Source organism: Protopterus annectens, chromosome 1.part1, assembly GCF_019279795.1.
Source record: "Protopterus annectens isolate FY-2018-M chromosome 1.part1, PAN1.0, whole genome shotgun sequence".
Taxonomy (NCBI): domain Eukaryota; kingdom Metazoa; phylum Chordata; order Ceratodontiformes; family Protopteridae; genus Protopterus; species Protopterus annectens.
The window spans coordinates 556,149,463-556,221,551 of NC_056726.1; the positions used below are offsets into that span (position 1 = coordinate 556,149,463).

Consider the following 72,089-nt stretch of genomic DNA (forward strand, 5'->3'; position numbering starts at 1 on the left):
CTGCATACATGTCCCCATTTGAAGTACTGTGTGTGATTTAGTCTATACTTTATATTCTGGGTATTATGTATATGAGTCAGGGTATAATGTATTAGTGGTCATATGCAAGTTTGTGTATTGTTTAGAGTGTTGGGATTCAGTATATGTGACTTGACAGAAATGGATCAGAGTAAGTACAGTTATGGAATGTTGTATTTTGTTAAGGACCAGCTGAAAACATTCATATTGTGATTCAAGCTTTGATCCAAGCTCTGAGATGAAGATCTGGATACTTTGGAAATACTCATCTGGAAGCAGGATATAGTGTTGATCCATAAAGATTTAAAGAGTTTGTTAGAGGAGACTGAGCTAAAAAGGATTAGGAATCGAAGACCACGGCAACTTGTTGGGAAGAACAAGTGTAAAAAGCTCTGTTTTTCTGAAAGAGTGGAATAGCCTTATAATTAGCATATTCTACAGTAAGTTTCGAGTGGGTCTAGGATAAATCGAGGGGAGCAGCAGCTCATTGTTGCCGCGGATGTGTAGCTATATGTTATATTTTTTTTTGCTGAACATGGTATGCTTCTGCATCAGCATAATTTACAGGGAAATGAGCTAGACAACTTGAGAAATACCTTAAAACTATCAAATACACTTTGATGGATTAAACAAATTCTTTTTCCAAGAATTTCATGGTGAAACCAAATTGTGCAACTTCTTTAGCAAACAGCAAGCATCATGGGATCAGTTACAGTAGTTATACAGTTTAATGATCAAAATAAGTAAGGGAAAAAAAAACTGCATCCTTTCTGTGACACAGATGATCTTGTTTTGCTTTAATCGCAGTATGTCAATATGCTGTTCAAAGATTCTACTAGAAGCATTTTTTGCTAGGAGATTTTGAATTTTTCATCCATGCTAAATTTTACTTTGATTCTGATCATCTTTAAGAATTAGAAAACATTTTTGTTGACTCTAAATGTAAGAAATTGTATTATCATACGGGTTCATAGACAGAACTAGTTCCAGCTAGCAGTCAAGAAAAAAAAATAGCAAAAAAACAAAAAGATACATGCTAGCCTGCTGTTTCTGAAATAAGTGTGTCATACTTTAATATGTTTAAACCAAGTCTAGGTAAGTGCACTGAGCTCTTTGCATTGGAAACAAGCCAGATTATAACAGCTGATCTCTGCAAGTATGTGAATGCCAGCAGATCTAGGAGTAGAAACCAGTGCCACAGTGACCCCTAGAGCAGGCCGATAGTACCTGCTATGGCTTTAGACTACAGTAAGGTGCAACAGTGTTGCAGAGAAATTCAGATAAAATGAAGAGACAGAAAGGAAAAACAAACCAAATGAGCTCTATTATGTGCATCTCTTTCTACAAAAAGAACTGTAGATAGAATGACTTGTGGATGAAATAAATTTTAAGTCTGGGGAACATCTGCTTACATTTAGACAAAACTGCTAAAAAAAAAAAGAATATTTGTCAAGTATAGACAGACACACGCACGTACACACACACATGCATGTGTGTATTTTTACATTAATTTTAATATATATATTCATTCTTTTTTCTTTTTTTCTGGAAATTCTGTGATAGGAGTGTCTTGGAAACCTTTGTTCTGTTGTGTATACTGTGTTTCAAATTGCTGAACCCAGAAACCTGTGATGTTTGCTGCCCATTAAATGATCTGTGACATGAACATCAGAAAACTTTAGCATTTAGCTACACCACTTTCTAGCTTTCTTTATTCATTGCAACTGGCAGTGTATAAATATGCATTCTTTATGATATGTGGCATGTGTCAAGCTTAGATAAATGGTATTTTTTGTGACTGAAACATCAGTATGCACACAGGGAAACAAGTACAAATAAATTGTACAGCTCAGTTTATTTAGTTTATTATGTCAGCGTATTAGTGCTGTTTCTTTATTCAGTAAATTACTATACAAGTGTAATTAGAGTAAATGAACAACTTTGCAAGTTTTGAAGCTTGAACCAAAACTTTTCAACATATGTACAGAGAAATATGCATTTTATACATTATCCTTTGAAAACTTAATCCAGTTTAAAGGGTTTGTAGCAAATGTTGTCCTTTGTGAGTCATGCCAACAAAGAAGGTTAAAATGCAAGGATGGCTGAAGTGCCAAGACCATAAGATCTTTGTTTTTATTCAGTTGTTGTCAGAAGAAGGGCTTGGATCGACCTGCGGTCATTATCTTTACTACCCTCTTCCTACATAAAAGGAGAAAAGAAAGCTCTGATGCCTCTTCAAATGACATTGAAGTTTACACAGGATAAAGAAGAGCTAACATTCCTATCGGTGAGTTTAAAATCCTTAGTGAAGACACTCCAATTACTACATGGCGGTCATTATTTGAGTGCCAAAGTAATACGTTACTGCACTATTAGAATAATATTATTATTTTTATAGTTGTAATGAATGTAAATTTCTGAAAGCATGAACACATAAATATTCTTATTTAGTTTCATTATAATATCAAGGTAATATTTTTAGGCCATAATAAAATATGAAAACCAAACTCATTGACATCACTTACTGATAAACAAAAGGTACATACTTATAGATGCATCAGACAATCAGTATTTTTTTTCTGAGCAAGCATCATCTGTACTAATGGAAACATGCCAACGAGGCATATTCATTTTATACTTTTTTTTCCTTTTGGTGTTGAGGGTGATATGTAACAATACCTCAGCTCTTGAAATCAAACATTTAATGCTATCATTTGTTTATCACACACTTCCTTTGCTGGGAACCAGTCCCACAACAAAGTGTGCAAATATAGTTTATGACCATCCCAGTGTTATTGCCTTGACTGTGGCAATTTAACAGCATGGTGACCTTGAAGTTACCTAGCTACACCTGAACCATGTTATAAACTCAGAGGACTAATTGGTCTCTCTTGCTAGTTATGGATACTAAAAAGTTATACAGCCTGCTTTCCAAGTGAGTTCAGCGACAGAAGCCACATGTAAAAAGCTGCTGATGAAAAAGGCATTTGTTTTACTCGTATATATAGCCCTATTACAAAAGTAAGATCCTTGGGAGAAATGTTAAGTGGAGGCTGGAACCTTAAACGGTCAGCACATTTAAGAAATTGCATATACAAAAGTGTAGAATAATGTAGAAAAATATAGAATTCTAAAATTACTAAACTATCTGGTATGCCGAATTTACTTTTTTATTGTATTTTATTTTATTTAACTAGTATGTCAGAATGGCTGAGGCTCTGAAAAAATGTAGATTATCAAAATCAGAAGCTATGGTGTACATCCACACATAACTGTGAACTAGCACTGCCCTCCATGATTGCATTCATTTGTAATTATTAAACTCTTAAAACTTATAACTGGAGCCATATTGCCCTGTGAAAAGTCACATGACCTACTATGTATTATAGCATCGCCCTTACAGTGAACCTGTTTACATAATGACATTTAACATCTGCCAGTATTTTTCTGAGAAATGTGACATTCTTTAAAAGTCAAACTGATCCTAAAACAGGCATCAAATGTCTCCATTCATTTTACACTTTGAGGAACATTCTTGAAAACTGGCTACTATCATGTTAAGTGATGTATATATGTCTATAGACAATACATATACATACATATTGGCGTAATACTTATAAATGTTAAAATCTGCATTTTTAACTGGCTGCTTCCACTTATCAGCGTTATTATATCCTTTGGCTTTTTTAAATAATGTCTTAAAACTGTTTGACTTTGAGTTGTTGACATGGGGACAGAATAATCACAGTGATATTATGACAGTTTTATATTGGATGGTTAATGAATGCCAAAAACGGTACATTATATTGTAGTCTTCCAAGGACTAATTTAGTTACAATATTTATTCTTCCAAGTTGAATATGAAGTAAAAGCTGATGCCAGATGGTCTGATTCCAAGCCATTAAAAAGTAACACACAATCATGTTGACATGGGTGGCAGTCTGAATCATTACATCTTTCAGCAGAGGTCAGTGCTGTATGTCAAACATTTTAGCAGTATCAATTCATATTTATCAAACTTTTGAACCAGCTACTGCTTTTAATGACAAAAAATGAAGCTGAACGTATTAAATCTACAGTGATCCAAAGGGCATAAGTGTATTTAGTGGAACACAGTACACAAAAACACAAAATAAATAGCACGTAGACAAGTAAGAGACATACTTTAATACAATTAAGTAAACGAGGCATGCAACATTTTTAAATCTATTCACAAGAGTAACACAAAACAGTAGATAAGCATGAATATTCTAGCAAATACATTAAAGATACACGTACACACATGCATACGTATATATGCACATGCATACATATATTTATTTTTGACCATGTAATCCCACTTTTAAATAATGCCTCTTTTTAGGAGCAATCTTATAGATCTGACTGGTTAAGTTATTTGCTAGGGTACCTCCACAACACGTAAATGAAAGTTGAAGATACCAGATCCAAAGAACTGATGGAACCGCAATGCATGATTTTTCAGTGATGGTTTGAACCAGTTACAACAATGGCTCATTCTACTCATATTTCTTCAGTGCAGTTCCTATGGCAGTATGTGTCTTATAACCAAATAACTCTCAGTAGAATATATGAACAAGTTCTATAAGGCACGTACGTCAGCTGCTTTATGGTACAATAATGCAGATGCATACCTCTCAACTGTACAGATTTTCACAGAATGTCCAGATTTTTGCCTTATATTTTTAGTCTGTTTTTCATAAAACTGTGACTTTCTGGCAAATTAGTGGCAAATCATTAAAGAGTGAAGTTAGAAAATAATGACAGACATTTGAGTTTTAGACTTCATACCCTTCAGAAAATTCATGCTAATGCAAAACCTGTTATTCTATCAACTTTCTACGTTTGTAAGAGCAATATTTTAAAAAATTGTCTCTATTTGTACCACTTTTTTCATAGCTTTGTCCAGATTTCTTATTCTAAGAGGTTGAGAGGTATGTGCAGATGATCTATGATTCACAACCAAGTACAAAACCAAATGAAGGCAAATATACATTTACACTTTACCTTAGTGAAGCCAAGAAGAATGCAACTGAAAGAGATACTATATGGAAAACTACCATTTCATAATGACATGCATATTAAGAGATGGTATAAAAATAGAGCAAACAGAGAATGAAAGTAATGTATATAACAAAGATTTAAAGTTTAGGGACTTGAAATGATGATGAGAAGAGTAACACTGAATTTTATACTGCAGGACTGGTAGTGTTTGCCAGGAAAATGAAATCAGTGACAGTGCCTTCTGTTCAGTTGGGACAAGGCATAGACAGAAATTCTGTGCAAAACAGTGCTTTGTGGGACAAACCAGTCAGAAGCTTCACAGTCATTACAGGCTAGACAGAAGCACCCTGTAGCACACCAGAGATGTGTTATACAGTTCTGACTCCAGCAAGACAACATGCATGTCTCATTTTCTTATAGCAATAACCCACGCCTGGGTGTGGGTAATGCTGGATTTACCCACGGTTGGCGTGGTTTGGTCCCGAGGGTGAAGCCCGAGGGACCAAACAAAGACAACCATGGGTAAATCCAGCATTACCCACACCCAGAAGTGGGTTATTGCTATTATACAATGACATTATTTAAAAAAAGAAATAATTACTTTTCTTAAATAATGGCATTGTATAATGCCTCTTTGCTGCCCTTCCGCAGCTGTCTGGTGTTCCGCGGCAGTTCTGATGTACTGCACATGCCTACGCAGTACATCAGAGCTGTGGGCAAAAGCAACGGAGAACGCAAGATCTCTGTTGCTTTTTACTGTCTCGCTATGTTAAATGTGTTTAACATAGTGAGACAGCTTTAAAATAAGCAACGGAGATCTCCGTTGCTTATTTTAAAGCTGTCTCGCTATGTTAAACTCATTTAACATAGCGAGACAGGTTTAAAGCAACGGAGATCGCAAGATCTCCGTTGCTTTTTACACACTGTGTCGCTATGTTAAAGGAGTTTAACATAGCGAGACAGCTTTAAAAAAAGCAACAGAGATCTGCGTTGCTTTTTTTAAACCTGTGTCGCTATGTTAAACTCTTTTAACATAGCGAGACAGTGTTTTATACTAACAGAAAAAGTCCGGGCGACCGGACCTTTTTCCGTTAGTATATTGAGGGATTTACAACGGGCACGCTAGTTGGGCTGGCCAATCAGCGTGCACGTTTTAGAGGAGGCATTGTATAATACAAAACAAACTCCTTAGCTCTGGCATTTACATAGAGTCAGTATGACAGAGATATCATCTTAACTGTCATGAGTATCTCTACAGCTGACATGGTGATATAAGTAAATTGAACTGGTAAGGCAGAGAAGACTAATGTACAGTAAATAGGAGATGCAAGGGGAGTACATACAAGTATTGGACAGGAGAACTCAGTGTACAGCAGGTGATGCGCAGGTGAGGTATGCAGCATGGTTTAATATCAAAATAAAGAAACACACCTTATCGGATGTCAGAAAGTCAAAGGTAATGGTGCAAAAAGGCAAAACTGCGAATGCAAATCCTGTAGACTCTGAAACGTTCGACACGTAACTTGTGTTCTCAGTTTTGAGTGGCTGTGTTTGAGATGGATTGCACTACCATGTGGATCGAGAAAATGACCCTTTTCCTCACTGTAGTGCGATCTTGGAGTTAGAATATATAATTAGCAGGGAGGGTGTAGGGGGGCTAGCCCCCTGCAAAACAGTAGATATGTGTGTGTTTTTTCCCAGTGTTTTTTCTAGATGGTGAGTGGTCCATTATTGGTTGAACGTTGATTTTTTTTTCCATCTGAAAAAATCAACGTTGTGAACAGTCAGCTTGACGGTATTTGTGGTTCCATTTTGGAGACGTGAATATTTGTTTTGACTGATTTCTTTATTTTGATAGTAAACCATGTGGCATGTGTGACTGTGTTCTGGGGTTGATGCTGCATGCTTTTTTAGTTGTGGTGGCTACTGTAATCCTCCTTCCCCTGTGGTTATGGGCAGGTACAATCAAGCACATACTATACCATTGGCAAGAAAGGTGAGAGTGTCTGACATCCTGAAGGAGCAATCCAGCAAAACCAGCACAATGTGCCTTCATGCTGCAGAGCAAAATAATACACTGATTATTGGTAGTAGGGTACTCCATGTATCCAGCAACAAGGAATACTGAAGATGTTGCTGCTGAAGAGATCACCCTTGCCTCATGTCACCCATTAGACATAGATGCCTTGTAGGTGAAAGATCATGAAGAAGTACATGTATATAATATGGGGAAGGGCAGCAGCAGATAAAATCTATGTACATGTGTGACATGCATAATCTGATGTGGACCACATACCATACAGTGCCACACATGCCACCTAATGTCTCTTACTAAAGCCAAGGAGCAGAGTCCATATTGTACAGCTGGAAATGTGTATACGTATAGTATTCATCACATGCAGATGATACAAGCACAGAGACGAAAACATGCAAGAGGAAAATGGCTGTCCGAAAGGTGTTGTTAAAGTACATTGCTACACTTTCCATAGCAAATGTAATTATTAAACTCTTAGATATTGTTGTAGCTGCCTTACCATATGTGACATCCCCATGCTGGGTCAGTAATCAAGGAGCCTGAATCCTCACCACTGACACTAAAGAGGGGCATTCACTTGGAATACAAATGGATACACTCAGTATTTCCAGATGCAGACCTCTCTGCATCAAGCATAATTTCCCTTAAGAGTACACAGGGACCATACAAAGCTTGGGGTCTAGATTTTTCTTTATCTGTCTCCCTCCAGGTCCCCAATAAGATTCACCACTGGCTCAGCATAGGGTTAGGTCCTCAGCTGACTGTCCAAACCACGTCCTCCAGCACCCTCTCTGAGACCAGTACTTCATGTCCCTGCACCAAGTAGCTGAGACGCAAACTCTTTGAGATTTGATTTCACACACACACACACACACACACACACACACACACACACACACACACACACACACACACACACACACACACACCTGGGAAAGGCTGGCACAGATTTACCTGCTGTGTCCCCTTCTGACCAGGGTATAAGGTAGTTATCACTGCTACCAGACACTCCACAATCAGCTACTCTAAGGCCCTTAACAAAGAGTGTCCAATTATACTGTGTAATATTAATACTAATACAAATGGTAGTAGTTGACCAAGACAGTTAGGCCTTCTGGAGAGGTCCACACAGTGTCATCAAATAAATATAAGCATTCACCAAGGTTAAGTACTTTCTAAAAGGACCATTCACCATACATTTTTTAAATATATTTAAAAATAAATAATAAAAGAGCATGAAAATACTGAATATATATTTATAGTAAACTACAGAGTTCAAATGATATGAAATATTGAAAATAACATTGATGGACAGACTCATACAAATAAGGAAAAACAATCTCTAAACTAAGCTCTTCTATATTCCATACTGAATGTAAGAAAATTACTGTTCCTCAATAACTTATTTGATAGAGCAAGGCACAATGAAATTTTTAAGTCATCTTTCTAGTCAGGTTCCCCAAAACAGAATACTCAATACTCAGAGATTACTCTCTGCAAAATATAATATCCAAGATGGCATGCAGAATGACCTCATCCAGTCACCTGACTCTAGGTTCTCACAGTATCCCCTTTGAAGTTGAGATAGGAATTTAGCATAGATGGCTACAATGTACATTTAAATGTTTATGGCATTACCTGAGGCTTCTCATCTTTTTTTTTACTGAGGTAACCGGTGGTGCAGTGGTAGCATTGTTGCCTCACAGCAAGAGGTTCTCCCATTCGATTCTCGGCTGGAGTGCCTTCTGTGTGGAGTCTGCATGTCCTTCCTGTGGTCGAGTGGCCTCCGAAAGACATGCGTTAATGGGCATGCCTCCGCTGATGGGCGTTGGACTGGCAACTTGGCACCATAAAAATCTACTGCCAATCATTAGTGAACCAGATTTTTGCTGTGGCGACCCCTAACTGGGAAAAGCCGAAAAGACAAACAACAAAGGCTTCTTCCAAACCTATCATCTCCAGTCCTATTTAGCACTGTAGGGTGCTATTTTAATGGTTTAACAGCAGAATTATATTTCTCTTATTTTTCCTAAAAGAATCCTCTATTAAGACATATACATTTAATTCAGTTACAATAATAAATGTACATTTCTTTTAATTCCTGCAGGGTGCGCTGTTGATACATTTTGACACACGCAAACTTCACAAATACATTTTCAGCACAAGCATCTGTACACATCAGTTTGATATACAAATGACATATAATTATTTACAAAATTCAAGCTAGCTGTGCTGCCACAAGTCATGCATCCACTGCCCTACTTCTCCTGGCATGGATGGCAGTACCTCCAATCATCACACCATATATAATAACAAATATGTTTTTGACATAAATTGTTTGCTACACTTGTATATAATTTTGCCAAATAAGCAGAACCTCTTGAAAATATTCTTGCAGCTGAAACCTTCTTCAGTGACATCATGAAACACTGAACCTGCAATTGCTCAGTAACTAAATTAGTGCATAAATAACTATATTTCCATACTAGCATTTGTTTCTTCTATCTTCTCCCTTTCTTCTCCCTCTCACTATCTCCAGTTTAATTTGCTGCAGGAATTAGTATTGCTCTTGTTGTAAGGATATATGTTTTTTCTATGTTCATTTTAATTTCTTCCTGTCTCCCTTTCATAGATTGTACTGAGCTACACTGTTTTCCAGCCCTGAAAGATCTAACCATGAAGCACAACTATTTTAAGCTCCACTTTCAAAAGTGTATGATGTGCAGAGCTACCAGTCCCAGGTACTTAAGTTATGTATGTGCTGTTTTTTGGTAATAAACTTAAGCTGTAACTTTTATAGGCCCTGGGCTCTGTTACACACTGCCAGGCTGCATTCAAACTCAGGGTCCCTACTTGTGGTAATATATCTCCAGCCCAGCCCTGACCCCTTATATTTCTAAACTTGCTACACTGATAAGCACCTATATTACCTTTAGTTTTTTGCCTCTTGATCACCACTCCCCATATCTAGTTTTACCAATTCTTGTCTTTCTTTTCTTTCATCCTGTAACTGCAAGCCTTGTATGTTTACCTCTCCTTTCTCCTATTCCCTAATAGTTCTATTCCTTTCCCCTGCCCACTGAAGTTACACTCAGGTTTTACTTACTTTCCCGGCTACTATTCACACTATATAGCTTACAATTTTCAAGACTTACTGATTGTTTCTGGCGTGTCCTTCTCCTAGGAGTTGGTTCAGCCCACTCCATTTGACCTTGCTCCGCTTGGGATCACTCCACTCTCCTCCCTTCTCCCATTCCCACCCACCACCACTTTTCTCAGATGTATATTGTCACTAAATTTGCATAGCCACACCCACTACCCAATTACACATTTTTCCACACAATCTAAATTCCCTCCCTCCCTCCCTACCACCCCGCTCCATCCCACAATCACCTACCCACCTATTAATCTTCAGCAGCTCACATCTGATTTTCAACTCTCCTTCATATTATTTTTCATCTCTTTACCTTCCTTTTTCTCCTCACAAGCTAAAACCTAACCAACACAACCACCCTCTATCTCTCTTTCACACTTACAACCTCTTCTCCTCATAACTCTCATCCCAATCATGTTTCAACTCTACCTCATAAGCCCTCCACTGTTCTGTTTCTAATTCCTAACTTCCAACATGTAGAATTGAATTATTTACAACCATTTCCTAAACACACATATCCCAAAACTAATAGAGACATTCTCCTACCCTTCTTAATCTCTCCTCTGCTTAATATCATCAGTATGCAACTCCTTAAACCCAAAATATTTACATTGACTCCTAACTCACCTGAACTAAAATACAAATCCCTCACCTACTACAACTATGCTATTCCTCATTGGCACAAGTCATACCTAACTGTCAGGGGCAGTAGAACAATCAAGAAGATGCTTTCCTCAGGCTCTTTCATTGCATGCCTCAGTTGGGTTGACACCTGTGATTTCCCCAAATGTGGAAAACTCAACATCATATTTCCTCCTCCTCCTGTTTTTCTTTCTCTCCCTCCAGCGCTGGTTCTCCATAACCAAAGTCATACAACAATGTTGCTTCCCAAGACTGAGGTTCTGCTTCTTTTCCCTGAAAATTTTTGGTAGTGCGGAGTTCTGGTTCCATGCCTTCTTCCTTCCTTACTTCCTTCTCTTTTCTTCATTCCATACTTCCTTCCATTCACCTGCTTTCTCAGTTGCACGTGGCATCAACAGTCCTTCTTTCTTTCTTTTTTCTTTCATTCCCTCCTTCCTTCATCCCTCCCATGCATTTATTAAGATTCTGTGTGAAAGACATTTGCTTATTAAATTTTTCTTGACTGCAGCCGTACCTTGCCTATGCAAAATGTTCTATCCCTGTCTTCGCAAGGTGCAAAGTGACTGTATCATACATCTGCGGCACAACTTCCTCCTTAGAATAGGGCAGCCAGGCCACCTCTGACCCATAAGAAGAAACAGCTATTGCAAGCCTCAGATAGTACCTCGGCCTCCCAAGATCTGCAAGCTCAGCTCTGTTAGTCACGTATTTCATTTGGAGCATCAGAATGTCATTACAGCAAACAGGGATGCACTTTTAAACACTTTGAGGGTCTCTTTTGTTTTCAAGAGCTGTCTATATGTCTGGGAGCAGCTGCTGAGCAAACCATCCTAGCTGCTCAAGCAATCTATCAACAGGAAAGCATGTGTTTCACACATTTTTTAAAGATTGTAGCTTCTTACTAGTTTACTTAGAATTACTTCAGGTTGCTCAAAAGCACTTTGCATTTTGATAGAAGTTGTCTCACTCTCTCTCTCTTCTAAATGAAAGGAGGTGAGTCAAAACCTAGTGTAAAATGTTCACAGGCAAAGCAGGGTGGGATATTGCTTTAGATGGCAAAATTTCCTCAGATTTTTCTTGTGCTCTAGTAAAGATGCAGAGCCAATCTTTAGATTCAAACCCCATTTTATCACTAACCTCATACACAGTTGCAAAAACAACTAACCACACAGGTAATGACATTTACAACACTGGAACTGCTGGTTTTCGGTAGAAAACGTGAATAGTTGGAGGGGATGGGGATACTATGATCAGGATTGTCATTTCTCTAAGGTGAGACTTTTCTATTGCACACTTTCTATGGTTCATTCCTGTGATTTCCCCATACATGGGAAACTCAACTACATAATTTTTGATGGGGGGGGGGGGGGGACTATGATTGAGCAGTTATTTGAACTTAAGCTAAAAATCTGATCTTATTTTTTCCTCTAGCATTTTTAGCTTATAAGCCCATATTTCTAGCCAATGTTATACATACAATTCCTGAAGCTTTTAGCTCAGGAATAGTAAATTATTTCCTCTTATATATAACACTTACCTTTTTCTCCAAATGCATTTGTTTTCCATTTTATTCTCTCAAAACAGGCCTTGCATGCTCTCTTCTCATCTTCTCACCTCATGTGCTATTTCCCATAAACTAAAGTCATACTTAACTGGCAGGGGCAGTACCACAAACAAGAAAATGTTTTTCCGAGGCTCTTCCATTGCACGCTTCAGTTGGGTTGACCCCTCTGATTTCCCCAAATGTGGGAAACTCAACTGCATATTTCCTCAGGTCTCTATTAAATTATTGAATGTTTCAAAGTTCGAATGCTGACACCATATGAAAAGTTCGAAGGTGAAAGGCAATGGCTCTGTAAACACAGAATGGGAAAATTTCCCTTTTCTGCACTGAAGTGCGGTCTCGAAGTTGGTGTATTTAAGTAGGGGGGTGAAGGGGTGCAGGGGACATTTTTATTATATATTCAAAGATTCAAATTTTGCTCATATGTTGTCAAACATATGAGGTTCAAAAGTTTGAAGCTTTGAATATATAATATAGACCCTATTTCCTCATCCTCCTGTTTTTGCCTTATCACCCCCCCCCCCCCAGCACTGGTTGTCCATAACCCAAGTCATACAACAACGTTGCTTCCCAAGGCTGAGGTTCTGCTTCTTTTCCTTGAAATTTTTGGTAGTGGGGAGTTGGGGTTGCGCAGTTTCCTGTACTTAAACTAACCCAGCAAATCTGTTTCTGTCATGCTACCATGCTTAGCTCACAAGCCCTTATTTCTGACATGTGTTATGCATACAGTTCTTCTGAAGCAGAAACAACAAATCATTTCTCTTATTTACAACACTTACCTTTTTCTCCAAATGCATTCATTTTCCATCTTTCTGTCTCAAAACAGGCCATGCATGCTCTCGTCTCCTCTTCCCACCTCACCTGCTATTTTCCATTAACCAAAGTCATAGTTAACTGGCAGGGGCAGTGCCACAATCAAGAAGATGGTTTCTGAAGTCTCTTCCATTACACGCTTAAGTTGGGTTGACCCCTGTGATTTACCCAAATGTGGGAAACTCAACTGCATATTTCCTCCTCTTCTTCCCCCAACACTGGTTCTCCATAACAAAAGTCATACAACAATGTTGCTACCCATGGCTGAGGTTCTGCTTATTTTCCTTGAAAATTTTTGGTGGTCAGGACTTGTGGTTGCACAGTTTCCTGAACTTAAACTAACTAGCAGATCTGTTTCATCCATGCTAGCATGCTTGGCTCACAATTCCTTATTTCTAACCAATCCAATACATACACTTCTAACTCAGAATCAACCAATCATTTACTGCTATTTACAACACTTACTTTTTTTCTCCAAATGGACTTTTTTTCTATCTTTTTGTCTCAGAACAGGCCTTGTGTGCATTTTTCCTTCCTTACTTCCTTTTTTCATCATTACATACTTCATTTCTTTCCTTTGCTTTCTCTCTTGCACGTGGCATAGACAGTCCTTCCCTTCTTTCTTTCTTTTTTCTTTCCTTCCCTCCTTCCTTCATTCCTCCAGTGATTTAAGATTTTGTGTGGAATACATTTCCTTGTATATTTTTTTTCACTGCAACCAAACCTTACCTATGTGAAATGTTGTATTCCTTTCCTAGCAAGGTACAAAATGACTATATAATGCACCTGTGTACACAACCTCCTCATTAGAATAGGGCTGGTAGACCACCTCCCCCAGTAAAAAGTAGCGGCTACTATTAGCCTCAGATATTGCTTCGGCCTACCAAGATGTGCAAGTTTGGCTCTGGTAGTCACATATTTCATTTGGGGTATCAGACTGTCATTATGGCAAACGGGTGCACTTTCAACCACTTAGAGGGTCTCCTTTGTTTTTAGGTGCTGTCTGTATGTCTCGGAGGAGCTGCTGAGTACAGCATCCTAGCTAGCACCTCAAGCAATCCTTCAACAGGAAAGTATGTTTTTTACCCATTTTTTTGAAAGACGCAGGAAAAGATTGCAGCTTCTTAATACCTTACTTAGATTTATGTTAGGTTACTCAAAAGGCCTTTGCATTTTAAAAGAGGCTGTCTCACTGTCTCTCTTGCAACAGAAAGGAGATGTGTCAAAACCTAATCTGAAATGTTCACGGACAAAGCATGATGGGATATTACTTTAGATGACATAATTTCCTCAGACTTTCTTCTGCTCCAATAAAGATGCAGAGCCATTCTTTGTATTCAAAGCCTGTTTCGTCACTAACCTGATACGCTGTTGCAAAACGAACTAATCACCCAGATAATGACATTTACAACACTGGAACTGCTAGTTCTCGGTAACCAAAGTCAATAGTTGCAGGCGATGGGGATATTATGACCAAGATTGTGGGTTCCCCAGGGTGAGACTTTTCCACTGCACACATTGATGGGTTCATTCCTGTGATTTCCCCAAATGTGGGAAACTCAGTTACCTATTTTTTTTAAAATGGCAGATTATGTTTCAGCAGTTATTGGAACTTAAGCTAAAAATCTGGTCTTTTTTTTTAATTCTAGCATTTTTTGCTGATAATCCCATATTTCTAGCAAATGTTATACATACAATTCCCAAAGTTCCTAGCTCAGAAATAGTAAATCATTTCTTCTTATTTATAACGCTTACCTTTTTCACCAAATGCATTTCTTTTCTGTCTTTCTCTCTTGAAAGAGGCCATGCATGCTCTATTCACCTGTTCTTACCTCACCTGCTATTTCCAATTAACCAAAGTCATACTTAATTGGCAGGGGGAGTACCACAGTCAAGAAGATAGTTTCCTAAGGCTCTTCCATTGCACGCTTCTGTTGAGTTGACCCCTGTGATTTCCCCAAAAGTGGGAAACTCAACTGCATATTTCCTCTTCCTCCTGCTTTCCCCCCCAGCACTGATTCTATATAACCAAAGTCATACAACAATGTTGCTTCCCAAGACTGAGGCTCTGCTTCTTTTCCCTTGAATTTTTTAGTAGTGGGGAGTTGTGGTTGCACAGTTTCATGAACGTGAACTAACCAGCAGAATATGTTTCTTTCATGCTAGCATGCTTAGTGCACAATCCCTTATTTCTAACCAGTCTTCTACATACAGTTCTTCTAAGTCAGAAACAACCAATGATTTCCTCTTATTTACAACACCTGGCATTCTATCAGTGTAGTACCTTGCAGGATGTGCAGGAGCAAAGCCTGCCCCAAACACGCCTGCAGGCTGCCAGAGGCAACAGCTGCATGAATATTCATTTGTGCACCTTAAGCAATGTTGATTTACAAACATACCAGAGCAAAATATGATGCACAAAAATATTCCAACCTGGTTAAAAACAAGGAAAATGATACTCCTTTCTAAAAATGAACTTGCTAACATTTGTATATGCTAATGAACAATAACTTCTCTTCTGACTCTATAACCTTAAATATGGGAAATCACACAGACAGAGTCTATAGCCACCAAAACAAAACTTCAATCATGGCTTTTACACATTTAAGATGCACAGTATATTGCTCTATTACATTGCATGGACTATGAAACTTTGATAAACCATATTGCAGCTAAGCCTTCACCAATGCCAAAATATAATCCCGGAAATAAAATGTTATACACATTTTGATAATGGTTCAAACTGTAAAGATCATCAGATCACTATCTGACAACATGACTGCAAATGACTAGAAGCCCCAGAATAGATGAACAGTTGACAAAAAATGAGCAAAGCTGGTGTTAATATTCTTACATTATGGTATTGCTTGTGGTGGAATTGCAAGTGATTTCAACATATTTATTGGGATGGCATCTCTAAGTCTGAGGATTTGTTTTTCAGTGACAGTTCCACAGTTGACATGTGAATCAGCATGACTGCCATTCTTCTTTGCTATCCCCGCCCATTCCGCTTGCCATTCACTGCTAGCACACCCAAACCTGCACAAAACTAAACGCGAGGTACTACACTAGTAGAATGCCCAACACTTACCTTTTTCTCCAAATGTAGTTCTTTTATAAGTTCATAGGTTCTTAGGATGATACTAGGCTACTGACCCGGAGGCCCTTATAAGCCTAGCCAAGAATTTCGCCCATGTTTCCTTAAAGTCAGCACCTGTTTCCCCCGTCCAGCAGGGACACAGGTGGGATCCCAGGGGTATATTTTCTGTTTCCCATCCAGTCGTCCAGGTTCCTCTTAAAGAGGGCTAGAGAGGTACTCTGCTTGACATGGAGAGGGAGTCTATTCCACAGACAGGGGAGTCTTTGGGACACAAATCTATCCTGGCAACAAGTTCTATTGATGTCATAAACCAGGTTAAGGCCTTGCATGTAGGTTATGTGAGTGGAGTTTGTCTTACGGATATGCAACAACTCCATCAAGGCTGGGTCTGAAATGGCCTTTTTTGCCAGACACAGGTCACCTCTGAGCAGTCTGTATGAGACTGAGTAGAGGGTCACGGCTTTAAGCCTATCTGTATTGGATAGGTGTTTGAGACCCTGGATTTCCCTGGTCAGGAACCTCTGTGCTTTCTCCAACTGCTGCTTGTGCTTGGCAAGGTACATGCCGAAGGGGGCATTGTAGTCAATGATGAGTCTGATAAGGGAGGAGTACAGGGATGTAATGACCTCCTTGTTCCTGCATGAAATACCCTTGTTTATATGGAGGGCCATGTAGAAAGCCTTCCGTACAACAGGGGCAATGTGGTGGTCAAAAGTTGGGTTGCTATCAACCTGGGTGCCCAAGTACCTCACAACTGACTGCATGCTTAGTACATTGTTATTAATGTGATAATTAGTGGGGATGACATTTTCCCCAAAGGGGATAATGATGCATTTCTTGGCATTCAGTTTGAGGCCATGCTTCTGGCACTAATCATTAGTTTGGGTAATGCCCTCTTGTAGGATGTTCACATCAGTAGGGGAATTTAAGATAGCACGCAGCTTGCAGTCATCTGCAAACTTGGTCAGCCACAGATCACTGGTTTTGGCTTGCACCTCAGAAAAGTATATCCTATACATTTAGAGGCTCCAAGATCAATCCTTGGGGTACACTGATTGTTACGGGTCTGCTACTAGAGGTGGCTTCCCCTACTTTGACTGAGTGGGTTCTATCATTGACCCAGTGAGCTACCCATCTGGTAACATATGAGTGGATGCCTAGCTGGGTGATTTTATCTATTATGCCTGAGTGGGGAATAGTTTCAAAGGCTTTGGCTAGGTCAAGGTAGGCGGTGTGCACCATCTTCCCCTCATCCATGACTTTGGTGACTGTTTCAAAGATGTAGACCAAGTTTAACAGGCATGATCTCCTTTTGAGAAAACCAAACTGTGTGGGGTCAAGTGTTTGGAGGTTTGCCAATGTCCTTGTTTATAAGGTCCATGATAATGTGTTCCATGGCCTTGCAGATCAGGCTAGTTAGGCTGATGGCCCTATAAATGCCTGGGTCTGTGGATGCTCCAACTTTGTGTAGAGGGATGACAGTGGCTGTCCCCTATTCAACTGGGATGAAGCCAGTGCTCAGGCTTTGGTTGAATAGGGTGTCTAATGGAGCTGAGAGCTTATGCCTTAGTTCATGTAGGATACAGCCAAGGATGTTATTGGGTCCCATGGAAACCTGTATTTTTTGCCTTTGAGAGGGCATTAGGGACATGCTCCCTGGTGATGAGGGGAGGGGGCAAGTGCTGGGGATGTCCTGGTTTACTGATGGGGGACAGGGGGGGGTGAAGTTTTCACTGAACCTGTCTGACAGCAGGTTGGCTATATCTATGGCATTTGTGTATGTGGTGCTATTGACCACCAGTTCAGAGAAAGTTTAGGTGTTGCCTTTGAGATTGCGGACATATGTGAAGAAGGTCTTGTGATTGTCCTTGGTGGATGTGGCCAATTTGGACTCAAAGTTAGTCTTAGAGGATTTTCTGTATTTCTCTCTCAAAAGAGGCTATGCATGATCTCCTCTCCTCTCCTCTTCTCTTATGCTATTTCAGATTAACTAATGTCAAACCTAACTGGCAGCGGCAGTACCATAATCAAGAAGATGGTTTCCCAAGGCTCTTGCATTGCATGCTTCAGTTGGATTGACCCCAGTGATTTCCCCAAATGTGGGAAACTCAACTGCATATTTCCACCTCCTCCTGCTCTGCCTATTCATCCAGTGAGTTTTATCCATAACCAAAGTCATACAACAATGTTGCTTCCCAAGGCTGAGGTTCTGCTTCTTTTCCTTGAAAATTTTTGGTAGACGGGAGTTGCAGTTTCCTGAACTTAAACTAATTAGCAGATTTGTTTCTTTCATGCCAGCATACTTAGCTCACAACCCCTTATTTCTAACCAGTTTTATACATACAGTTCTTCTAACTCAGAAACAACCAATCATTTACTGTTATTTACACTTAACGTTTTTTATCCAAATGGACATCTTTTCTATCTTTCTGTCTCATAACAGGACATGCATGCCTTTTTGCTTCCTTCCTTCTTTCTTTTTTCTTCATTCCATACTTCCTTTCTTTCACTTGCTTTCTCTCTTGCACGTCGCATCAACAGTCCTTTCCTTTTTTCTTTCTTTTTTCTTTTCTTCCCTCCTTCCTTCATCCCTCCCATGCATTTGTTAATATTTCATGGAAAAGGCATTTTCTTGCTAAATTTTTCTTGACTGGAGCCGAACCTTGCTTATGCAAAATGTTCTGTCCTTCTCCTCGCAAGGTGCAATACATCTGCATGCACAACCTCCTCTTTAGAATAGGGCTGCCAGGCCACCTCCCCCCGAGTAAGAAGCATTAGTTATTACAAGCCTCAGATATTACCTTGGCCTACCAAGATGTGCAAGCTCGGCTATGGTAGTCACATATTTTGTTTGGGGTATCAGAATGTCATTATGGAAAACAGATGTGCACTTTCAACCATTTAGAGGGTCTTCTTTGTTTTCAAGTGCTGTCTGTATGCCTGGGAGGAGCTGCTCAGCAGAGCATCCTAGCTGCTCAAGCAATCCGTCAACAGGAAAGCATGTTTTTCACTCATTTTTTTTAAAAAGACACAGGAAAAGATTGTAGCTTTTTACTGGCTTACTTAGAATTACCTCAGGTTACTCAAAAGCGTTTTGCATTTTGTCTCAGTCTCCATTGTCTAACAGAAAGGAGACAAGTTAAAACTTAGTGTAAAATGTTCATGGGCAAAGCAGTATGGAATATTACTTTAGACACCAACATTTCCTCAGATTTTTCTTGTGTTCCAATAAAGATGCAGAGACAATCTTTGGATTCAAACCCCATTTTGTCACTATCTTCATACACTGTTGCAGAAACAGCTAACCACCCAGGTAATGACATTTACAACACTGGCACTGCTGGTTCTCAGTAACCAAAGTCAATATTTGCAGGGGATACCGATCATACGACCAAGATTGCGGTTTCTCCAGGGTGAGACTCTTGCATTGCACAGTTTGATGGGTTCATTCCTGTGATTTCCCCAAATGTAGGAAACTCAGTTATCTAATTTCTGACAGTGAGGGACAATGTTTGAGCAGTTATCTGAACTTAATCTAAAAATCTGATTCTTCTGGCATTTTTAGCTTATAAGCTCATATTTCTAGCCAATGTTATACATACAATTCCCAAAGCTTCTAGCTCAGAAATAAAAAAAATAACTTCTTCCTATTTACAACACTTACCTTTTTATCCATATGCATTTCTTCTCCTTCTTTTTCTCTTGAAACAGGCCATGCATGCTCTCCTCTCCTCTTCTCACCTCACCTACTATTTCCCAAAAAAAAAAGTCATACTTGACTGGCAGGAGCAGTACCACAATCAAGAAAATGGTTTCCCGAGGCTCTTCCATTGCACACTTCAGTTGGGTTGACCCCCTGTGATTTCTCCAGATGTGGGAAACTCAACGTCATATTTCTTCCTCCTCCTCTTTTTCCTTCTCTCCCCCCAGAGCTGGTTCTCCATAACCACAGTCATACAACAGTGTTGCTTCCCAAGTCTGAGGTTCTACTTCTTTTCCTTAAATTTTTTTGGTAGTGGGGAGTTGTGTTTGCACAGTTTCCTAAACTTAGACTAACCAGCAGATCGGTTTCTTTCATGCTATCATGCTTAGCTCATAATCCCTTATTTCTAACCAATCTTATACATATATTTCTTATAACTCAGAATCAACCAATCATTTACTGCTATTTGCAACACTTACCTTTTTTTCTCCAAATGGACTTCTTTTCTATGTTTCTGTCTCATAACAGGCCTTGCATGCTTTTTTCCTTCCTTACTTCCTTCTTTTTTCTTCAGTCCATACTTCCTTTCTTTCACTTGCTTTCCATCTTGCATGTGGCATCAACATTATTTCTTTCCTTCTTTCTTTTTTGTTTCCTTCTCTCCTTCCTTCATCCCTCCCATGCATTTGTTAATATGTTGTGTGAAAGACATTTCCTTGCTAAATTTTTCTTGATTGCACATGAACCTTGCCTATGCAAAATGTTTTATCCCTTTCCTAGCAAGGTACAAAATGGCCGTGTCATACACAAGTGTGCACAACTTCCTCATTAGAATAGGATTGCCAAACCACCACCTCCCAAGTAAGAAGCATCAGCTATTACATGCCTCAGATATTACCTCAGCCTATAAAGATGTGCAAGTTCGGCTCTCTTAGTCATGTATTTTCTTTGGGGTAACCGTATTAGAATGTTATTATGGCAAAGAGGGGGTGCACTTTCAACCACTTAGAGGGTCTTCTTTGTTTTCAAATGCTGTCTGTATGTCCAGGATGAACTGCTGAGCAGAGCATCCTAGATGCTCAAGCAATCCTTCAAGAGGAAAGCATGTTTTTCACCCATTTTTTGAAAGATGCATGAAAAGGTTGTAGCTTTTTACTAGTTTACCTAGAATTATGTCAGGTTACTCAAAAGACCTTTAGATTTTGAAGTAGGTTGTCTCACTCTCTCAATCTTGTAAAAGAAAGCAGACAAGTCAAAACCTAGTGTAAAATGTTCATGGGCAAAGCATGATGGGGTATTACTTTAGATGGTGAAATTTCCTCAGATTTTTTCTTGTGCTCCGGTAAAGATGCAGACCCAGTCTGTAGATTCAAAGCCCATTTTGTCACTAACCTCATACATTGTTGCAAAAACAACTAAACACCCAGGTAATGACATTTACAACACTGAAACTGCTGGTTCTCTGTAACCAAAGTCAATAGTTGCAGGCTATGATAATATTATGACCAAGATTGTGGTTTCTGAAGGGTGAGACATTTCCATTGCACACTTTGATGGGTTAATTCCTGTGATTTCCACAAATGTGGGAAACTTAATTACCTAATTTGTTATGGTGGGGGACTATGTTTTAGCAGTTATCAGAACTTAAGTTAAAATCTGGTCTTTTTTCTTCTAGCATTTTAAGCTTATAAGGCCACATTTCTAGCCAATGTTGTAAATACAATTCCTGAAACGCCTAGCTCAGAAATAGTAAATCATTTCCTCTTATTCGCAACACTTACCATTTTCTCCAAGTGAATTTATTTTTGTCTTTTTCTCTTGAAGCAGGCCATGCATGCTCTTCTCTCCTCTTCTCACCTCACCTACTATTTTCCATTAACCAAAGTCGAACCTAACTGGCAGGGGCAGTACCACAGTCAAGAAGATGGTTTCCTGAGATGTTTCCATTGCACGTTTCATTTGGGTCGACCCCTGTGATTTCTGCAAATGTAGGAATCTCAGCTGCATAGTTCCTTCTCCTCTTACTTTTCCACCTCTTCCCCCCAGTGTTGGTTCTGCATATCCAAAGTCATACAACAACGTTGCTTCTCAAGGCTGAGGTTCTGCTTCTTTTCCTTGAAAATTTTTGGTAGTTGGGAGTTGTGGTTGCACAGTTTCCTGAGCTTAAACTGAGTAGCAGATCTGTTTTTTTCATGCTAGCATACTTAGCACAATCCCTTATTTCTAACCAGTTTTATACATAAAGATCTTCTAACTCAGAAACAACCAATCGTTTACTGCTATTTACAACACTTAACTTTTTTCTCCAAATGGACTTCTTTTCCATCTTGATGTCTCTGAACAGGCCATGTATGCCTTTTTCCTTCCTTACTTCCTTCTTTTTTCTTCATTCCATACTTCCTTTCTTTCACTTACTTTCTCTCTTGCATGTGGCATCGACAGTCCTTTCCTTCCCACCTTCCTTCATCCCTCCCAAAATATGGGAAACTCAATTATATATTTTCCCCTCCTCTTCCCTGCCCAGCTCTTTCTCCATAACCAAAGTCATACAACAAAGTTGCTTCCCAAGGCTGAGGTTCTGCTTCTTTTCCTTGTAATTTTTGGTAGTGGGGAGTTGTTGTTGCACAGTTTCCTGAATTTTAACGAGCAGATTGGTTTCTTTCATGCTATCGTGTTTTGCTCACAATCCTGTATTTGTAACCAGTCTTATAAATACAGTTCTGCTAACTCAGAAACAACTAATCATTTACTGCTATTTACAACATTTACCTTTTTTCTCCAAATTGAAAAAGGTAAATGTTGTAAATAGCACTAAATGATTAGTTGTTTCTGAGTTAGCAGAACTGTATTTATAAGACTGGTTATTGTACTGCGGTGGTGGTGCTGTGGTAGCGTTGTCGCCTCACAGTAAGACATTGCCCTGTTCGATTCTCAGCTAGAGCGTCTTCTGTGTGGAGACATGCGTGAATGGGCATACCTTCATTGAAGGTTGTGCATCAGGGCCGGCAACTTGGCACATAAAAATCTACTGCCAATCATTAGCGGACTGGAGTTCCGCTGTGGCGACCCCTAAATGGAAAAGCCGAAAGACACAACAACCTTTTTTCTCCAAATTGACTTCTTTTGTATATTTCTCTCTCAAATCAGGTTGTGCATGCCTTTTTTACCTCCTTACTTCCATCTTTTTTCTTCATTCCACACTTCCTTTCTTTCACTTGCTTTCTCTCTTGAATGTGGGATTGACAGTCATTCTTCCCTTCTTTCTTTCTTTTTTCTTTCCTTCCCTCCTTCCTTCATCCCTCCTGCGCATTCATTAAGATTGTGTTTGAAAGGTGATTTCCTTGCTAGATTTTTCTTGACTGCAGCTGAACCTTACCTATGTGAAATGTTCTATCCCTCTCCTATCAAGTTGCAAAATGATGGTATCATACATCTGCATACACAACCTCCTCCTTAGAATAGGGCTGGTGGCCACGTCACCCAAGTAAGAAGCATCAGCTATTGCAAGCCTCACATATTACCTCAGCCTACCAAGATGTGCACGCTTGGCTCTGTTAGACACGTATTTCATTTGTGGTATCAGAATATCATTATAACAAATGGGTGCACTTTGAACCACTTATAGGGTTTCCTTTGTTTTCAAGTGCTCTCTGTAGGTCTGGGAGGAGATGCTGAGCAGACCATCCTAGCTACTCAAGCAATCCATCAACAGAAAAGCATTTTTTTCAGCCATTTTTTTAAAACACACAGGAAAAAATTGTAGCTTCTTACTAGATTACTTAGAATTATGTTAGGTTACACAAAAGCCCTTTGCATTTTGAAAGAGGTTATCTCACTCTCTCTCTTCAAATAGAAAAGAGATGAGTCAAAACCTAGTGTAACATGTTGAAGGGCAGAGCATAATGGGATATTCCTTTAGATGGAGACATTTCCTGAGACTTTTCTTGTGCTCCGATAAAGATGCAGAGTCAATCTTTGGGTTCAAACCCCGTTTTTTCACTAACCTCATACACTGTTGCAAAAACAACTAATCACCCAGGTAATGACATTTACAACACTGGAACTGTTGGTTCTCAGTAACCAAAGTCAGTAATTACAGGCAATGGGGATACTACCACAATTGTGGTCTTTCCTGGGTGAGACTTTTCCATTGCACACTTTGATGGGTTTATTCCTGTGATTTCCCCAACTGTGGGAAATTCAACTACCTAATTTTTGATTGTGGGGGAGTATGTTTGAGCAGTTATCTGAACTTAAGCTAAAAATCAATCTTTTATTTCACCTACCATTTTTAGCTTATAAACCCATATTTCTTGGCAATGTTATAGATACAATTCCTGATAGTCCTAGCTCAGAAATAGTAAATCATTTCCTCTTACAACACTTTCCTTTTTCTACAAATACATTTCTTTTCTGTTTTCCGATCTCAAAACAGGCCATGCATGCCCTCCTGTCCTCTTCACACCTCACCTGATATTTCCCATAAATCAAAGTCACACTTAACTGGCAGGGGCAGTACCACAATCAAGAAGATGGTTTACCGAGGCTCTTCCATTGCATGTTTTGGTTGGGTTGAACCTTGTGATTTCCCCAAAAGTGCAAAACTCAACTACTTATGTCCACCTGCCCCCCCAGCCCCGGTTCTCCATAACCAAAGTCATATAACAATGTTGCTTCCTTACACTGCAGTCCTGCTTCTTTTCCTTGAAATTTTGGTAGTGAGGAGTTGTGGTTGCACCATTTCCTGAACTTAAACAAACCAGCAGATCTGTTTCTTTCATGTTAGCATTCTTAGCTCTCAGTCCTTTATTTTTAACTCATCTTATACATGTAGTTCTTCTAAATCAGAAACAAGAAATCATTTCCTCTTATATACAACACTTATCTTTTTCTCCAAATGCATTTGTTCTCTGTATTTCTTTCTCAAAACAGGCCATGCATGCTCTCCTCTTCTCACCTCACCTGCTATTTCCCATTACCCAAAGTTGTAAGTAACTGGCAAGGGCAATACCGCAATCAAGAAGATAGTTTCCCGATGCTCTTCCAGTGCACGGTTCAGTTGGGTTGACTGCTGTTATTTCCCCAAATGTAGGAAACTCCACTGCACATTCCTCTCCTCCTGCTCCTGTCTCTCCTCCCCAGCACTGGTTCTCCATAACCAATGTCATACAACAATGTTGCTTCCGAAGGCTGAGGTTCTGCTTCTTTTCCTTGAAAATTTTTGCTAGTGCCGACTTGTGGATGCACAGTTCCTGAACTTAAACTAACAAGCAAATCTGTTTCTTTCTTGCTAGCATGCTTAGCTCACAATCCCTTATTTATAACCAGACTTTTCTTGTGTTCCAATAAAGATGCAGAGACAATCTTTGGGTTCAAACCCCATTTTACATACAGTTCTTCTGAGTCAGAAACAACCAATCATTTACTGCTAATCACAACACTCACTTTTTTTTTCTCTAAATGGACTTCTTTCTATCTTTCTATCTCAAAAAGGGCTGTGCATGCCTTTTTCTTTCCATACTTCCTTTTTTTTCCATTCCATACTTCCTTTCTTTAACTTGCTTTTTCTCTTGCATGTGGCATTGACAGTCCTTCTTTCTTTTTTTTTTCTTTTCTTCCCTCCTTCCTTCATACCTCCCATCCATTTATTAAGATTTTGTGTGAAAGGCATTGTTTTGCTAAATTTTTCTTGACTGCAGCTGAACCTTGCCTATGCAAAATGTTTTATCCCTCTCCTAGCAAGGTGCAAAAATGACTATCATACATTTGCATGCACAACCTCCTCCTTAGAATAGGGCTAACAGGCCACCTCCACCCAGTAAGAAGCATCAGCTATTGCAAGCCTCGGATATTACATTGGCCTCCCAAGATCTGTAGCTTGCCTCTGTTAGTCACGTATTTCATTTGGGGTATCAGAATGTCATCAAACACTTTGAGGGTCTCCTTTGTTTTCAAGACCTATTTGTATATCTGGAAGGAGCTGCTGAGCAGAGCATCCTACCTGCTCTAACAATCTATCAACAGGAAGCATGTTTTCACCCATTTTTTTTTTAAATGCAGGAAAAGATTGTGGCTTTTTACTAGCTTACTTAGAATTACCTCCGGTTACTCAAAAGCCCTTTGCATTTTGAAAGAGGTTGCCTCACTCTCTCTCTTCCAACAGAAAGGAGATGAGTTAAAACCTAGTATAAAATATTCATGGGCAAAGCATGATGGGATATTACTTTAGACACCAAAATTTCCTCAGACTTTTCTTGTGCTCCAATAAAGATGCAGAGCCAATCTTTGAGCTCAAACCCCATTTTGTCACTAACCTCATACACTGTTGCAAAAACAACTAACCACCCAGGTAATGACATTTACAACACTATAATTGCTGGTTCTCTGTAACCAAAGTCAATAGTTGCAGGTGATGGGGATACTGTAGCTAAGATTGTGGTTTCTCCAGGGTGACCCTTTTCCATTGCACACGTTGATGGATTCATTTCTTTGATTTCTCCAAATGTGTGAAACTCAACTGTCTAATTTTTGATATTTGGGGCCTATGTCTGAGGAGTTGCTAAAGCTCTGATCTTTTTTTTTCTTTTAGTATTTTTAGCCAATAAGACCATATTCCTAGCCAATGTTATGCATACAATTCCAGAAGTTCCTAGCTCAGAAATAGTAAATCATTTCCTCTTATTTACAACACTTACCTTTTCCTACAAATGCATTTCTTTTCTGTCTTTCTTTCATGAAACAGGCCATGCATGCTCTCCTTTCTTCTTCTCGCATCACCTGCTATTTCACATTAACCAAAGTCATACTAAACTGGCAGAGGCAGTACCACAATCAATGGTTTCCTGAGGCTCTTCCATTGCACTGTTCAGTTGGGTTGACCCCTGTGATTTCCCCAAATGTGGAAACTCCGATGCATATTTCCTCCTCCTCCTCTCCCTCTAGTGCTGGTTTTCCATAATCCAAGCCATATAACCATGTTGCTTCCTAAGGCTGAGGTTCTACTTTTTTTTCCTTGACATTTTTGGTAGTTGGGAGTTGTGGTTGCACAATCTCTTATTTCTAACCAGTCTTATACATACAGTTCTTCCAATTCAGAAACAACCAAATAATTTCCTCTTGTTTACAACACTTACCTTTTCCTTCAAATGCATTTCTTTTCTGTCTTTCTGTCTTGAAACAGGCCATACATGCTTTCCTCTCCTCTTCTCACCTCACCTGCTATTTCCCATTAACTGAAGTCATACTTAACTGACAGGAGCAGTACCACAATCAAGAATATAGTTTCCCAGTGCTCTTGCATGCACACTTTGGTTGTGATAACCCCTGTGATTTACCCATATTTGGGGAAAATCAGCTGTATATTTCACCCTCCTTCTCCTCTCTCCCAGTGCTGCTTCTCCAGTACCAAAGTCATGCAACAATGTTGCTTCCCAAGGCTGAGGTTCTGCTCCTTTTCCTTGAAATTTTTGGTTATGGGGAGTTGTGGTTGCAGTTTTCTGAACTTAAACTAACAAGCAGATATCTTTCTTTCATGCTAGCATGCTTATCTCACAATCCCTTATTTCTAAGCAGACCCATACATACAGTTCTTCTAAATCAGAAACAACCAATCCTTTCCAGTTATTTACAAGACACCTTTTTCTCCAAATGCATTTCTTTTCTCTCTTTCTCTCTTGAACAGGCCATCAATTGTGTCCTCTCCTCTTCTCATCTCAGGTGCCATTTCCTATTAACCAGAGTCGTACTTTTCTGCCAGGGGGAGTAGTACAATCAAGAAGACAGTTTCCCAAGGCTCTTCTATTGCACACTTTGGTTGGGCTGACCCCTGTGATTTTCCCAAATGTGAGAATCTCAATTGCATGCTTCCTCCTCCCCTTCTTCTCCTCGAGTGCTGGATCTCCATTACCAAAATCATACAACAATGGAGCTTCCCAGGGCTGAGGTTCTGCTTCTTTTCTTTGAAAATTCTTAGTAGTGGGGAAACTAACTAGCATATTTGTTTCTTTCATGCTGGCATGCTTAGCTCACAATCCCTTGTTCCTAACCAATCTTATACAAACAGTTCTAACTCAGAAACAACCAATCGTTTACTGCTATTTAAAACACTTAACTTTTTTCTCTAAGTGGACTTCTTTTCTGTCTTTCTGTCTCAAAGTAGGCCATGTATGCCTTTTTCCTTCCTTACTTCCTTCTTTTTTCTTTATTCCATACTTCCTTTTTTCAATTGCTTTCTTTGTTGAACATGGCATAGACAATCCTTTCCTTCTTTCTTTCTTTTTTCTTCCTCCGACTCTCCCCAGCAATGGTTCTCCATAACCAAAATCGTACAACATTGCTTCCCAAGGCTGAGGTTTTGCTTGTTTTCCTTGAAAATTTTTGGTACTGGGGAGTTGTGTTTGCACAGTTTCCTGAACTTAAACTAAGTAGCAGATCTCTTTCCTTCATGCTAGCATACTTAGCTCACAATCCCTTATTTCTAACCAGTCTTATACATACAGTTCTTCTATCTCAGAAACAACCAATTATTTACTGCTTTTTATAATACTTGCCTTTTTTCTCCAAATGTACTCTTTTTCTATCTTTTTCTCTCAAAACAGGGCATGCATGCCTTTTTCATTTCTTATTTCCTTATTTTTTCCTTCCATAGTTACTTTCTCTCACTTGCTTTCTCTCTTGCACATGGCATCAACTGTCTTTCTTTCCTTATTTCTTTCTTTTTTCTTTCCTTCCCTCCTTCCTTCATCCATCCTGTCCATTTATTAAGATTTTGTGTGAAAGGCATTTCCTTGCTAAATTTTTATTGACTTCAGATGAACCTTGCCTATGTGAAATGTGCTATCCCTCTTCTATCACGGTGCAAAAATGACTGTATCATACATCTGTATGCACAGCCTCCTCATTAGAATAAGGCTGACAGGCCACCCCCTCCCTGTAAAAAGCATCACCTATTACAAGAGTCAGATATTTCCTCAGCCTACCAACATGTGCAAACTCGGCTCAGTTAGTCATGTATTTCATTTGGGGTACCAGAATGTCATTATGGCAAACAGAGGTGAACTTTCAACCCTTAGTAGGTCTCCTTTGTTTCCAGGTGCTGTCTGTATGTCTGGAAGGAGTTGTTGAGCAGTGCATCCTAGCTGCTCAAGCAATCCATCAACAGAAATACATGTTTTGCACCCATTTTTTTAAAGATGCAGGAAAGCATTGTAGTTTCTTACTAGTTTGCTTAGAATTATGTCAGGTTACTCAAAGGCCCTTTGCATTTTGAAAGAGGTTGTCTCTCTGTCTCTTCTAACAGAAAGGAGATGAGTCAAAATCTACTGTAAAATGTTCACTAGGAAAGTATGATGGGATATTACTTCAGATATAGAAATTTCCTCAGACTTTTCTTGTGCTCCAGTAATGATGCAGAGCCAATCCATGGGCTCAAACCCTGTTTTGTCAGTAAACTCATACACTGTTGCAAAAACAACTGACCACCCAGGTAATGACATGTACAACACTGGAACTGCTGGTTCTTGGAAACCAAAGTCAATAGTTACAGGGAATGGGGTTACTATGACCAAGATTGTGGTTTTCCATGGTGAGACTTTTCCATTGCACACTTTGATGGGTTCATTCCTGTAATTATCCCAAATGTGGGAAACTCAACTACCTAATTTTTGATAGTGGTGGACCATGTTTGAGCAGTTATCTAAACTTAAGCTAAAAATCTGAACTTTTTTTTCTTTTTGCATTTTTAGCTTATCACCTGCTGTTTCCCATTAACCAAAGTCATGCCTAGCTGGCAGGGGCAGTTCCACAATCAAGAAGATGGTTTCCTGAGGCTCTTGCATTGTGCACTTCTGTGGGGTCAACCCCTGAGATTTCCCTAAATGTGGGATACTCCACTGCATATTTCCTCCTCCTGCTCCTCTCCCCAAGTGCTGGTTCTCCTTCACCAAATCCATACAACTTTGCTTCCAATGCTTTTTTTCTTAGAAATTTTTGGTAGTGTGGAGTTGTGGTTGCACAGTTTCCTGAACTTAAACCAACCAGCAGATCAGTTTCTTTCATGTTGGCATGTTTAGCTCACGATCCCTTATTTCTAACCAGTCTTATATATAGAATTTTTCTAAATCAGAAACAACCAATCATTTCCTCTTATTTACAACACTTACCATTTTCTCCAAACACATTTATTTTCTGTGTTTCTCTTTCAAAACAGGCCTTGCATGCTCTCCTTTCCTCTTCTTACCTCACCTGCTATTTCCCTTTCACCAAAGTCGTACCTAACTGGCAGGGACAGTGCCGCAATCAATAAGATGGTTTCCAGAGGCTCTTCCATTGCATGCTTCCATTGGGCTGACTCCTGTGATTTCTCTAAATGTAGGAAACACAACTGCATATTTCCTCCTGCTCCTCTGCCTCCTCCTCTATCCCTTAGCACTGGCTCTACATCACCAATGTCAGACAACAATGTTGTTTCCCAAGGCTGAGGTTCTTCTTCTTTTCCTTGAAAATTTTTAGTAGTTGGGAGTTGTGGTTTCACAGTTTCATGAACTAAGTAGCAGATTTGTTTCTTTCATGCCAGCATGCTTAGCTCACAATCCCTTATTTCTAATCAGTCTTATACATACAGGTCTTGTAACTCAGACACAGCCAATCATTTACTGCTATTTACAACACTTACCATTTTTTCTCTGAGTGGACTTCTTTTTTATCTTTCTGTCTCAAAACAGGTCATGCATGCCTCTTTCCTTCCTTATTTCCTTCTTTTTTCTTTATTCCACACTTCCTTTTATTCAGTTGCTTTCTCTGTTGCATGTGGCATCGACAGTCATTCTTTCCTTCTTTCTTTCTTTTTTCTTTCCTTCCCTCCTTTCTTCATCCCTCTTGTGCATTTATTAAGATTTTGTGTAAAAGGCATTTCCTTCCTAAATCTTTCTTGACTGCAGCCGTACCTTGCCTTTGCAAAATGTTTTATCCCTCTCCTAGCAAAGTGCAAAATGTCTATATCATATATCTGTGTGCACAACCTCCTCATTAGAATAGGGCTTGCAGGCCACCTCACCCCAGTAAGAAGCATCTGCTATTACAAGCCTCAGATATTACCTCTGCCTACCAAGATGTGCAACCTCAGCTCTGTTATTCACGTCTATCATTTGGGGTATCAGAATGTCATTATGGCAAACAGGGAGGAACTTTGAAGTACTTAAAGGGTATGTTTTGTTTTCAAGTGCTATCTGTATGTCTAGGAAGAGCTGCTGAACAGACCATCTTAGCTGCTCAAACAATCTGTCAAAAGGAAAGCATGTTTTTCACCCATTTTTTAAAGACACAGGAAAAGATTGTAACCCCTTACTAAAATTACCTCAGGTTACTCAAAAGCCCTTTGAATTTTGAAAGAGGTTGTCTCACTCTCTCTCTCTTCCAACAGAAAGGAGATGATTCAAAACCTAGTGTAAAATGTTCATGGGTAAAGCATGATGGGATATAACTTTAGACACCGAAATTTCCTCAGACTTTTTTTGTCCTCCAATAAAGATGCAGACCCAGTCTTTTGATTCAAACCCAGTTTTGTCACTAACCTTATACTGTTGCAAAAAGAACTAACCACCCAGGTAATGACATTTACAACACTGGAACTGCTGGTTCTCAGTAACCAAAGTCAACAGTTGAAGGCGATGGGGATATTATGACCAAGATTGTTTTTTGAGGGTGAGACTTTTCCATTGCACACTTTGATGGGTTTATTCCTATGATTTCCCCAAATGTGGGAATCTCAACTATTTAATTTTTGATAGTGGGGGACTACATCTGAGCGGTTATTTGAACTTAAGCTAAAAAAAACAATTTTTTTTTTTATTCTAGCATTTTTAGCTTATAAGCCCATATTTCTAGCCAATGTTAAGAGTGCAGTTCCCAAAGCTCACAGCTCAGAAGTAGTAAATCATTTCCTCTTATCTACAACACTTATCTTTTTCTCCAAATGCATTTATTTTCTGTCTTTCTCTCTTGAAACAGGTCATGCATGCTCTCGTCTCCTCTTTTCACCTCACCTGCTATTTCCCGTTAACCAAAGTCATTCATGCCTAACTGGCAGGGGACTACCACAATCAAGAGGATGGCTTCCCAATGCTCTTCCATTGCACAGTTTGGTTGGGTTGACTGCTGTGATTTCCCCAAATGTTGAAAACTCAACTGAACCCCCCCCCCCCCCGTGCTGGTTCTCCATAACCAAAGTCATACAACAACATTGCTTCCCAAAGCTGAGGGTCTGCTTCTTTTCCTTGAAAATTTTTGGTAATGTGGAATTATGGTTGCGCAGTTTCCTGAACTTAAACTAAATAACAGATTGAATCAGCAACAGAAGCTCCACCGGAAGAACAGCGATCCGTAATTAAAATAAAAGCTCCAAACAGTCACGAAAGGAACGCTGCGGCTTGCAGGCAGTGGATGTCTGCCTTATACTAAAACAGTTCAAAGAACGAACCACATGTACGACAAATGAAGCACCAATTCTGGCACAATAGGTAACCTGTTGGTTACATAAATGAACTTCAAAACCAAGAAAAGCCACCAACTCAAAAGGTGGATAGAAGCTTCCTTTATTCAGTGAGCGCTTTCACCCCAAACGGGTTTCTTCAGACTGTACAAAAAACTAATGGCAGCACAGCCCATATATACCTTAAGTGATCAGCTGACTAATAATTCAATTAAAAACATTATTCTTAAAAACAAGTCTAAAACATAACAATTCTAAAACATAACAATTTGTAGCAGCTTTTATACAATAAATATACTAAATATGATACATCAAAATGTGCAAAGGAGCTTAAAAATATATAAAAATATATAATCAAACAATTCAACTCATCATAAACATTTACCACATAACCACTAGATGGTGCTGTATTACACAGAAAATGCATTAATGTGTATATGTATGAGCACAATCAATATAAGCATCACTAAAAATTAGAAATAAAAGGCTGTTCTACTAATATACAACATTTTTATGGAACAGCATTACTAAACAATGTACTACCTCACAAAGGGCCATCTTATTTCATCACCTTTCTCAGCCTTCTCTTCTTGAGAAAAGGTTGTAGACTAATTTTATCATTGAGCCCAGGCAAAAAATCTGCCTTACATCTGATAATCCACTTGGTTTCCATTTCCAGTGTAAGATTCTCTAGATCACCACCTCTAGAATTGGGATCTATTGCCTGTATAACAAGAAAACTAAAGGTATGGGCAGGACCTTTAGCTTTATGGTGTTTGGCTAAAGCGTTCTTTTCATCACCTACCCTCATGCAATAAACATGCTCCCTAATCCTTTCTCTCAGCGTTCTATTGGTTTTGCCAATATAGAACGCTGAGCAGGAGCAAAATATACAACGTTGGCCGTTCTGCAGTTTGTCCCAGTGCAAAATTTGAATGTTCTATCTAACAATGGTGGTTTGAAGGTTGTTTCTGTGTTGATAAATGTGCATTGATTGCAACCACTGCATGGAATAGTGTTATAAGCTTGTGTGGGTGCATCCTTAATATTCTTATGACATAGCATCCTCCTTAGGTTCAAACTATTCTTATAGCTGAATCTAGGTCTAACCCCAACTAAATTACTGATGGAATCTTCGACCCGTAGAACATGCCAATGTTTGTCTATAATGGCTCTAATATCAAAGATGTCACTTGTGTAGTAGAGAGGTATTTTGACATAATCAAACCCATGCTTAATGTCTATATGTTCATTTTCACTCATATTTTCTATGGTGTTTGAGAAATAAGGTTTGGCTCTATTATTTCTCATAGACAATACTTCCATTTCAGTTTCATCAATTTGTGTAGCATTATAGTCTCTCTCTAATAACCTGTATCTGAGTCCCTCCAATTCATCTTTATATCCAGCCTCTGTGGGATTAAGTCTAGAGGCCCTCATAATTTGTCCCTTAACAACGTTCTCAAAGATGTGCTTAGGGTGCATACTACTTCTGTGTAATAAAGTGTTTCTGAAACATTCTTTCCTGTGGACAGATGTATTGACTATTCCATTAGGTAGCCTCATGACATTAACATCTAGATAAGGGATGAAATCTTGGGAATAATTCATGGTAAATTTCAGATAGTCAGTGTACCCATTAATCTCTTTCTCAAACGCCAATAGAGAAGACTCACTACCTGCCCAAATCATAAAGAGGTCATCCACAAATCTTTTATAAAAAAGTACATATTGTTTGTAATTCTTGGAAGGGAATAGTGTCTCTTTCTCCCATTCAGCCATAACAATGTTGGCGTAGCTATTGGCACAAGATGTGCCCATAGCTACGCCATCATTTTGTAAGTACATTTCTTCATTAAAAAAGAATATATTGTTCTCCAGAATGATCTCCAAAAATAAAGCCAATAACTCAATGAACTGCATGTCCATCTCTGTGTGCTTTTTAAGGTAATTCTGTACACACTCCACACCTATCTTATTGGGAATGACTGTGAACAAACTTTTCACATCAAATGTCACCATAAGATAATCTACTCCATCACTTAAACTTGACATAAAATCATATAGATCTATCAAGAAATGCTTGCTATCTCTCAATACATATGGGTTTTCATTAACTACAGTCCTTAAATGATGTTCTACAAAGAGTGAGAACGGTTCGGTTAACCAACCCCGACCTGATACAATGGGTCTCATGGGCGGGTTTTCCAGACCCTTATGCACTTTGGGTAGCCCTTTTAGTATGGGTATAAACGGATGATTCACCTTTAGGAACTTATAAAAATCTTTCCTAATCAACCTACTTCTAAGTAGGTCATCTATTGTGTCATACACTCTAAATATTTTCATCATCACTTCATTGATGTCAACCTTTGTGTAAGATCCGTCAGTTCTCAATAAAATGTTCATATTGTTTATATAATGTTGGGAGTCCATAACTACAATAGGACCACCTTTATCAGCAGGTGTGATGATAATGTTCATGTCCGTTTTTAAAGCTTGGAGGGCTTCCCTTTCTAAGTGTGTCAAGTTTGTTTTCTTATGTCTCTTAGTTCTATTATCTCGATTGGAGTAATAAGAATATAAATCACTCTCTACAAGTTTTGTGAATGTTTCTATTACAGGGTGTAACACGGGAGTGTAAGTGCTTACTGGTTTAAAAATGTCCGTTGCTCTGTCCTTGTCATATAGGCCAAAATCTAATCTCAACTGTACATTCCTGGCAAACAGCTTCATGTCAATAATGGAGTCAGTAATATCACTTGTTTTACAGGGTATAAAAGATAGACCTTTGTTAAGGACTTGTTCCTCATACCCAGTTAACTCTCTCCTAGAAAGGTTAAGAACTAAGGATTCCCTTTCTTTCCCCACATCTTTTTTAGGGTTGGTCCTGCTTGTTCCATATCTGTTACCTTCCTTTTCTGTCTCCCCCTGCTCATGGAGCGAGATCTCCCTCTGAACCGATAATAGCAGATTGGTTTCCTTCATGATAGCATGCTTAGCTAACAATCACATATTTCCAAGCAGTCTTATACATACAGTTCTTATAACTCAGAAATAACCAATCATTTACTGCTATTTACAATACTTCTTTTCTATTTTTGTCTCTCAAAACAGGCCGTACATGTCTTTTTTCTTCCTTACTGCCTTCTTTTTTCTTCATTCCATACTTCCTTTCTTTCACTTGCTTTATCTCTTGCATGTGATATTGACAGTCTTTCTTTCCTTCTTCCTTTCTACCAAAGGTGGAGTCAGAATACAGTATTAATCGGCCATTCATCTTCCAGTATTCTTTCCAAATTTCAGTAACCAAGGGGAATTCTTGCTGGATTCACTGGACATTCATAGACAATTGCTTACTATTTGCATTGTACAAAGAACTTCAGGAAATCAGACCAACTTTTTGTTTTCTTTGCGCATCATAGGTTGGGACAACCTGTTAAGAAAGTAACTATAACCAAATTGATAATTTGGTGTATGAAAATTTTAATGTACCCCTCCACAAATCTGTAAGAGCTCATTCCACCAGATCTGTGGCAAATTCCACAGGTTTTCAGTCCAGAGCTTCCATGGCTGTTACTTGATCAAATCCACATACCGTTATCGACCACTACAAATTAGAACTGGTCTTAAGGGGAAGAACGGCATTTGGCTCAGATGTTCTCAGGAACATCCTTCCTTAGGGTCCACCCAGGGCTCAGGAAGCTGGGGACTCTGTACCATACATGAGGATGAATGAAAATTGATAACACCAGATAAAGAAGTTATGTACTCACTATAACATTCCATCTGTGTTGACTATTTTTATTTAGCCTGACCTTACCATCCTCCAACCCCTAGCCTTTTTTTTCTTGGCTGAAATTTTCTTTGACACGAACATAATTGTGAGGACACAGTCAGCATCCTCTGCTTGCTGTCATTTGAACTCCAGTGATGGTATTCTGCAAAGTTCTTAGTTTATTCTTTTTCTCCTTCTCCCAAGCTATATGTATTATCTGAGGTGAGTGGGGACCAGAGTATTATGGGTAGCGAAGAGCTTGAGAGTTTCTAATCTTCCAAGAGCTCTACTAATGGCCGAGTTTGATCCAAAGTCGATTCGAGTCCCATATGTGATGCTGTATGGACAACACAGATGGAATGTTATGGTGAGTATATAACTTTTTTTTCTAACCAGTCTTATACATATAATTCTTCTAACTCAGAAACAACCAGTTATTTACTGTTATTTACAATACTTACCTTTTTTCTCCAAATGCACTTTTCTGTCTTTCTCTCTCGAAACAGGACATGCATGCCTTTTTGCTTCCTTCCTTCCTTCTTTTTTCTTCATTCCATACTTCCTTTCTTTCATTTGCTTTCTTTCTTGCAGGTGACATCATCAGTATTTTTTCTTCTTTCTTTCCTTATTGCTTTTTTTTTCCTTCCTTCCCACCTTCCTTCATCCCTCCCATGAATTTATTATGTTTTCATGTGAAAGGTATTTCCTTTTTACATTTTTCTTGACTGCAGCTGAACCTTGACTATGCAAAATATTCTATCCCTCTCTTAGCAAAGTGCAAAATTACTGTATCATTCAGCTGCATGCACAGCTTCCTCATTAAAATAGGTCTGGCAGGCCCCCTCCCCGGTAAAAAGCATCAGCTATTACAAGACTCAGATATTACTTCAGCCTACCAAGATGTGCAAGCTCGGCTCTGTTAGTCACGTATTTCATTTTGGGTATCAGAATGTCATTATGGCAAACAGGGGTGCACTTTCAACCACTTAGAGGGTCTCCTTTATTTTCAAGTGCTGTGTATATGTCTGGGAGGAGCTGCTGAGCTAGCAATCCATCAACCAGAAAGTATGTTTTTCACCCATATTTTGAAAAACACAGAAAAAAAGAATGTAGCTCCTTACGAGCTTACTTAGAATTACCTCAGGTTACTCAAAAGCCCTTTGCATTTTGAAAGAGGTCCTATCTCTCTCTCTTCTAACAGAAAGCAGATTCGTCAAAACCTATTTGAAAATGTTCACAGGCAAAGCATGAGGGGATATTTCTTCAGCAGCTGAAATTTCCTCAGACTTTTCTTGTGCTCCAATAAAGATGCAGAGCCAATCTTTGGGTTCAAACCCTGTTTTGTCACAAACCTCACACACTATTGCAAAAACATCACACCACCCAGATAATGACATTTACAACACTAGACCTGTTGGTTCTCCATAATCAAAGTCAATGGTTTCAGGCAGTAAGAATGCTATGGTTGTGATTGTATTTTGCTATTCTACTTTTCTTTGGATTGTTTTTGTAATTTCCCCAAATGTGGAATACTCAACTCTTTAACTTTTTATAGTGGGGACTGTGTTAGAGCAGTTAACATCAGATGTTTTTCATTTCTTTTAATATCTTTAGCTTTAAGTCCATGTTTCTAGCTACTGTTATGCATAAAATTCCTTAAGTTTCTAGCTCAGAAATAGTAAATAATTTTCTTTTATTTATAATGCTTAACTTTTTCTCTAAATGCACTTTTTTTTGGTTTTCTTTCTTTCCATGTATGCCTTTTTCCTGCTTTCCTTCTTTTTTATATTCCATGCTTCCTTTCATTGTTTCTCTTCCTTACTTAATTGCACACATCATCAACATTCTTTCTTTCTTTCCTTCCTACTCTCCATCCTTCCTTCATTCCTCCCATGGAAATATTATGCTCTTGCCTGAAAGGTATTTCCCTTTTACATTTTTCTTAATTGCAGCTGAACCTTGCCTATGCAAAATCACCAGTCCCTTTCCTGTTAGCAAAGGGTTTGGCTCTTCCATTGCACACTTCGGTGGCTTGACCCCTGTCATTTGCCCAAAGGTCAGAAACTCAACAGCATAGTTTATGGTTTTAGGCTGACAAACAGATCTGCGTCTTTCATTCTATCATGCCAAGCTCACAAACCCTTATGTCTAATCAATCTTCTACATTCAATTCCCCGAGCTTTTCTTTTCTGTCTTCTTCTCTTAGAACTCTTCCTTTCCTTTCCTTTCCTTCCCTTTTCTGCAGCTTTTCATTTGATAGAAGTTTTCTTTAAACATTTTTTAGAATATTCTAGGCCTGCTTCATGTGTCCTCTTGCTCTGCTAGGACCTTACTGAGGCAGATGTGGCTAGGATGGTGAGTGAACTTGTCACGGAGCAACTTCAGAAGGGTGCCCTTATGGTTCTGACTACATAAGATCAGGGACTCCCTACATTGTGTACTCCTTCGCTGACTCAACTTGAGGTTTCAGAGTTCTCATATCCAAATGCTCTGGGCCCATCTGTGTCAGATCCAAGAAGATTGCTGTCTTCGAATCTGACAATGACCCTGAGCTCGTTGGCTCTGAAGTGTTCAGATTTGATGGCTCCTGGAGCCAAAGCCTTCATGCCAGATTTAAAGGGGTTAGATTAACTCTAAGATTCTTGGAGCTTTCTCTTCCTCTCAGAGCTTCAGTGCTTGATAGCTCAGTTCCGGCTACCTCCTCAGGCAGACAACCTGTGGAGACGGGGGAGCCAGTGAACCAGGAACTTTTGCTCTCTGCTCCACTGGTATCCTGTTCCCCAGGGAAGTCAACCTTTGAGGTGGTGAAGACAGTCTTCTCTGTCTTCACAGATCAGGTGGCTTCCCCCCTTGGGACCACCATGGACCACTAAACTAATGTTGTTATGTGATCCTCACCATTCTATGCCTAGGGGCCAGCTGTCCAAGAGCTTCTAGACCCAAATTTGGGGCCCCTAGCTCTTCTGATACTTCCCCAAGACCACCCCACTGAGAAAGTTCCTAGGAAGAGACGGCATAAGAGGAAACACCTGGACTCACCCAAAAAGTCCCTCACTAGCAATACCGATTTTGATGAAGGAGAAAGATCTCCCAAATCACCAGCCAAAGCTGTCTTATTTACAGAGATCCTCAAAATCCTGAAACAAAAGGGTGGTTGGTCTGCCCACAACCCATCTCCTGAGGAATCATTATACCTGGAAGCTTTCAGGACTGGCATGTCTACCTTCTGGGTAGCCCCACCTCCCATCAAGTTTGTGGATTTAATTTGTTGAAAGGTGTGGAAGCAACCTGACATGACTGAACCCATCCTTAAGAGAACAGATAAAATTATGGCACATCCACTAGAAAGGCCATATTAGAGTAAGGGCATACTGGTTGATGCCATAGTTGTGGCAGCAGCCACTAAGAAGAAACTCGCTGAAGAGAGTTCATCTGTTCATCTCCCTAACAAAGAGCCTAGGGTGATGGACAAACTTGGGAAGTGGTTGTGTGCTTCAGCAACATTTGCTATATGTTCGCTGAATTATCTAGCTCACTTCATGAGACTGCAATGGGACTTATTAAAAGAGCTTTCCAGTTCATTAGAAAGGATCACTATGAAGGAGGCCAGAGTTCTGTGGCTCCTCAGTTGACTACCTTACAATTAATTGGCTGTGAATTCGTCAATGAGGCTTATCGCCAACGATATGGAGAGTGTATCACAGGAGGCGTTTCAGGCTTATCCATGAGGACACATGCTTGGATGTGCCTCAGTGATTTAATGGAGGCTTTTAACTCTTCCTTCATTAATGCCTTGTTTGAATGATCTTCACTTTTCGGACCCAAGGTAAAGGAAACGCTCTCCAGATGTGAAAAAGACAGGAAAACCTTGTTTGCCATTAGAGTACAGTTTTTGACCCCCCCCCCCCAAGAAAACATTTTCTAGGAATCAACGGGGGCACAAGATGTGGTTCAAAAAATTTGAAGGTCATTTTCCTGACACATGTGGGACTGAATCTCCCAGAGGTGGAGGTGGAAATGCTAACAACATAAGATGCTCTCATGGCAGAGGAAACCTGCTAAATGTAGGGTCCAGAGATACCTTTTTGATAGATTCTGTCAGTGCTCCTGAAATGAGTCCTGATTGTCTTCCTGTGGAGGCAGTCAGGGTTGTTTTTCTCTGCACCAAACAGGCTGGCTAAGTATAACAAACAATACTTAGGTGCAGAGAATTATTAACAAAGGTTATAGCTTACCCTTTTTCCTTCCATGCCCATCAATAATGAAGCTCCCTGGTGTTCCACCCAATCAAAGGGAGCCAGCTACTCAGCAAATTCAACAGTTGCTCACAAAAAGAGTAATCCAAGAAGTCCCACCAGACCAGATAAGATCCAGAACTTACTCAAGGTTCTTTTTGGTTGCAAAAAAGACAGGGAAGTGGACACCAGTCGTGGATCTCAGCATGTTAAACAAGTTGGTTACACACATCAATGTCCAGATGGTCATGGTACAGTCCATTCTACCCTTTTTAGGGAAGGATGACTGGATGTGCTTGATAGACCTCCAAAATGCATACCAGCACATAAAGATGAACAGGTGGTCCAGAAGGCACTTATTCTTCTGAGTGGTAGCCAGTCACTACCAGTTCACAGTACTGCCCTTTGGCCTCACCAAACACCCAGGGTGTTTTTCAAATGCACGGCAGTGGTATCAGCCCATCTAGGGCTGCAGGGAATCTGGGTGTTCCCATATTTGGATGACTGGCTCATCACATCCCTAACCAGGCATCAGTTGGTACAATCGGAAGACCATGTACTTAACTCTAAGGATCACAATAAATCACAACAAATCACAATTGCAACCCACCCAGAATATGGAATTCATAGGTGCAATCTTTGATGCTCAATCCATGCTTGTATCCATACCATTACTATGACTGCAGAGCATCAGAAGCCAGGTCAGGAGAATCTTTTGCAGTACGAGTATATTGGAAAAAATTCCTCCAGGATCTAGGCTCAGTGGTGCAGCCATTACTTTAGTTTCTCTCAAGGTATCACATGAGAGTGTTACAATTGATGCTACAAACCCCAATGGTCCATTTTCAAACACCTTATGTCTATAAAGATAAGGGTGACTCAGATGTGCAAAAATTACCTGTCATGGTGGACACAGTCAAGTCAGATCCAACAAGGTCGCCCATTCATACCTCCCCACCCCAAGAAAATAGTGACCATGAATGCTTCTCAGACTGTGTGGGGGGCATTATCTGCAGTATACAGTCCAAGGTATTTGGTCTCTCACAGATGCCAACCTGCATATTAATGTTCTGGAGATGACAGCAGTGCTTTTGGTGTTGCAAGCATTCCAGGATTTTCTCCCTCTTTGGCCAGTTGCAATGTAAACAGACACTATGTCAGTAGTTTGGTATTCAGAAGCTGTCAGAGTATGGCAGTGGGCGATAGCCTCTGATCACTTTCTGGTGGCAACACACATTCTGGGGAAGTCCAGTCTGATAGCAGACAAACTCAGCAGATTCATCCTATTACCTAATGAGTGGTCCCTCAACCAGAAAGTGGTGAAAATGATTTTTCATCAGTGGGGCCACCCTTACAGCAATTTTTTGCATTCCCCCAAAACAACAAATGCAGCAGCTTCTTTTCCCAGTGGGGGAGTCACTGAAGGATACTCTGCTCCACGATTGCCCCCCCCCCGGCCTGTTATACAACTATCCTCCAACTCTGTCGATATCCAGGTTCTTACAGAAGGCAGGCAGATTGAAGAGCAGAGTAATCCTCATTGCAACTTACTGGCCTCGACAACTGTGGTTCCCCTTTCTTCGGCATTACCTACTATCTCCACCTTGGATTCTGGATCACCCAAACCTTCCCCAACCTCAAACTGACCTCATAGTTTCTTCACTTCCATTGTTAGCCAGACAACCTATGCTTTTTTCCCCAGTTTGTCTATTCTATTAATCTTCCCATAAGCCTTCTACTAGGAAATTGTACAAAAGCAAGTGGAAAAGATCTTTTTATTGGGTGGAGCAAAATGACATAGAACCCTTTACAACTCCTACATATGCATTCCTTGAATTTCTAGCAGAATTGTTAATGAAGGAGCAAGAGCATCTACTATTAGACCTCAGCTTGCAGCAATTTCAAATTTCCATGAGGTATTACACAATTCTTCCTTGGCTGCTGCAAAATTTGTAAAGTATTTCTGAAAGGTACTCTTCTGAAAGACCCTGTTCCCCCATGGAACTTAACTCTAGTACTACAGGGCATAACACAATCCCCCTTTGAGCCGGCAGCCAAATGTAATTTGAAATTTCTGTCTTGGGGGATACCTTTTCTGGTTGCCATAACATCAGCCAGGAGAAAATCAGAGGTTCATTCTTTATCCTCACAACCTACTTACTTGGTATTTCACAAAGATAGGGTTTTCTTATGAACCAATGCTTCATTTCTACCAAAGGTAGTGTCAGAATCCAATATTAATCAGGCCATTCATCTTCCAGTAGTCTTTCCAAATTTCAGTAATCAAGGAGAATTTTTGCTGCATTCATTGGATGTTCATAGACAGTTGTGTTACTATTTGCATCGTATGAAGGACTTCATGAAATCAGACCAACTTTAGTTTCCTTTGTGCACCATAGGTTGGGACTACCTGTTAATAAAGTAACTATAGCCAAATGGATAATGGAATTTATTTCCTTGATGTATGCAAGATTGAATGTACCCCTCCACAAACATGTAAGGGCTCATTCCACCAGATCTATGGCAACTTCCACAGTTTTTCAATTCAGAGCTTTCATGATGATATTTGTGCAGCTGCTACTTGGTCAATTCCACATACCTTTATTGACCACTACAAATTAGATCTGGTTTCAAGGGGAAGAATGACATTTGGCTTAGATGTTCTCAGGAACATCCACCCAGGTTTCAGGCAGCTGAGGACTCTGTCCCATACATGATGATGAATGAAAATTGACAACATCAGATAAAGTTGCATACTCACCATAATGTTCCATCTATGTTGTCCATTTTAATTTAGCCTGACCTTCCCACCCTCCAACCTATTGCCTTTTTTTGTTGGCTGACATTATCTTGAACAGAACATAATTGTGAGGACACAGTCAGCATCCCTTGCATAGTTCTTTGTTTATACATTGTTTATACATTTTCTCTTTCTCTCAAGCTATACGTATTACCTGATGTGAGAGAGGACCAGAGCATTATGGGTAGAGAAGAGCTTGAGAGTTTTTGGCTGAGTTGGATCCAAATTTGGATTTGAGTCCCATACGTGAGGCTGAATGAAAATGTACAACACAGATGGAACATTACGGTGAGAAAGTGTATTTTAAGTTAATTGATGATAATTAATCTATTGGTCAGCTGACTTAGAAAATTGTTATTTAATGATGAAGGGATGGCTTTTATAAGTATTCATTCCTTGAAAAAGCCTGGCAGTGGCCGGGTGAAAGCGCTTGGTTTACGTGTTTGGTGTACGTGGTGTAACAAAAATAAACATTATACTTCTACTTTGGCTCCGGGTCCAGTGGCTTTTGGATTTATTCATTTTACATTACGGTGAGTACATAACTTCTTTTTGCTAACCAGTCTTATGCATACAATTCTTCTAACTCAGAGACAAGCATGCATTTTCACTTTAGTTTTTTATTTTTTATTTTATTTTATATTTATTTTATCTTATTTAATTATTGCTCAGTTGTATGTTGCCATGTTGTGTAAGTCCTTTATATATATATATATATATATATATATATATATATATATATATATATATATATATATATATATATATATATAAATAGTTTTTAATTATATATAACTTTTTTATATACTTATGTGCAAATATTCATTTGTATTCCTAGTTAATGTTGTTTTGATTTTATGTGGCATACACCTTTAAATGTCTGACTCTGTAAGGAACACCCACTAATTAAGAGCTTTGTATATAAGGTGTGTCAGTTCAATGCAATGGTTTTGATGGTTTGAAAAAGCCGCTTGGTGAAAGCGCTTACCCCTTTTATACTTGAATAAAGATTTTGGAATTATTGAAAGTTTCTAACTTCCAAGTCTGTTTCCAGTTTGCTTGAAGAGACTGTCAGCATTTTACATCTATAAACTGTTTTTTGGTCTGCATAGACTTTAAACATCCTATTTAATGTGGAACTTCGCTTTGGATTTATAGCTTTGGCTGTTTCTTTTACACACTAGCACAGTTTACCAGAGATCCAGCGAGTGAACTTGTAAGTCAGTATTGTGCCTGGTTTGAACTTGAGCTGATGTTTTATTGATTTAATTATTTAATTATACAATTATATATGAATGTTGTGAGCCAATAGGATGTACTGTATTGCTATTAAATGGGTGAACTGAGAGAGACAGATGATTCTGATGAAGTCTCTGGTTGATGAGATGAAAGCGTGCTAAATCTGTATGCTATTGGTGTGTTTTTATTGGAATAAGGTTGTGTTACTTACTATCGCTGGCTATCGCTTATTGGAATTGAATTTTACAGGGAAGTGGAGGACAGCCTTTATTGATACCTCACAGCGAATATATACTTTTTTGATGGTTGATAGCGATTGTTTTTATTAAGTTTTTGTGTGAAAGGCATTTCATTTTTACATTTTTCTTGACTGCAGCCGAACCTTGCCTATGCGAAATGTTCTATCCCTCTCCAAGTAAGGTGCAAAATGACTGTGCACAGCCTCCTCACTAGAACAGTGCTGGCAGGCCACCCACCGAGTAAGAAGCATCAGCTCTTACAAGCCTCAGATAATACATCAGCCTACCAAGATGTGCAAGCTCTGTTAGTCACATATTTCATTTGGGATATCAGAATGTCATTATGGCAAACAGGAGTGCACTTTCAACCACTTGGAGGGTCTTCTTTTCTTTTCAAGTGCTGTCTTTATGCCTGGGAGGGGCTGCTGAGCAGACCATCCTAGCTGCTCAAGCAATCCATCAACAAGAACTCATGTTTTTCACCCATTTTTTTAAAAGATGCAGGAAAAGTCTGTAGCTTCTTACTTGATTACTTAGAATTACCATAGGTTATTCAAAAGCCCTCCACATTTTGTAAAAGGATGTCTCTCTCTCCTAACAGAAAAAGACAAGTCGAAACTGAGTGTAAAATATTCATAGGCAAAGCATGATGGTATATTACTTCAGATGACAAAATTTCTTCAGGTGTTTCTTCTGCATAAAGATGCAGAGCCAATCTTTGGGTTCAAATCCTGTTTTGTCTCTAACCTCATATGCCATTGCAAAAGCAACTCACCACCCAAGTAATGACATCTGCAGCACAAGACCTGCTGGTTCTTGGTAATCAGATTCAGTGGTTTCAAATTAAGGGAATGCTTTCAACCAGATGGTGTTTTTTTTTAATTAAAGGCATACGTCTTTTTCATTGCGTACTTCATACTGTTGATCTTTTTTCCAAGTGTGGGAAACTTGACTGCATAACTTTTGATAGTGGGGGCTGTGTTTGAGCAGTTATCTGAGCTTATGCTAAAATCAGATTTTTTTTCATTTAGCATTTTTAGCTTATAAGCCTGTATTTCTAGCAAATATTACACATAAATTCTCAAAGCTCCTAGTTCAGCAACAGTAAATTGTTTCCTCTTATTTACAATGCTTGCCCCTTTCTCCAAATGCATGTCTTTTCTGTCTTTTTATCTTGAAACAGGCCATGCCTTCTCACCTCACCTGCTATTGCACAGTAACTAAAGTCATGCTTAACTGGCAGGGAGAGTACCATAATCAAGAAGATGGTTTCCCAAGGCTCTTGCATTGCATGCTTCAGCTGGGTTGACCCCTGTGGTTTTCCCAAATGTGGGAAACTAAAAGGCATATTTCCTCCTCCTCCACAACATGCACGCCAACCTCCTGAGGGTGGACACTTTCTTTGAGTCGACCCCTGTGATTTCCGCAAATGTGAGAAACTCAACTGCATATTTCCCCCTCCTCCGCCTCCTCTAGGAAAACATTGTAGCTTCTTATTAACTTACTTAGAATCACATCAGGTTACTCAAAAGCTCTCTAACAGAAAGGAGACAAGTCAAAACCTAATGCAAAATTTTCATGAGCAAATCATTATGGGATATTACTGCAGATCCCAAACTTTCCTCAGACTTTTCTTCTTGATCTAGTAAAAATACAGAGCCCATATTTGCATTCAAAGCCAGGTCTGTCACTATCCTCATACACCATTGTAAACCAGCTCATGAACCAGGGAAATACCATTTACAACACTGGACCTGCTGGTTCTCCATAACCAAAGTCACACAACAACATTATTTTTCAAGGCTGAGGTTCTTTTTTGCTGGCTTTCCTCAAACATTTTAGTAGTGGGGAATTGTGGTTGCACAGTTTCCTGAATTTAAACTAACTAGCTGATCTCTTTCTTTCATTCTAGCATGCTTAGCTCATAATTCCTTGTTTCTAACCAGTCTTATACATACACTTCTTCTATCTCAGAAACAACCAATCATTTACTGTTTTTTTTTTCTTCAAATGCACTTCTTTTCTGTTTTTCTCTCTTGAAACAAGCCGTGCATGTCTTTTTCCTGCCTTCCTTCTTTTTTCATCATTCCATACTTCCTTTCATTGTTTCTCTTCCTTTATTTCTTGCACACAGCATTGAAAGTCTTTATTTAATTTTTACCCTCCACCCTTCCTTCATCCTTCCCATGGAGCTGTTACGTTCTCATCTGAAAAGTAATTCAATTTTACATTTTTCTTAACTGCAACTGAAACGTAACCTATGCCAAATGACCAGTCCCTTTCCTGTTAGTAAAGGGTTTGGCTTTTCCATTGCACACTTTGGATGGCTTGACCCCTGTCTTTTCCCTAAAGGTCAGAAACTCAATGGCATGACTTATGGTTTTAGGCTCACAAAAAAACAGATCTGCTTCTTTTATTCTATCATGCCTAGCTCACAAACCCCTATGTCTAAACAGTCTTCTACATTCAATTCCCCAAGCTCTTCTCATGTTTTGTTCTCCTTTCCTTTCCTTTCCTTTCCTTTCCTGCAGCTGTTAGGTTTTCTTGTGATAGAAGTTTTCTTCATCATGGGTCAACCTAACATTTGCCAAATAACCTAGCTATGTCTGTGTAAGGTGCAAAATGACTGCATCATACATGCTTGTTCACACCTACCTCATTAGAATAGTTGTTGCAGGCCATGCCCAGTCAGAAGAAATGTGTGTTACAAGCCTTCAAAAAGACCACTGCTTACTGAAATGCGCACGGTCTTCTCTGTCAGTCACATATTTCATTTGTGGTATCAAAAATGTTATTGTAGTAAGCAAAGGTCCACTTCTAATAGCTTAAAGGGCCTCCTTTGTGTTTAGATGTTGTCTGTGCATCTGGGAAGATCTGCTGAGCAAAGCATGCTAGCTTACCAAGCATTCCTTGAATAGTAAATGACTATCCTCATACACCATTGCAAAAACAACTCACCTCCCAGGTAATGACATTTACAACACTGGACTTGCTGGTTCCCTGTAACCAAAGTCATATATCTAGTAGGTGAAACATTGCAATCAAGATAAGGTTTTCCCAGGATGAGGATATTCTAATGCACACTATTGATGACAATTGATGGTAGTGGGGGACTGCAGTCACGCAATTACCTCAATATAAGCTAACTATCAGATCTGTTTTTTTTTTTTGTTCTAGCATGCTTAACTCATAAGCCAGTATTTTTAATCAATGTTATACATACAATTCTCAAACTCCTAACTCAGAAACAGACAGCCATTTACTCTTTTTAAAAAACTGTCTTTCTCCAAATGCACTTCTTTTCTGTTATCTTCTCTAGAAACATGCTGTGCATGCCTTATTCCTTCCTTCTTTCTTTTTTCTTCATTCAATACTTTCTTTGTTTCTTTTCCTTTATTTCTTGCATTCTGCATTGACAGTCTTTCTTTCTTAGTTTCTTTCATACCCTCCTTTCTTCCTTCATCCTTCTCCTGCAGCTATATTTTCAAGTGAAAGGCATTTCCATTTTACATTCTTCTTTACCAAAGCTGAACCTTACCTATGCCGAATGACCAATCCCTGTCCTGTTACTAAATGCATTCTTGTCTGGGAGGCAGAATACCATGATCAAAAAGGTGGTTTCCACAGGGTGAGGCTCTTTTATTGCACACTTCGGTTGGGTTGATTTCTGTGATTTCCTGAAATGTGGTAAACTCAACTGGGTAATTTATGATAGTAGAGGACTGCATTTGTGCAGTTCCCTGAACTTAAGTTAACAAATAGATCTGTTTTGTTTGTTGTACTATGTCTAACTCACAAGCCTGTACTTCTAACCATTGTTATAAATACAATTCTCCTAACTCAGAAACAGACAGTGATGTTCTCTTATTTACAACACTTACTTTTTTCTCCAAATGCTCTTCTTTTCTGTTTCTCTCTGCCAAAACAGGCCATGCCTTTTATTTCCTTTTCTTTCCTGCAGGTGTTATGTTTTTATGTGTTAGTAGTACACCTTTCCTTTTTTCATTTTTCTTCACCGTGACTGGACCTTACCTACCCTTATCCTAGTAAATTGTAAAATGACAGTATCATACATGTTCATACACACCCACCTCACTGGACTAGTTATGGCAGGCTATCCCACACTAAGAAGCATCATGATTTACAAGCCTTAAAAAAGACATCAACCAACCAAGATGTGCATGTTCTGCTCCATCAGTCACGTTTTTCATTTTGGGTATTGGAATGTTATTGTATCAATCGGAGATACACTTTTAATAAGTTAAAGGGTCTCCTTTATGTTCAGATGCTATCTGTTTGTATGAAAGAGCTGCTGAACAGAGCATCCTAGCTGCTCAAACATTCCGTTAACAGGAAAGCATGCTTTTCAACCATTTTTTTTAAAACAGCTTTGTTGAGATAAATATTGTCAAATAAACATAAACTAGAGAGATGTACATTTTTCAAAATGAGTGACATAAAATGAGAAATTCAAACAAATATTTCAAACTATATATAATAACATTCTCCACAAGAACCAAGTATTAATAAACAAGTGCATTAAAATAAGAAGATTATAAAAGAATGTGCATTACTTGTTCAATAAATCATATACTTTTTTCCACATATTAAATGAATTAGTATTCCTAGAAGATATTGGAGTATTGGTCAAAATTTCTAAGTTACAGACTTCAAAAAGTAAATTTTTGAATTCAATTATTGAGGGTGAAGTATGAGACTTCCAATTTCTTGTAAGGATTTTTCTGGCAATGGATAGAATTGACAAAATCAGAGGATGATTAGATTCTTTGATACAATTAGGAACAGGTGTGTTAAACATAACTAGTGATTTTGAAAGATAAAAATTATCTGTAAAAATAGCTTGTAAAAAGGAATTAACATATGTCCAAAATGTATTTAATTTTATACAATCAAGCATTATATGTGTCCAATCTGCATTAACAACTTTGTTACATCTCCAACAATTGGTATCTTTTTTATTAAATTTACTTAAAGAAAATGGGGTAATAAAAGACCTATGCAACTACCTCCATGTAAAAATTTTCCAATTAAGTGATGAAGTGGTTACAGTTGCTGACTGTAAGATATTTATTTTGTCAGAGTCAGTAGGGGGATAATTATTAATTAAAGTAAAATAGTTCCAATAACTTTCTGAAGGGTCATCTAAATCAAATTTGATTGCTTTATATAAATTAGATAAAATATTTTTAGATGTAGAATTATGTTGTAAACCTATTATCATAAATTTAAATAATTTAGGTATTGTATTTTTTGTTGTTAAAGACATAGAATCCATTTTGTTTAGAACATATTTCTTAACTTCCTGTAAATCTAACCAAGCAAAAAAATCGTATTCATATTGATTTTTAATATGTTTATAGTTTTCAGATCATTCTTAGTCATCAATTGAAACCAAAATATTAGGTTTTTCTGTTGAAAAGAAAACATTTTATTATAATCAGATGAAAAGATGACACCTTGTGTGAAAGCTATAGGAAAAAGAATGTATATCCACTCTTTATAAATATTGAATTTATAAATATAATTTCTAAAGGATTTCAGAAAAAGAATTATATAATTGGAGTTACATTTTTGAGAGGAGTAAGATAAGAAATATTCTTTTAGAACTCAAATAAAGGAGTTACTTAGTATAGTTAACTTCTGAAGTTTGTTGTTATGTATAGAATTACTAATTAAGATTTCTAGGGTATTTTTTCAGTTTGCCATATTAGTATTATCTATAAGTTGGTAAATAGTTTTGGCCACTGAAGAAACAGAATAGATTTCCAAATTAGGCATTGCTATACCACCTTTTTCCCAGTTTTTCATATAATTAAATAGAGCTATCCTGGGTTTAATTGGAGACCATAAGAATTTGTGTATTGAGGAATTAAATTTTTTAATAATCTGATTAGGAGGAGATAATGAGATGGATTGTAACCAATAAATTAATTACAGGTTATAATTATTCAACACAATTTGTTTGCATATAAGTAAATATATCACATCACCCGTTAATAGCAACAATGTCTAATCTCCATTGCTTTTTTCTCTTTTTTCTTCCCTTTAAAGCGTTCGAGTGTTCTGAAGCCTCTGACACTTTATTTCCGATATAGGGATTTATGGTTTCCATGGCAACAATCTAGATGTAACTCATGGGAGAATGTCCATATTAAGAGACTGATCGTGAAGTAGGTCTCGAGCTGAAGGTGAATAACTGTAGACTTTCAAATTTTCAGTGGGAAAAAATAAGTAGGAGGCATTTTAACTTTAAAGCAACTTGTGCCACTGAAGTCGTTCGCAGGTGGTGAAACAATGGTTTCTGAAAGTACAGCAATCACAGAAGCCACTGTGCAGCTCACAAACCACTTCAAACTTCCTCTCTAAATAGAGGCCAACACTGTGAAACACAAAACACCCCAGTTTCAACCACAGAGAAACAGAGCAACACCACAACACACCAGCAAAAGATACATATCAGCCAGAATTAAATAAAAAAAGAAAAAGCAAACATTCAAAAAGGAGAGGGAAACAACAGTAGCAGCAATGTCAACCCCATATGACCAAACAATTCTGTACATTTCCAACAGCAACTTTTGAGCCCACCACATTCCGGACATTACCAACAGTAACCCCACAGCACGAATTCAGTCCGGATATCATCTTTATCTACATATCATGTTTTATATTAGCTCCAGACACTACCAACAGCAAAATTTATGTTAAAAATAGGTCTGGATGCCAATAAGAGAAAGTATATGCAAAAATAACTATATATACACTAAAATCATATCTATAGAAATGTCTGAAGACAATATAAACTGTCTCTATCAATACAATACTAAACTAAATATAAGCACCAAATCATTGCGACATGTTATTAAAATAACGGGTCTACTTTACATTACCGAAATGACACTTCACCGACACACAAAACACCGACCCCAAATAACCGAAACCACACAACACCGACAACTCACAAAACCGAACACAATTACACCGACACAAACAATGTAAACTACACATGACACACAATGACATATCCACTAACCCTAACCCAAACCCTAACCCTAAGGTCCGACACTACCGCACAGTTACCCTACCCGCACCCTACCCCTAACTCACTTAACCCACCCCTACACCTAAAGACTGTCACTATCGCACACTTAACCTACCTGCACCCTAACCCTAACTCACTTAACCCACCCTAAAACATAAAGCCCGTCACTATCGCACACTCACCCTACCTGCACTCTAAACCTAACTCACTTAACCCTTCCCCAAACTACAGTCCGTCACTATCACACACTTACCTTACCCGAACCCTAACTCCGACACTACCACACACTCACCTTTCCCACACCCTAACCCAAAATCCCACAATATCGCATACTTACCAGACCGCTCCTAACTCCGTCACTACCGCACACTTACCGAGTCGCGCTCACACGTTACCCTTGTCAGTCTTTCGGCTGTCGGCAAATCACCTTTTCGATCAACTTGCTTGTCGGTCGTTTTGTCTCGGTCTTCTGCATGTCGGTGAAGTGTCGTGTCGGTAATGTAAAGGGGACCCAGATATAACTGTACTTCAATACAAATGGCAACAAATAGACTACAATAATAACTCAATTTAAACAGTAACCCATACCTATCAAAAATAAGAAACAACTAAATATTTGCATAATAAGCATCAAAATAAAACAGTAAAGACTATCATTAACAAGTATAATAAACAGTGGTAAAATCTTACCTGTTATTCCGGTTATCAATTTCCCCGACCTTATGAGTCATTAGTATGTTTAGAACAAACAAACTGGAGCATATAAGAGCAGTTTTTTTTTTTATTTTCTTAGCTTCTTCTTGTGCTCATGGGTTTTCCCAGTTTCATTTTTGGCTAATCTCTTCAAGTTAGCATTGGCTCAAGCCATTTCTTCTATTTTGTCCAAACGTTTGTTAGATTTAACAAAAATAAGAGCACTGTTCAGATCTTCAAATAATTTAGATGTATCCTGGTAAAATATTTTAAGCCTTGCAGGAAACAACAGGTGAGATTTTATTTGATTTTTTTAAGTTCTCTTATCAAAGGTAGGAAAACTTTTCTTCTTGCAATTACCACAGGAGAATAGTCATTATCAAAATGAACTAAATTAACTTATATTTTAATTGGAGGTTTTGCCCATGCTGTCTTTAAGACAATTTCCTTATCATGTGAGGAAAGGAATTTTACAATCACAGATCTTGCTGAATTACTTTTTTTATTTTTTGATGAAACCAAAGATCTGTGTGCTCTTTCAATACCATGCTGTCTTTAAGACAATTTCCTTATCATGTGAGGAGAGGAATTTTACAATCACAGATCTTGCTGAATTACTTTTTTTATTTTTTGATGAAACCAAAGATCTGTGTGCTCTTTCAATACCATATAAAAGAGCCTCAGGTAATTCTAGTATTTCAGGTATCCATGTAGACAAGAACTTTTCCATACTATCTCCTTCTATTTTTTCTGGTATGCCAAAGATTCTGATATTATTACGACATGACTTGTTTTCTAGATCATCTATTTTAGACAAAAGGTGAGCATTTTGCTTTAAAAGGAATTCAATATTATGCTCACCTTTCTGGAGCCTAGAATCCATATCATTTAGGGCTGTTTCCATACCTGAAATCTGTTCTTTCTGTTGTTTTAAATCTTCATGTATAATGTTCATTTGTTTAGTACAGCTATCCAATTTCAGGTCCATTTTATCTATTTTACTAATTAGTTCTTGAATGTTAAGTAACAAAGATTGTAATTCCTTTTTGAAAGTTGTATCCTGGTGAGAAGATTTGTTGAAGCGCATCTTGTTGACTGGAGTAGTTCAGAAGATCTCTGATGTTTTTTGACAGGAAAAAATAAAATAATCAAAAAGATTTTTGATACTATTTAATGTATAAAGTATCATTTTATAAAAAATATCCAGATTTCTGATAGATATATTTTAAAAATCCTGTCAGAGAAAATTGGAATAGACAGAGCTGAAGAGAAGTGCTGCTACTCTGAGTGAATCTTGGCCACGCCCCCCACCCATTTTTTTAAAGACACAGGAAAATAGTGTAGGTTTTTATACTAGCTTACTTGGAATTTCATCAGGTTACTCAAAACTTCACATTTTGAAAACACTAGCCTTTTTCTTTTAACAGAAAGGAGACATGTTAAAACCTAATGCAAAATGTTAATGGGTAAAGTATTATGGGATATTAGTCAGATGGTGAAATTTTGCTCAGACTTTTCTTGGCTACAGAGCTGATATCTGAGTTCAGACTCAGGCTTGTCACTAATCTTAAACACCATTGCAGAAACAGCTCACTTCCTAGCTGGTGAGATTTACAACACTACAGCTTCTGGTTCTCAGTTATCAAAGGTATACTTATCTGGCATGGAGAATACCACAATCGAGAAGGTGGCTTCCCCAGGGTGAGGCTTTTCCATTGCTCCCTTCTGTGGGATTTAGCCATGTAAATTCCCCATATCTGGGAAACTCAACTGTATAATTTATGGTTTTAAGCAAATAAACAGATCTTTTTTTTTTTTTTTTATTCCAACATGCCTAGCTCAGAAGCCCTTATTTCTAGTCTATATTATATGTGTAATTCCCTATGCTCCTAACTCAAAAACAGCCAGTCATTTACTCCTAATTACAACACCTAATGTTTTTCCAAATGCACTTCTTTTCTGCCTTTCTTTCTTGAAATTGGCCATGCATGCCTTTTTCCTTCCTTCCTTCCTTCATTACTTCTTTCCTTCCTTCCTTTCTTTTCCTTTCCTTTCCTATGGCCATTATGTTTTCTTTGAAAGACATGTTTTTTTTACATTTTTCTTCATCTAGGCCAAACCTTACCTATGCAAAAGACCTATCCTTCTGCTTATAAGGTGCAAAATGACTGTATCATACGTGCGAATGCACACCCACCTCACTAGAATACTTCTGGCAGGCACCCCACCCCTCCACCCCCACTAAGAAGCATCAGGTGTTACAAGTTGTGCAAGTTCGGTTCCATCACTCACATATTTAATTTTGGTTATCACATTGTTATTATGGCAACCAGGGGGTACACTTTCAACAACTCAGATAGACTTCTTTTTGTTCAAGTGCTGTCTATGTGTCTGGGAAGAGCTGATAAGCAGAGCATCCTAGCTGCTCATGCATTCCTTGAAAAGGAAAGTGTGTTTTTCACTCATTTTTTATAGATGCAGGAAAAGATTGAAGCTTCTTAGTAGCTTACTTAAAATTTCATCAGGTTACTCAAAATATCTTTACATTTTGAAAACACTAATGTCTGTCTTTTAACAGAAAGGAGGCAAGTCACAACCTAATGCAGAATATTCAAAGTGTTATGGGATATTAGTGCAGACTCCAAGCTTTGCTCAGACTTGTCTTGCCGTTCAAACTCAGGTTTGTCACTAACCTTATATACCATTTCAGAAACAATTCACCACCCAGGTAATGAGATTTACAACAATGGAGCTGTTGTTTCTCAATTTTCAATGCCATATTTACATGGGAGGGGGAATACTATGATCAAGAAGGTGGTTTCAGCAGGCTGGGGACCTTTGGTTGGGTTGGTACCTGTAATTTCCCAAAACATGGGAAACTCAACTACATAATTTATAGTTTTAATCTAACTAATACAAATAGATCTGTTTTTTTTTATTCTAGCATGCCTAGTTCACAAGCCCATATTTCTAAGCAATGTTATGCTCTTCAATGTTCTGCTTTTCATTTTTTCCCTTAGAACTGCTCTACTTGTAATCTAAACAGTCTATTCTCTATCTGTAAAGCTCAGCACTTGTTCCTAATGCATTTTTTAGTCAGGTAAAACACTTCTATATTATACAAAGTACTTCACTAGCTTAAAACCCCCTTGAGTACCCACTTCCCTATAGGTCCTTTCTGACTCAGTTACACAGCAAACTTTTTCATTTCTTCTAGCATGTCAAAGGGTCAGTTGCTAGTGTCCTCTCCTGCTCAGCTGGTGAATCTGGGAATATTGAGGCAATGTTACAATTGCCTCATGTACACAGACAACCCTCTCCTCCTCCCACAAAACACAAATACATGCGAGAGATGCAACTATATAGCCAAACTGGAGGCTGAGCTCTCTCAACTCAGGACTGGCAAAACCAGACAGGAGGAGAAGGTAACCACACACACCATAAACCCAGTCTCACATAGAAATATCACAACTACAAATCAAACACATAAACACACAAAGACATACTCGGAGGCACTGATCAAAAATCTACCAAAACAGCAGAGGCCTCCAAAGCAGACACCCAAACAACTGCCACCTCATGACATAACACAAGCAGCACATAGATCACAAAGTCAGTGTGCAAATCAGTCACAGCCCTTAAGGCCAAACACAATGCCAGACACACTTGTCATAGGTGACTCCATAGTCAGACACACTGACGTCCCACTCACCAGACTGAACAAGGAGAGGGTCACAGTAAGCTGCCTGTCGGGCGCTAGAATCCGCCACATAACACAAGCACTCAGGTCACTCCACAGCAAGTACAAGTATGACTCAGTCATTGTCCATGCCGGTGTGAATGACCTGAGACGTACCTCCCTGGACTACATGAAAAGAGACATAAAGGAGCTCTCAGATTATGTAGCCCAGGCTGGTATGACCCTGACCCTGAGCAGTATCCTACCTTCACCAAGAATGATGCCACAATACAGAGACAAAATGATCAGTTTTAATAATTGGCTTAATTTCTGGTGTCATTCTAAGGGGATCCAATGTCTGTCTGCCTGGAATGACATGCTTGACAAGCCACGCTGCTTCGTAAGGGATGGCTTGCACCTGTCACCCCTGGGTTTCCGGATATTGGCAAAGGCTCTTGCCACTCCCATAGTGCCTTTTTTAGACAAGGCTCAAATTCTAAACCCACCGCCCTAGAAAACAATAATGGAAAAAAACTAAGGGTAATGCTGCTCAATGCCAGAAGTCTAAATCTCAAGATGCACGCCCTCGAAGCCCTCCTCAGTATGGAGAACATCGATGTCTGTGCTGTGACTGAAACCTGGTTCAAGGCTCCTGAGAGCACCCCGGCAATATCAGGTTTTACCTCATATCATGCGTTCCGGCCCCAAAACCCGGACCGTACCACAAAAGGAGGGGGTGTATCCATATTCATCAAGGATACCCACACCTCCAGGCTGGTGGCAACTCACGAAGCATCAGAGACCATGCAGGTGCAATTAACCATAGGCAAAACTGCTCTACAGTTTGTAGCATGTTACAGGCCACCCTCTCAAACTCAGGAACCCCACACAGCCTTCCTGAAGACACTGGAGAGTATAAATGTCTCTCCAAACACCATCATATTGGGTGACTTCAACTACCCAAACATAGACTGGGAACATTACTCAAGCCCCAATACCCTAGCCCAAAGGTTCCTGGAGTTCATAAACTCAAATGCTATGGAACAACTTGTCACCATTCCCACAAGAGGTGAAAATATACTAGACCTGATCATCACAAACATGGGGACAAAATGCTACACACCGGAAGTATATCCCTCATTGGTGAGATCAGACCATAAACTAATCTCACTGGAGATCCACATCCCGCCCCCACCCCCAACAAAAAAGACCACAGTGAAGAACTTCTCAAAAGCCAACTTCACACTTCTTAAGACTGGTGTGGTATCCTTCAAGGCCCCTGAGCCATTGGAAACCACAACCCACGCTGCTGAATCCCTTACAAATGCTTTCTACGAGCACCTCCATTATTGCATGGATCAAGCAATCCCAAATAAAATCAAGACCCTTTCCACCAAAGGCAAGCGCCCGATCTGGTGGACCCCAGCCATAAACAAACTTTACAACAAGAGGAGAAAGCTACTACAAGATAGAGCAAAATCCCTAAAAGGGAAGACATCTCTGATCAATACTAGTAAAAAACTACGATCACTCATAAAATCATCCAAGGCCAACTTTGAGAGAAAAATCACCAAGGACTCAAAAGACAATCATAAGGCCTTCTTTAGCTATGTTAGAAATCTGGGTGGAAACTCCCAGATATGCTCAGAATTAGTCCAAAATTATACAAAAATCACTGAACCCACAGACATTGCAAACATACTGGCAGACAGGTTCAGTGAAAATTTCTCCCCTCTCCCCCAAAAGGAGAAATATCTATCCCAGCAGAGTGTAGCCTCCCAATCATCTCAAATGCCCAGGTGAGAGCTGCTCTCTCTAAAGCTAAAAACACAGCATCAATGGGACCGGATGGTGTCCCCGGCTGTGTGCTACACGAACTCAATGAGGAACTAAACCCACACATAAGGCTGCTGTTTAATCTTAGCCTTACCACAGGATACGTACCCAAAGAGTGGCGTACAGCAACTGTGGTCCCACTCCACAAAGCTGGTGCTTCTACGGACCCTGGTAATTACTGCCCCATAAGCTTAACAAGCCTGGTCTGCAAAGCTATGGAGAGGATCATAATAGAACTCATAAATAAAGACATAGGGGACCTACAGACATTGGATCCTACCCAATTCGGCTTTGTCAAGGGCAGATCATGCCTCTTGAACTTGGTCGACTTTTTTGAAACAGTCACCAAGGCCATTGATGAGGGTAAGGCAGTTCACATAGCCTACCTTGACCTTACAAAAGCTTTCGACACAATACCCCACTCGGGTATCATAGAAAATCTCACCAGCTTAAATGTAAACCCATATGTCACAAGATGGGTTGCAAACTGGCTCAAGGACAGAACCAACAGGGTTAGAGTTGCTGGTGCCATGTCAGACTTAAAGCCGGTCACAAGCGGTGTCCCATAGGGCTCAGTCCTGGGCCCCCTCTTGTTTGGCATCTACTTTTCAGAAGTGCAGGCAAACATAGGAGGATTGTGGCTGACAAAGTTTGCAGATGACTGCAAACTGGGTGCCATAGTTGAAAATCCATCAGACACAGATATCCTTCAGAGAGGTCTCATAGAAACAGATAACTGGTGCCAGAGCCATGGCCTTAAGCTAAACGCCAAAAAATGTATAGTCATACCCTTTGGTAAAAACAAGGTAACCCCAAGTTACCACATAGGTGGCAATCCATTAAGCACAGAAGAGGTTATCAGGGACCTGGGGACCCAAGTTGACAGTAACCTTTCTTTTGACACTCACATTGCCAAAGTGGTTAGGAGGACCTTCTACATTGCCCACCTGATTATGAAGGGATTCACATCCAGATCAAGGGAGGTCATTGTTCCCCTGTACTCTTCACTTATCAGACCAATGATTGAGTACAATGCCCCATTCGGAATGTATCTTACCCGACACCTGCAGCAATTGGAAAGACCCCAAAAGTTCCTCACCAAAAGGGTAAAGGGGCTCAAAAATATGCCACATGCAGCCCGACTGAAGAAACTCCAGCTCTATTTAGTCGCATACCATCTGCTCAGAGGTGACCTGTGCCTGACATACAAGGCCATGTCTAACCCGGAATAAACGGACATGCTCCACCTCAAAAAATCCAAATCCACCAGAGCCACAAGAGCAAGAGACTTAAACCTCAACACGGATATAAATAGGACGTGCTGGAGGGACAGATTCATCACCCAGAGACTCCCTATGCTGTGGAACAGAATCCCGGTCCATGTGAGACAGAGCACCTCGTTGGCTCTGTTCAAGAGGAATCTTGACCAGTGGATGGGAGATTGTAGGTTTACCCCGGGGATCATCTCTGTATCACTGCTGGACAGAGGCACGGCAAACTAATGGGTATAGCATTCTTCAACCTAAGGGGTGGTGAAAGCCACACAACTCTGGCTAGGCTTATAAATGCCCTAGGGCAGATAGCCTGGTATGAACCTATGAACCTAATTCCTCCAGCTCCTAACTCAGAAACAGCAAATCATTTACCCTTGTGTCTACGCTTTTTCTCTAAATATTTTTTCTTTTTCCCTCAGTGTAGGCAACCAGTTCCTTTTTTCTTTCATTTTCTTTTCTTTCTTTTTCACAGACAGGACTCATGGTCCTTTATTCTTTCTTTCTTCCCAGCAACTCAGCATATTTTCATGTATGCAATAATTAGGTTTTTGTGCTATAGGCATTTCCTTTTTACATTTTTCTTCAGCAAGGGAGCCGCTTACTTATCCCTCTCCTAATAAAGTGCCCAGTGACATTGCCACTTTCCATTCAAAGGATCAGTGCTTTTGAAATTAATTGCCAGATAAAGGCTTAAGGTGTCTGTGTCATGAATTTTGTTGTGGATACCGTGGCTTATAGCAGAAGAAGGATCTCCACTGGCTTTCCTGTGACAAAGTAAATAAAAGTTTGCTGTGTAGGAAACTTCACATCGAAAAGGGTTTCCATAACAGATATTATTGAGTCATCCATTTCTTTTCTGAAAAGCAGTAGTCTCCTTAAAGAAGAATCCATGAATGATGCTTTGACATCCTTGGTAAATGGATCTAGGTAAAGCTAAAGTAGGACCAATGGTCATACCATACACAGCTGTCTGATCCATCTGTGTGTCAACAGGATGCCTCGTGTCCCACCTGGACAATGAGAAATCCATCTTTGGAAAGAGTGGAAGCTTGAGCATTGATCCTGTCTTTATTTCCTATGTTCTGAAAAATCTTTTCTTACAGTTAGTCTCATTTTCAGTTCTATTTTTGATATTAAAGAATCAGATTCATTTTCAGCTATTCTTCTGATGTTAAAAAGGCAAGAGATGTTGAAAAAACAATTATATTCTGCTCTTTGAGTTTAGTTTTACTGTTTGCTAAGCTTTCTCAGTTTTTGCTCTAGAACCACACTCATAAAATTATGTCATAGTAGCTAAATGAATCTGCAAAGCATTCTAGAAAAGCAAAAGGAAAAAAAATATATATATGTGTGTGTGTGTGTGTGTGTGTGTGTGTGTGGATCTAGGACTATACAACGAAAGTTCAATAGCCCGAATCCACAATCACCGAACACACTTTAACGAAAGCACTTTCACTGAAAAAGCACTTTTGTTAAAGTGTTAAAAAAAAAAACATTAAATTTACGTTTTTACAAGGGGGCAATCCCCCTGCACCCCCCATTTGAGGGTCTGTGCCCCCCACACCCCCCTACTTTAATATTCTTACTCCGTGGCCGCACTACAGTGGAGAAAAGTGAACTTTCTCTTATCTGTACCATAGTACGACCTCTGCAATAGGCATACTTACCCGAAAGTGCTTCTTCGGTGAAAAGCACCTTTGCACAAGTATTCCCGGCTGAGTCTGTTTCAGTGATGTTGCCATTCAGGGATCTGTACGGATCCCATATATATATATATATATATATATATATATATATATATATATATATATATATATATTATACATACACACACACACACACACACACACACACATATATATATATATATATATATATATATATATATATGGTCTATATTAGATTAACAAAGTTTCAGAACTTCGAATACCATATGGTCGACACCATATGATTGAAGTTCTGAAACTTTGAAAATGTAAAAAAAAATAAAAAAAAAAAAACAAAGTAAAGTAAATTAAAAGTGTTTTAGCGGGGGGGGCAAGCACCCTTACACCTCCCACACCTCCTGCTACTTAAATATACCAACTCCGACATCATACTTTAACGGAGAATGGCACAGAAAGGGAAGATTTCTTTTTCCTATGCTGTAGCATGATCTCGGAGTTGGTATATTTAAGGAGCAGGGGGAGTGGGTGTGCAGAGGGCTTGCCCCCCTCCTTAAAGCAGTTACTTTTGTTTATTTTTTTGGGGGGTTTTTTTTCTTAGATTTTTTAAAGTTGCAGAACTTCGATCATATGGTGTCGACCATATGGTATTCAAAGTTCTGAAACTCTGTTAATCTAATATAGACCTATCCCATATATATATATATATATATATATATATATATATATATATATATATATATACATATTCCTATTACAAGAACGAAAGTTCACTACTTCGAACTTGTAATAGGAAGCTTCAATTCTAAGAAAGTTCACTTTAATGAAAGTGAACTTTTGCGTAAGTGCACTTTACCAAAAACACCGGAGCACAGTGGAGGACATAAAAAATAAGCTATGGCCTCCACTATGGTGCGATAGTCACAGACCTTAGGGTTAGGGCACTGGTTAGGGTAAGGGCACACAAAGCTGGACACTGCTGATACCTTAAAACTTCCTTGTTTATTAAAACAGCAAACAGCAAAACATAAGATGAGCGCTTTCGGGCCACTGCCCTTCATCAGACAAAGCATCTCATACAAACAAGACATTTAAAAATACATATCAACCAATAGGAAGCTAGTAAAAAACCCGTCTGTTCTTAAGGGCGGGTTTCATGGGTATGACATCATTGAGTCCCGGGCTCCTGTGTGCCATTAATTCAATAATCCATCTTGATTCGGCTAACTCAGTTTGTTGTTTGATGTCACCCCCTCTATTACCCAACTTCACATTGACTATCACCCTAAACTTAAAATTATGTGTGGGGTTTTCATCCAAGTGTCTGAACAATGCATTGTGTGTATCCCTATTCCTTATGGATGAGAGGTGCTGTAAAATCCTCACTTTAAACATGCAGTTAGTCTTGCCTACGTAAAAACATGAGCAAGACTGGCACTCCGCCAAATAAACCATGTCAGTGGTCCTGCATGTAGCTCTTGCCTTTAGATCAAACAGCCTGCCTGTCATTGGATGTTTGAAAACAGTCCCACTGTCAATATGACCACATGCCCTACAAATCCCACATGGAAAGGTGCCCTGTGTCATAATCACATTACCCCTGGTGGTAGTAACCTTATCTTTACACAAAAGATCTTTCAAGTTCTTGTTCCTCTTATACCTAAAGAGTGGTTTGTTCCCCACAATGTTCTTCAGATTGACATCACTGGTCAAGATATTCCAATTTCTGTGGATGAGATCACATACATCTTTAATATTACTGCCATAGGTCAACATCAACCTAGGGTCCCCCTCATTAATCCTGTTGCGTTGGCTGTCTGTATGAGCTCCAGTACCTTTTAGCCATGGTTTATATTTGTTCCTCCTAAAACCTTTACTGCTATCCACCACCTTATCCACCATATTTCCATCATAACCTCTAGCACGGAAACAGTCCCTCAACATATCCACTTCCTTTTCAAAAAGTACATCATCATTACTGATCCTTGAAATCCTACCTAACTGTCCCTGTACAATATTCGGGAAAGTGTAACGAGGGTGCATGCTATCAAAAGATAGCATGGTATTTTTCCAACAGTCTTTTCTGTATAGACAGGATGAAAATCCCTCTGTAGTCTGCTGAACCCTAACGTCCAAAAAATCAATTTCAAGGAATGAACTGTTAACCGTAAATCTCAAGAATGAGGTGGTGGAATGTAGATAGGTCACAAAAGCAGCTAGGGTACTGCTATCCCCGCTCCATAAAATAAAAATATCATCTACAAAGCGCATATACATTTTAATGTAACCTTTCCATAGCATATTATTCAGCACAGTGTTCCTCTCCCAATAGGAAAGAACAAGATTTGCATATGTATTGGCACAGGGGGTGCCCATGGCTATCCCCTGTGCCTGTCTGTATGCCTGCTGCACACCAATAAAAACATTGTTCTCCAATACCAACATAAGCATCCTCTTGACAATTTCTATCCTCAGAGGGGTGGCACCCAAATCCTGTAAAAGTTCACCTATAGCTCGTATGCCATAATCATTGCTTATGACAGTAAATAGACTCTGTATATCCATTGTCACCATAAGTAATTTGCCATCAGTATGAGCCCATTCAACATCTCCCAAGGTCTTCAGGAAATGTCCTGTATCTAGTAAAACATTCTCCAATCTTGTTATATAAGTTCTAAACTCTGTTTCCAGCCAAATCGAGATGTTTTCAGTCACCCGACCTCTGCCAGACACGATAGGTCTGAGAGGTGGGTCAATCATGGATTTATGTATTTTAGGCAAAGCTTTAAAAACAGGTGTAACAGGTTTCTCTATCCACAGAAATTTGAATAGGTCATTGTCTATTTTCATATTAGTTAATAAAGAATGTAGACAATTATGTACCCTGTCTATAACTTCGTTCACTCCCAGGGGATTAATCGGGGTGTAGGTATCTACATCAGACAACAACTCTCTCAACTTTTTGATTATACCAAGTGGTGTCAAGCACCACTACAGCACCCCCCTTTATCAGCCATTTTAATGGTTATATCAGCATTATTACTAAGTTCATATAAAGCTCTTCTCTGTGTGGAAGTTAGATTGTGAAATCTACTCTGTGTCCCTTCCTGGAAATAATGTATTAAATCCTGTTCACAGGCATTGATGAATAAATTCATGGCAGGGGAGAAAGATGGGACAAAACAACTAGGTTGCTTCAAAATAAGGTTACCCATAACATTCCCACCAAAAATCTGTTTTAAGGCTATGTTGCGACAATAAACCATCAGGTCCATTATTATATCATTATACACACAAGCCTTGCTAGGCACGAATGTTAACCCTTTATTTAAAACAAACAATTCATCTTCAGATAAACTGTAAGATGAAAGATTAAAAACAATACCAGTGTCCCAAATGTGAGTCAATTCAGCATCTTACTTCTCTTGTTCAGTTCCCTGTCCTCGCTTTGCGATCGCTTCCAAGCCCCTTTCATTTTGACTGGGGCTGGCAACATGTCCAAAAAACGTAGCTGACCCTGTATGCATTTAGGTCCAGCTCCTGTCCTGTTGCCACCTGAGTCAGAATCTAGCACTGTAGAATTTTTAGGGACAGAGTCGGTAATAGCTGGAACAAAAATAGAGGGCTGAATAGAAACCCTATTGTCAGCGACTATGGCTGTATCAATATCAGGAGCCATATCAACAAACTCTTGTACAGAGTCAACAGTCAATCGGTTGTCGATAACAGCTCAAGGGACACAGAAGTTTCAATGTCAAGAGGAATGTCCCGCAAGTTAGCTGTGGGTTCAGAAGAATCAATAAGCCCCTGTTCTCTAACTGCTGCGGGTAAAGAGGTAGTTCGTGGACTTCCCAGAACTGTAGAAGATGTGGCTGTACATATGGTGCCTTGGGCAATGGATGATGACATTGTCAAGCAATCACTATGTCCGGTGCCTTTTCGTGAATGCAAAGCCGGTCTTCTGGCCCCTCGCCCTTCGCCAGATGATGAAAGGTTTCTAATTTTGGACCAAACAAAAATATTTCCATGCTGGAAATTGCAATGATCTCTCTTTAATTTACCTAGCTTTTAGATCCGTAACTTCTCCTCCCCATCCGACAGAGTTTTGTATAACTGCTCTAAACGTTCTACGTTCTTGGGCTCAGTATGTTCTGTCTCAAGTTTGTATTGTAACTGTTCCACTTCTTTCTTAAGTGTCACAACCTCTGGGGCAAAAAAATCATTAATAAGTTCCATGTATTGGTAACTTGTTTTGATATTTAGCAATTGCTATTTAGCCAATAGTTCGGGGTAACGGTCGCCCTGCGTGGGCATGCACAAAATCCTCATACCTCGACGTGCAATCCCATATGCAAGGCAGGCTTCGAGATGAAAAGTCTGCCACTGCAGACGTTGCAACCTGCCCATCTTATAGCTGAGATCCCTCAGCAAATTATCAAAGTTTTTAACAGTCGCAACGGGAATATTATTACCAATATGCTTGTCTTTCTGTATATCAAAACCCAAGCTAAGAAGCGGGTTTTCTCGATATAAAAAACCTTTTAAATTCCCACCTCCGACTGCAGAAGTACCTGGTAGTGGAGTAGATATAGACTTCAAAGTATTACTTGACTCCATATTCCTTGAAGCATGCGAGGCACAAAAGAACACAGTAAAACAAATAAAATCCAAAAAATGTTCGGTGCCTCACCAAAGTCCAGCCAAGCGAAGTAAAAGAGAAAATCCAAAGAGCACACAAAGCTGGACACTGCTGATACCTTAAAACTTCCTTGTTTATTAAAACAGCAAACAGCAAAACATAAGATGAGCGCTTTTGGGCCACTGCCCTTCATCAGACAAAGCATCTCATACAAACAAGACATTTAAAAATACATATCAACCAATAGGAAGCTAGTAAAAAAACCCGCCTGTTCTTAAGGGCGGGTTTCATGGGTATGACATCATTGAGTCCCGGGCTCCTGTGTGCCATTAATTCAATAATCCATCTTGATTCGGTTAACTCAGTTTGTTGTTTGATGTCACCCCCTCTATTACCCAACTTCACATTGACTATCACCCTAAACTTAAAATTATGTGTGGGGTTTTCATCCAAGTGTCTGAACAATGCATTGCGTGTATCCCTATTCCTGATGGATGAGAGGTGCTGTAAAATCCTCACTTTAAACATTAAACTTTAACAACCGATTGACTGTTGACTCTGTACAAGAGTTTGTTGATATGGCTCCTGATATTGATACAGCCATAGTCGCTGACAATAGGGTTTCTATTCAGCCCTCTATTTTTGTTCCAGCTATTACCGACTCTGTCCCTAAAAATTCTATAGTGCTAGATTCTGACTCGGGTGGCAACAGGACAGGAGCTAGACCTAAATGCATACAGGGTCAGCTACATTTTTTGGACATGTTGCCAGCCCCAGTCAAAAAGAAAGGGGCTTGGAAGCGATCGCAAAGCGAGGACAGGGAACTGAACAAGAGAAGGAAGATGCTGAATTGACTCACATTTGGGACACTGGTATTGTTTTTAATTTTTCATCTTACAGTTTATCTGAAGATGAATTGTTTGTTTTAAATAAAGGGTTAACATTCGTGCCTAGCAAGGCTTGTGTGTATAACGATATAATAATGGACCTGATGGTTTATTGTCGCAACATAGCCTTAAAACAGATTTTTGGTGGGAATGTTATGGGTAACATTATTTTGAAGCAACCTAGTTGTTTTGTCCCATCTTTCTCCCCTGCCATGAATTTATTCATCAATGCCTGTGAACAGGATTTAATACATTATTTCCAGGAAGGGACACAGAGTAGATTTCACAATCTAACTTCCACACAGAGAAGAGCTTTATATGAACTTAGTAATAATGCTGATATAACCATTAAAATGGCTGATAAGGGGGGTGCTGTAGTGGTGCTTGACACCACTTGGTATAATCAAAAGTTGAGAGAGTTGTTGTCTGATGTAGATACCTACACCCCAATTAATCCCCTGGGAGTGAAAGAAGTTATAGACAGGGTACATAATTGTCTACATTCTTTATTAACTAATATGAAAATAGACGATGACCTATTCAAATTTCTGTGGATAGAGAAACCTGTTACACCTGTTTTTAAAGCTTTGCCTAAAATACATAAATCCATGATTGACCCACCTCTCAGGCCTATCGTGTCTGGCAGAGGTTGGGTGACTGAAAACATCTCGATTTGGCTGGAAACAGAGCTTAGACCTTATATAACAAGATTGGAGAATGTTTTACTAGATACAGGACATTTCCTGAAGACCTTGGGAGATGTTGAATGGGCTCATACTGATGGCAAATTACTTATGGTGACAATGGATATACAGAGTCTATTTACTGTCATAAGCAATGATTATGGCATACGAGCTATAGGTGAACTTTTACAGGATTTGGGTGCCACCCCTCTGAGGATAGAAATTGTCAAGAGGATGCTTATGTTGGTATTGGAGAACAATGTTTTTATTGGTGTGCAGCAGGCATACAGACAGGCACAGGGGATAGCCATGGGCACCCCCTGTGCCAATACATATGCAAATCTTGTTCTTTCCTATTGGGAGAGGAACACTGTGCTGAATAATATGCTATGGAAAGGTTACATTAAAATGTATATGCGCTTTGTAGATGATATTTTTATTTTATGGAGCGGGGATAGCAGTACCCTAGCTGCTTTTGTGACCTATCTACATTCCACCACCTCATTCTTGAGATTTACGGTTAACAGTTCATTCCTTGAAATTGATTTTTTGGACATTAGGGTTCAGCAGACTACAGAGGGATTTTCATCCTGTCTATACAGAAAAGACTGTTGGAAAAATACCATGCTATCTTTTGATAGCATGCACCCTCGTTACACTTTCCCGAATATTGTACAGGGACAGTTAGGTAGGATTTCAAGGATCAGTAATGATGATGTACTTTTTGAAAAGGAAGTGGATATGTTGAGGGACTGTTTCCATGCTAGAGGTTATGATGAAAATATGGTGGATAAGGTGGTGGATAGCAGTAAAGGTTTTAGGAAGAACAAATATAAACCATGGCTAAAAGGTACTGGAGCTCATACAGACAGCCAACGCAACAGGATTAATGAGGGGGACCCTAGGTTGATGTTGACCTATGGCAGTAATATTAAAGATGTATGTGATCTCATCCACAGAAATTGGAATATCTTGACCAGTGATGTCAATCTGAAGAACATTGTGGGGAACAAACCACTCTTTAGGTATAAGAGGAACAAGAACTTGAAAGATCTTTTGTGTAAAGATAAGGTTACTACCACCAGGGGTAATGTGATTATGACACAGGGCACCTTTCCATGTGGGATTTGTAGGGCATGTGGTCATATTGACAGTGGGACTGTTTTCAAACATCCAATGACAGGCAGGCTGTTTGATCTAAAGGCAAGAGCTACATGCAGGACCACTGACATGGTTTATTTGGTGGAGTGCCAGTCTTGCTCATGTTTTTACGTAGGCAAGACTAACTGCATGTTTAAAGTGAGGATTTTACAGCACCTCTTATCCATCAGGAATAGGGATACACGCAATGCATTGTTCAGACACTTGGATGAAAACCCCACACATAATTTTAAGTTTAGGGTGATAGTCAATGTGAAGTTGGGTAATAGAGGGGGTGACATCAAACAACAAACTGAGTTAGCCGAATCAAGATGGATTATTGAATTAATGGCACACAGGAGCCCAGGACTCAATGATGTCATACCCATGAAACCCACCCTTAAGAACAGGCGGGTTTTTTACTAGCTTCCTATTGGTTGATATGTATTTTTAAATGTCTTGTTTGTATGAGATGCTTTGTCTGATGAAGGGCAGTGGCCCGAAAGCGCTCATCTTATGTTTTGCTGTTTGCTGTTTTAATAAACAAGGAAGTTTTAAGGTATCAGCAGTGTCCAGCTTTGTGTGCTCTTTGGATTTTCTCTTTTACTTCGCTTGGCTGGACTTTGGTGAGGCACAGAACATTTTTTTGGATTTTAGGGTAAGGGGATAGTTAGTAAAGCTATCCCCTTACCCCAACCCTAAAGTTTGCGAATATTGCACCATAGTGGAGGACATTGCTATGTCCTTCACTGCGCTGCAGTCATCACGGACCTTAGGGTTAGGGCACCGGTCACAGTAAGGGGATAGCCCGTAGGGCTATCCCCTTACTATGACCCGTGCCCTAACACTAATGTCCGTGAGTACTGCACAGAAATTCAGTACCCAACACCGATTCATTGTACTGAACTTTGTGTAAGTGCACTTTCTATTAATTGCACTTTCGCTGCCGTGAGCATTCCATGCACTATTTCGAATTAGTGAAAATTTGATCTAGTGTATGGAACCCATATATATATATATATATATATATATATATATATATATATATATATATATATATATATATATATATATATATATATATATATATATATATATATATATATATATATATATATATATATATATATATATATATATATATATATATATATATATATATATATATATATATATATATATATATATATATATATATATATATATAATGCTAGCTACTTATTTAAATATATGGTTTTACTTCTATATCATTACATTTGTTAATTTTCAGTTCCAGGTGTTCCTACAAAATCTAGTTCACAGCTTGTCATTCTAAGAATTAAAGAACTCTTGCCTATACATTTAGCATGGAATTACTGTAGCCTGTGCATTCATTTAGGTAGTGATTCATTGCTGGTTAAAATTTCTCATGATGTCATGGCAGGAGTTTTTAGCTCCAAGAAAATAATTAGGGGGACATGCTTATGAAGTAATAAAATGCAAAAACATCAAATTTTCATACCAAAAGCTTGTTATTATGATATGTCATGTGGTGAAGATATTATGTGCATCTTCAAAGATTTATTATTTAAACTTACTTGTCTGACACAGGTCACCTCTTAGCAGTCTGTAGGATACCAAGTATAGTGACAGGGTTTAGAGTGGGTCCATGTAAGACATGTTGTTTAGGCCTTGTATCCTCTTAGTCAGGTATCTCTGTGATTGTTCCAGTTTTTGCATGTGTCTGAACAGATACATGCTAAAGGGGCTTTATATTCAGTGATTGGCCTAATGAGTGCTGAGTAAAGGGGGTAATGACATCCTTAGATCTACACACAATCCATTTGTTTATAAGCTGTAGAATATGGGATAAACTGCTTACAACCATAGACAGAGATTGGTGAAAAGTTAGGTCACTGTCCTCATATGTCCCCAAATACTAAACAACGGGGTTAACTCTTAAGGGTGTATTGTCATTGTGGCACCTCCTTCGGGATAATGACTTCCCAAAGGATACAATAATGCATTTTTGGCATTGAATTTTAAGCCATGATTTTGACACCAGTTATTTATTTGAGACAAACATTCCTACAGGATGGCTAAGTCATTTGGGGATATAGTGACTGCTCTTAGCCTGCAGTCATCTGCAAACTTAATCAGCCAGAGCCCTTTGGTACTTACTTTTACTTCAGAAAAGTAGAAGATAAACAGGAGAGGTCCCAGTACAGAATGCTGGGGGACTCCACTGGTTAATGGTGTCTTTGTGGAGGTAACTTCCTTTATTTTGATTATCTGTGTTCTACCTGTGAGCCAGTTGGCAATCCAACAGGTGACATAGGAGTTTATTCCCAGTTTATTTAGCTTTTCTACTATGCCTGAGTGGGGGATTATGTCAAAAGCTTCCGGCAGGTTGTAGTATATGGTATTTGTGTACTGTTTTGCCTTCATCCATTGCTTTGGTGACCTTTTTAAAAATTCCACCAGGTTAAGTAAGCATGTACTGCCCTTGATGAATCCAAACTGAGATGCATCTATTTATTTGGAGGTTCCTTATATCCTGATTGATTTATTCCATGATAATTCTTCCCATGGCTTTGCATATGAGACTAGTCAGACTTATGGTTCTATAATTGCCTGGGTCTGTGAAAGGTCCTCCTTTATGCAGGAGAATGACTGGTGCTGTTCTCCATTTGCTTGATACAAAACTTTTATGGAGGCTGGGATTGAACAGTGTTGTTATGGGTGTGGCTAAATCATTCTCCATGCTATTTAAGATGCATCCAGGGATATATTCAGGCATAAAACGTATTGCACAACAAACTCATTGAACATGCAAGTGACATTACTTACAAAGGATTCTTTAGAGGAAACAAGCCCCAGACACTCTTCTTTTTTTATGTATTACTAAGTCCATGATCACACAACTATGGAAAAAATAGAATCCCTCAGCAGAGGCGAAAAAAAGGATCAAATAATTGTGATTTTGCATTAGAGATAATAACTGTAAAAACATTCTGGACCTTGTTGATTCAGATAGTTAGCATCAGGGAAGCTGTATTCATGCAGTTTCCCTTTGTTGAAAGATAGGTCTTCCACTAGGACACAGAGTAGGTCAACACAAATATCCTCATTTGAGCTAAAAGTGCTGAAAAGGGTCCAGGGGATGCAACAGAAGGCAGGGCCTGGCTAATGGAAACCCTGATGGGGCTTTTGAGGATGAGGCTTTAGATGATCAACAGCCTGCATGATGGAACAGTACAAGGGTTGAAGATAGCTGCTTGAAATACTATCCCCTATTTCATTTGACCGACTTCTTTGTACCTGGCATCTATAGACTGGCCCCACTTGCAGCACTGTTAGTCAAATCCTCACCAGAGGCTATTTTCATGGAGCTGGCATCTAGTGTCTGACATTAGGTTTGACTTTATACATACAAAAGGAGTACTCTAGTTTGTGTCCCAAGTTCTGTTGATGTGCCCTGTGCCTTAAAATAGGCGAAACTCAAACAGAAGCATACATGTCTCCACCACAGAAAAGGATGCACAGTTATATTTATAGGACTGAACAATGTCACCTCATTTGCCAGTGAACTAAAACAGTGAAAAAGTATGATTGTTTTTTTGAAATGCAAGTAGCAAATGGAAGTAGTAGTAAGAGAGCTATAGAAATGTGTATATACATAGATCCATCCAAAAGTTTGGCTATATGTATCACAGGATGGCATAC

The 72,089-nt window shown here is 39.1% G+C and overlaps 8 non-coding genes and 15 pseudogenes across 8 annotated transcripts; all 23 read left to right on the forward strand.

The window, feature by feature from the left end:
• Positions 1–10,917: 10,917 nt before the first annotated feature.
• On the forward strand, positions 10,918–11,045 carry LOC122817129 (annotated as a pseudogene).
• A 1,048-nt stretch (positions 11,046–12,093) lies between these two features.
• On the forward strand, positions 12,094–12,246 carry LOC122817079 (annotated as a pseudogene).
• Positions 12,247–12,515: 269 nt separating this feature from the next.
• On the forward strand, positions 12,516–12,643 carry LOC122816995 (annotated as a pseudogene).
• Positions 12,644–13,321: 678 nt separating this feature from the next.
• On the forward strand, positions 13,322–13,449 carry LOC122817036 (annotated as a pseudogene).
• Positions 13,450–14,693: 1,244 nt separating this feature from the next.
• LOC122817028 lies at positions 14,694–14,855 on the forward strand. The gene has a single exon (XR_006367141.1). It is a non-coding gene; the product is annotated as a U1 spliceosomal RNA (small nuclear RNA).
• Positions 14,856–15,110: 255 nt separating this feature from the next.
• On the forward strand, positions 15,111–15,238 carry LOC122816971 (annotated as a pseudogene).
• A 3,108-nt stretch (positions 15,239–18,346) lies between these two features.
• On the forward strand, positions 18,347–18,472 carry LOC122816965 (annotated as a pseudogene).
• A 1,239-nt stretch (positions 18,473–19,711) lies between these two features.
• On the forward strand, positions 19,712–19,877 carry LOC122817050. The gene has a single exon (XR_006367144.1). It is a non-coding gene; the product is annotated as a U1 spliceosomal RNA (small nuclear RNA).
• A 242-nt stretch (positions 19,878–20,119) lies between these two features.
• Positions 20,120–20,251, forward strand: LOC122817153 (annotated as a pseudogene).
• Positions 20,252–21,528: 1,277 nt separating this feature from the next.
• On the forward strand, positions 21,529–21,692 carry LOC122817097. The gene has a single exon (XR_006367146.1). It is a non-coding gene; the product is annotated as a U1 spliceosomal RNA (small nuclear RNA).
• Positions 21,693–21,938: 246 nt separating this feature from the next.
• LOC122817111 lies at positions 21,939–22,069 on the forward strand (annotated as a pseudogene).
• A 2,071-nt stretch (positions 22,070–24,140) lies between these two features.
• LOC122817025 lies at positions 24,141–24,303 on the forward strand. Its single transcript, XR_006367140.1, has one exon. It is a non-coding gene; the product is annotated as a U1 spliceosomal RNA (small nuclear RNA).
• A 243-nt stretch (positions 24,304–24,546) lies between these two features.
• Positions 24,547–24,671, forward strand: LOC122817001 (annotated as a pseudogene).
• Positions 24,672–26,450: 1,779 nt separating this feature from the next.
• Positions 26,451–26,597, forward strand: LOC122817146 (annotated as a pseudogene).
• Positions 26,598–27,291: 694 nt separating this feature from the next.
• LOC122817139 lies at positions 27,292–27,418 on the forward strand (annotated as a pseudogene).
• A 374-nt stretch (positions 27,419–27,792) lies between these two features.
• LOC122817126 lies at positions 27,793–27,920 on the forward strand (annotated as a pseudogene).
• Positions 27,921–29,585: 1,665 nt separating this feature from the next.
• On the forward strand, positions 29,586–29,748 carry LOC122816983. The gene has a single exon (XR_006367130.1). It is a non-coding gene; the product is annotated as a U1 spliceosomal RNA (small nuclear RNA).
• Positions 29,749–29,827: 79 nt separating this feature from the next.
• Positions 29,828–29,955, forward strand: LOC122817061 (annotated as a pseudogene).
• Positions 29,956–31,704: 1,749 nt separating this feature from the next.
• LOC122817029 lies at positions 31,705–31,865 on the forward strand. The gene has a single exon (XR_006367142.1). It is a non-coding gene; the product is annotated as a U1 spliceosomal RNA (small nuclear RNA).
• Positions 31,866–46,057: 14,192 nt separating this feature from the next.
• LOC122817064 lies at positions 46,058–46,185 on the forward strand (annotated as a pseudogene).
• A 2,221-nt stretch (positions 46,186–48,406) lies between these two features.
• Positions 48,407–48,572, forward strand: LOC122816873. The gene has a single exon (XR_006367114.1). It is a non-coding gene; the product is annotated as a U1 spliceosomal RNA (small nuclear RNA).
• A 5,660-nt stretch (positions 48,573–54,232) lies between these two features.
• LOC122816945 lies at positions 54,233–54,401 on the forward strand. The gene has a single exon (XR_006367125.1). It is a non-coding gene; the product is annotated as a U1 spliceosomal RNA (small nuclear RNA).
• A 958-nt stretch (positions 54,402–55,359) lies between these two features.
• LOC122817015 lies at positions 55,360–55,489 on the forward strand (annotated as a pseudogene).
• Positions 55,490–72,089: the final 16,600 nt, after the last annotated feature.